The 72089-nt window shown below is 43.8% G+C and overlaps 2 protein-coding genes across 3 annotated transcripts; one reads left to right on the top strand and one right to left on the bottom strand.

The window, feature by feature from the left end:
* The first annotated feature begins 12042 nt into the window (after positions 1-12042).
* On the top strand, positions 12043-47070 carry LOC147440501 (deSI-like protein At4g17486). Of its 2 annotated transcripts, XM_086530221.1 has the most exons (4): positions 12043-12198; positions 12521-12922; positions 45407-45694; positions 46323-47070. In XM_086530221.1, exons 2-4 carry the CDS (start codon positions 12769-12771, stop codon positions 46589-46591), a joined length of 711 nt encoding a protein of 236 aa, XP_086386347.1. In that variant the 5' UTR covers positions 12043-12198; positions 12521-12768; the 3' UTR covers positions 46592-47070. The 2 variants fall into 2 exon arrangements, with proteins under 2 accessions (XP_086386347.1, XP_086386346.1); XM_086530220.1 differs by lacking the exon at positions 12043-12198 and having other exon boundaries at positions 12206-12922.
* A 13428-nt stretch (positions 47071-60498) lies between these two features.
* LOC147440500 (putative pentatricopeptide repeat-containing protein At3g01580) lies at positions 60499-61383 on the bottom strand. Its single transcript, XM_086483307.1, has 2 exons — positions 60964-61383; positions 60499-60849 (listed from the first exon to the last, which is right to left on the bottom strand). The coding sequence occupies exons 1-2, from the start codon at positions 61381-61383 to the stop codon at positions 60499-60501; spliced, it is 771 nt and encodes a 256-aa protein (XP_086339433.1).
* Positions 61384-72089: the final 10706 nt, after the last annotated feature.

Here is a 72089-nt window from a genome sequence, read left to right as displayed (position 1 = left end):
TCAGATTGTCCCTCTCTCTCTCTCCGCATCTGTCAATGACTTGCTGATTTTCTTGTATTCTTCCTCTGCTCTTTGGAGTTTGTGTTCGGTTGCCTGATTCTGTCGTTCCATCTCTTGGTATCTTTGTAATGCCATGTCCAGACTGGCTTGCAACTCTGTTTATTTCTCTATATGCTCTTGGCCCTGTTTTTGCAGTAAATCCACTTCAGCCTTGATATAAACTTCATTTGTTTTAAGAGTATCAATCTCACTCTCAGTGGCCATTGATCTTGCTCTGATCCCGGTTAGCTTTTGCATTACCACATCCCAATCATTGGTCGGTGGCTGTAGGTCCACTGTATCGGTGGCCATCTCTTTCAATTCTACTAACCAAAGGCTCTGCATCTGTTCCTTCGGCCTTGTGCTTGTCAACTCAAAGGCTATAGCTGCCTCTTCTCGAGAGTACCCCGCAGCTAGTAGATCAAGAAATACTCTAAAATTTCTTTCCTCTGGATCTGGCTGCTCATCTTTGGGCTCAGCTTCTGCCTTCTGCTCTTCCTCTTTGTTCTTCTCTTGCTTGGACTCTTCTTGTTCATCAGGTCTGTCCAGCTCCTCTTTTTGTTGGGTTTGTGGAGGGCTAAGGGGAGGTGGTGATGGTGGTGGGCTGGATTCCGGGCTTGACGGTGGAGTTGGTGGCTTCTTCTTGAAATCCCGGTCCGTCTTGGTCTTTCTCTCTCTTTCTTGGCCTTCCTACTCTTCTAGCAGTTGCCGTCTCACTTCATCCACTTCTTCTTCTGTAAATGGGATATTCGGGATATTCTCTACCGTAGCATCTAGGATCTCGAAGTTTTTGATATAGTCTTCGAACCGATCCCGGTGAACCCTTCGAGATGATCCCGACATGGCTTCAAGGGATGGCTTCCACAACTCGCTTAAATCTTCTTTGAGTGCTCTCTCGGCTCTGAAGCTTTCCATCAGTCTTTCTAGCCGTGCCTCTTTCTGTGACTTGGTTTCCTTGATTGGCACTTGTAGACTTTCTTTCTTTCCCTTCTTTGATTCTGGCGGCTCTTCTAGCACGGTCTCTAACCGGCGCTTCAAACGTGTGGCTACCCTAGGTGCCTTGGGAGGTTCTTCTTCTTTCTCTTCTTTCATCTTTAGCCAATCATTTTGTGAGGGAGGTTCAAGCCAGTTTCCTTTGGCATGCAGTGCTCCATAGACAACTTTTGTTATCAGCTCACCAGGTACAATATAGGTGGGACTTTTGTTCCCCATCTTCACCAGGTTGTCATGGATGTAAGCGGCATAATTTATCTCTTTTGGTTTGCCCTTCTGCATTGCCCAGGTGAAGGTGGTAGCAATGGCTCCAGGTGGCATCCTGTATTTTTGTGGCCACTTTGTACACATGCGGAAGTATTGGTTGTAGAGTTGGCTCATGATAGCCACTTTTGGGTTTGCAATATCTTCAAATGTGTAGTTGTTCTTCTTTTCCGAGTAGATCTTGACTTCATCTCGCCTCTTCGTCACACTATCTCCTTTGTTTGAGATGTTAAGTGCAGCTGCCACCACCCTCTCTGTGATGAAAATCATGGTATCTAGCTTGCCTTACAGATCGGTGACTCGGTCCACTCCATCTTCCTTGATTGTGGTTACAAATTCCCACACTCTTTTGATGTCAATTCCTGCTGGCAAAGCTTCAAAGTAGTTGTGGAGATCCAGCTTCTCCAAGTACTCCCCCATCTTGCTCCTGAAAAATTCATTGAGCTCCCGAGGTATCATGGGTAGCTCCACTGCATTTTCTTCAGGATCTTTGAATACTCCTTGGTAGATTCTCAGATCATTGGACTCTAGCAGATCATCCTGAATCCATGTGCTTGTGGGCTTCAGGGTTCCTTCTGGGATCACAAATGGCTCCACTTCTTCCAAGTAGTCTTTTATAGTCATCCTCTTCTTCTTTGCAGGTGATTTTGCGGCTGCCATGAATCTTGTTGCACTCAGTAGTCCAAAGTTAGCGTTTTTTTTTTACATATTAGCTGATAAACTGAGTTCTAACTACCGAAATGACTTGAAAATTGAAAATAAAACTTAAAAGGAACTAGGGAAACTCTGCATTTGCCCACAGTAGCTTTCTGGCCAAAAAAATTATCATGTAGACATCCTACACGTAGGATGTCTACCTTCTCTGTTTTTGGTGAAACTTGGCAGGCTCGTGGCCCTTGACCTGTGCAACATGGCTATGTGATTGGAATTGGGTTTGGGCATCAAAAAGTACAATTTTGGGCAGATTTAGGCTTTTGGCACACAAATTGGGTAGGATGTCCTCAACAAGTGGAAAATGATATTCAAATGGGTTGAAATTTGATATATGGGCTTCTTACACCATGTTAATGGCTTCCATGAAGTCAGATCTTGCACAGAAGGTCAAAATCACACTGGAGACATCCTATGCGTAGGATGTCTATTTTATCAAAATGATTTGAAGTTGGTTCTGGGGTTAGACCTCAGCATGTGGAACATGGCCCTACTCTTAGATTTTGATTTGGATAAACATTGGTGTTGTTAAGAGCATGTGTAGTGTTTTTAGGCTCAAAAAGTGCATCTTGGAGGTGTTGGGGGGGCAAATGTGATGGGAATGGCTTGAAATTTGATACATGGGCTTATGAAGGTGTTATATCTGGAACTCAAAAATACCAACTGGGGGTCAAATTGGTCATTTAGACATCCTACGCGTAGGATGTCTATTTCATCAATTTTCAGATCTGACCCCACAGTTAGCTTGGCAATGTGCTCATGAGTATATTGTGCAAGTTTCATGTGATTTGGACAGCTAGTTTTGGTATGTCTATGACCCATTATTGCCTCTATGCTCTGACTTTGCGTTTTTTGATGCATATGAGGTCAACTTTTGTCCAAATGTGATGAAACTTGGTGGTTAGCATGTACAGGCTATTCAGAAACTGTGTGTGATATGAGATGTTGAGTTTGGTCCCCAGATATGGCCTTAAGACATCCTACGCGTAGGATGTCTCCTGATGAAATTTATATAGGGAGTGCTACTGGTGCCTGCCCTGAGCCCCCCTGAGTCCCTTTTAAGCCCTATTTCAACAAAAAAGTCAAATAGATAGATAAAAACTCCCTGTGTGGATTTCAAAGCGTAGGATGTCTCCTGATGAAATTTATATAGGGAGTGCTACTGGTGCCTGCCCTGAGTCCCCCCTGAGTCCCTTTTAAGCCCTATTTCAACAAAAAAGTCAAATAGATAGATAAAAACTCCTTGTGTGGATTTCAGAGCCTCTGAGCCGTTTTCTTACTCTTGGAGTGCTTTTTGGCATTGAAATTTCTTGATGTTAGTCTCCGTAGCTTCATGGTTCCTTGGGGATCCTTGCCATATGGTTTTTGTTGACTTTGGCTTCACCGAAGCTCCGTTTGGCAATTTGTCGCTCTGGAGGCGCCCGTGGTTGCGTTTACATGTCGTCGATGACTTGTGGTGGTCTACCACCATAGGACTTGGTTGTTGATGGTCTAGGAAAGCCGCTCGTGAAGTTTGGTGGCAAACGGACATTCGGTTTGGCCGTGAGAGCTAATTGATGCTTTGTGTGTCTGATGCCGTTTCTGAAGCTTAGTGCCGCTTCGGGTCACCTTATGGCCATGTGGGCTATATAGACTTGTCGAGCATGTACCGATTTACCATTTGGTGGCCTCTTGCAGGGCTCTAGAAGTTAGGGTTTTTTCCTATGGTTTTCCGCCGCCTTTGGGCATCCAAGAGTGGTCTCCTATGCTAGGGTAAGCCGTCAATGAATTTTCATTGCTTTTGGGTAGCCGTTAGGTGGCTACTTCTACCTGTAGGTCTCTACTGCTCACTTCCCGTAAGAATCCTATGCTAGTTTTCGCGACAAAACATCAAACATACGCGAAAAGCTCAAGGTGGTGAGCCTACCTCTCATGTCTGGAGCCTGTTGGGTGGTCGTGCGCATCGTAGAAGCCGCTGGAAGTCCGATTCACTCTAGGTGGCAAGAGCTCTCTCTCAAGAAGGCAATAGTAGAAATGAGCTTTAAATGAAGTGAAAAAATCTTATAATGGGGGTCCCCGAACCACTTTCCATGAAATTTGACATGTGCTCCCAACTTCTTGCGAGATGCAGTTTAGGCTCGAAAAAATCTTAATTTGAACTTCATTTGCCCAGTTTTCGAGAAATTTGACGTTTCGGTCAAAATCCGGCCAAAACAGGCTTTCCGCTCCATTCACATAATTGCATCCCCATTGTACCATAGGTTGTCCTATAGTCACTGATTATCCCCATATTTTTTGTTTTTCATTACGATCGTTTTTCACCTGCTTTTTGAATTTTTTCTACCAATAATTAGTAAAATTAAAAAGAAAATAGCAAATTAAACCCAGAAAATCCCCAAAAATCATACTAACTCAAAAACATCACCACAGAGCTTACAACTACTTCTCCTTTTAGTGTTGTCTTAGCGGACTTGCTTTCACTTTGTTGTGAGGATGAATCGTCATCAAGATCCTTGAATTCACCCTCCTTGTAGACCGCACAATTGTCTACAAGGTAAAGAGCTTCCTTAGTTAACTCATTTAACGTGGTTCTCCTCTTCATATGTAAGTCCTTCTGGAGATCTGCATTCCTTAGTCTTTGAATAAATATAAGCATAAGTCTAGACTGAGTTGACAGTTCTTCCAAAGGACAAAACTTAACATATCTTTTTAGTCGTAGGGCTGCCTTTCGCACAGACTCCCCTTCTTTATGTTTGAATTTATGGATTTGTGAGACTGTATTATGAGCTATCCCCCTTTGTGAGAATTCCTCAATAAACTCGTCAAACACCTCCTCCATAGACTCAAAGTCTCTATGCTCCACAGAGTCAAACCAAGTAGCAGCATCCTCCTCTAGGGTCAGTCCAAACCCTGCAAATTGGGTAGGGAAGTCTAACACCTCTTCAACTCTAATTACACGCACAAAGGCTGCTACATGATCCCTAGGATCTCTGTTTCCCGTGTATTTCTTGTTTACCCATTTTTGCACTTGAGAAGGTCTAATTCTACGATGGTCTACAAATCTCATCATTGGTTCTCCTCGTCCTACTCGATATACCTCCTCTAGCCTTTGATAGTGGGCGGGTTCCTCTCCCAGAGGTACTCCTAATCCATAATTTCTGACGGTTTTTGCAAGAGATGGTTCATCTCTTCGAACTCGCTCTATAGGTTGTCTTCCAGGCTCTGTTGACCCTTGAGTTTTTGGCTTACTCTCGCCTTCATACCGTGAATAGAGTGGTGGTTCTTGTAAATCCCTTAGCCCTCATGCGGCTGGATAACGATCTCGGTTACGTCTTGTTCTAATGTTGCACTCTGTTGAAGCCATGCCTGCAATGATGGTTGAGTTGCTGGTTGGTTTTGGTAGTTGAATGTCTGTTTGTCGGTTAGAATGCGAGGTCGCGTCATACTCTTCTAAAAATGGATTTGTCGATTTGCTAGGGGTGTAGGTGACCCTTGGCACTTCTTCGGGGGCATATGTTGATGTCTCTGGAACTGTTGCCTTTTCTACCTCCTCTGGGAGAATACGTTTGTATTCTCGTCCGTACCTATCAACAAAAACAATATCCTTCCCCATAGCAATTTCATAAGAGAATAATTAAAGAACCTTGTCTTTGCTTAATTCGTTTGGGTAGGGTTCTTTGCATCGAAAGTAAGAAACTATTCCCTTGCTTTCATGCTTGTAAATTCCCACATTCTCATTATAGGTAGAGACCCTGGTTGTTTTCTTATCATACATAAAAAGAGCTCCGGGTCGATCAATGTTTGGAGACGGTTCTTGAGTTTTTGAAACCATTTTTCCTTTTGCCACGTTATCTCCATATCTATTGTAATCCTCAGGGTTACTAACTATCAGATAGTGGTTCTCCTTTTCGTCTCGAAATCTATCTCCATCATCATAGACTCAAATTATCTCCAGTCTCTGCGCAGGTCTTTCTTAAATACAAATACACTTGCGTCCTCGATAGTCAGAATAAACTAGGGCTCCCCTGGAGTTTGTTCCTTCTAAGAAGATTATAGTGAACTTGGAATCGTTCAAAGGATTTTGGGAGGTGCTTCCTCCTAGCCTTGGTCCTTCATCGGAGAAACCTCCTGGCTGTTGACTACCCATCATGAAGAAGGACTTATCTGATGAAGTGTCCGTATCACTACCCTCCTCAATGATCGGTGCTAATGGATCTGACCTTGCTTGAGTTACACTCTCCTCAATAGACACTAAGCTACCCTGATCACCTGCCACCTTTTGATCTCTAAGAATGTGTCTTCTTGATCTTAAATTCATCAAACTTAGCAATGCAACTTATCACAAATCCAACCACTCACCTGGTAAAGGATCAGTTTCCGCCCAATTTCTTGCTTTGTCGTTGAATATACCTGTACACAAGCGTTTAATTTCGGCAATGGAATCAAAGCATTTAACCGCTAGAGGTGGTCTTAGTAATGATTGGTATAACTGGAGGGTTAACCTCAACCACTACTGTATTTTATACACTTCGTATGTTCTTGATTAGGTCTGCTAATCTGGAACTGTACTTTCCTCGGATGTTGGTCAATTTACATGGAAAGTCTTAATTCCGTCTTTGCTCCGTCAAAAGGTCATACAAGGTCCAATTTCACTTCTGGAAGAAGTTCTGGAACTCTTACGTCAATTGGAACATCACTCTATTTCCTTAGTCAGCTTTTCTCTTCACTAAGACCTTGTAGACATCCTACGCGTAGGATGTCTACCTGCTCTGTTCTGCCTGGATTTTGCACTATAGATTCCCCTTGATGTGCTGAGTCCACAGCTGTTTTTACTTTTTGATTTGGATACCTATAAGCTGGTCAATTGATCAGAAATGTGTTCCAGCAGCCTGATGTTGGTATGACCAGTCAAATCAACTCCAATTTGGACCAAAATTGATTAGGAAGCTTGCCTCAGGCTATACAACACCCTGCTATGCCTACAGTCAATTTTTGGCTTCAATTTCATGCATTAGTCATTCTACACGTAGCATGTCTAACTGCTCGAAATGGCTTCAAATTCAAAGCACAGACTCCCCTCAAGGTGCTTGTCACTTTGGTATGCTCAAATCTAGGTTTGGACTGCTAAATCACACAGAACACATCCTACGTGTAGGATGTCTCTATGATCTGTTTGACCCCAAACTTGAGCCAAACCTTCCCATTGATGTCACCAACCCAGTGCTATGCTTAGATTTTAGTTTGGATTTCAAAAGACCCCAATTTTAGCTATCCTAGCCCTTTTCAGACAAAAATGCTAAAGTCTGCTTAAAACCCAATTGAGATGAAACCTTTCTCAAGCACTAATAAATCATGCAGATCATGCTCATGCAGCCATCCTATGGTTTTGGTATTAAAATAATGCCTTGGCACAATTTGGGTAGGATGTCTAGCAATTTTCTTTCTATCAGGCCTTATCCTGTCAAGATATGGTCAACTTCCACTTTCCAAGTGAAAATAGGGTAAAACCTACCTTGTGAACACACTAGTCAACTCAGAATTTCAAAATTCCCACCAGATCACCCTGTAGACATCCTACGCATAGGATGTCTCCTGGCTTAAAATTTATTTTTTTCCTGACAGAAGTACTCCTGATGCTCTGCAGCTCTCTCAGAAACACTCACAGAAACTTTTGAACTTCCTTCAGCTTCAAAACACTCTTTTCCGTCTTTTACAACCTTGTGATGAGTCTAACAGCAAATATAACATGCATGAAGTGCTCCAGATCATAAATCATGATGTCCTACTTACCCTACTCCTACTCATCATGTGAGATGGTGATATTGGTGTCTTGGTTGCTTCCTGGCCTCTCTGGACTCTCCTTCCACGGCCTCTACCACTCCCTCTCCTACTCTACACCACAACTCAACTAATACCTAAAACTATCTAAGTCTACCTAAGTCTACCTGAGTCGAAGGATCTAAGCCAGACACTCGCTCCCATAGACTCCTCATAAGACCTAGAGAGTCCTCCACCTTCTGATCCTATCTAAATGTAAAACGAAACTCTGGTAAGCCAGAGAATCCCTATCCTCAAGGACTAGTTTCGGTCACCTACCTAGGGTTTTCGTCCCCGGAAGCGGCGCAAATGTTAGCGGATACGCCGCGATGGACGTCAGCACAACGAGAACTCACCTAACAAGATTTGTTAGCTAAGGACGAAGCTCGATCCGCAGACGCGTGGAAGCAAGCATAGGGTGTCAGCCTACACTCGACCGACTCTGGACTACTTCCTACAGAGGTCTCTACCCAATGTCTAAGCTACAGCCTTCAGGAGTGCATAAGAGGAGATTTCCTACAACGCTTTCAAGAGCCAAATACCCATCAAACGTCCTCGAAACACCACAGAACTTGAAGGAGACCCTATTAACACCAATAGGTCGCTCTCCCTAAGGTCCAAGAACCAAAATCCCAACCCTAAACACCTGGTGCAAAATCACATAGGATGTCTGGTCGAAATTTGCAGGTCGTCGTTTCCGAAAACTAAAGTGCCTAATGTGTAGCTCTACTCAATGTGAGCACGTGGATATGCTGAAATGCGAAAACAGACAACGTATGCTCACCGAATCACCAGATGTAACTCGTGGATCGAGTTTGCAAAACCAGACCGTACACTCGCAATGTAGGTATTGACACGTAGCTCTCGTCGGAGGCAACACGCTGCACTTCTCCGCACTTGATTCTGACCACCGGTGCGCGCGTAGCGTCAAGATGAAACTCTCACTCTCTCTCGTACACAGTACGCTCACTCAAACAAACAGAACTTTTTTAAAAATGAAAGGTTTTTTTCATTAAGGTCAAAAGTGGTATAAATACCTTACAATCTCAAACCCTAATGTTCCAATTTAACCATCTACTCAATCTAAATGTCAAAAATGGGATACAATCTGAAAGCTTTTGTAAGCCCCACTATTACAAGGGTGAAATGACGGTTTTTCTCAATTAAAGAATAATTACAAAAAATAATATTCCGTCGAGCAATCATTCTCTGCTGGGTGTGTCCAGCCGCTAACACTCCCCCCCTCATAGTTCATGTTGTCCCCGACATGGCAGTAGAGCTGCTTCTTTAGTGGAGGCTTTCTCGCATCTTTAGAAGGGACTCATATTGCGCATGCTGAGCCAGTAATGTCGGGCCAAATATATCTGTGTTGATGGTGAAGAAGCTGGTGTAGAAGGCTTCTTCAAAGGCCTGGAGGTGATAAGAAGGCAAAAACATAATTCTCTGATATAGTGCATGTATCACCTCATGAGAAGGCTGAGCAGACATATCGTAGGCACATCTGTATATATCTTGGAAGAAAAAGATATTGTCTATCGCCTGTCCAGGTTTGAAGGTTTCAAAGTCTCATGGCCATAGGTTACTGTCGTGTAGGTTTGAAGCTATGCAAACACCAATTTTGCCATAGGATCCTTAACACTAGTTTGGTAATGTAACTGGACATAAAAGTGTCATTTTGGGGTTTTGGAGAAAAAATCAATACTCCTTGTATGCATGTGAAGTTTGAACCATCCTTAGCTTGATACTAAGAATCCATTCTATATGGGAAAATAAGTAACATACATATTTATTGATTCCTAGGTCATGACAAGCTTCCAAAGCCAATGTAGTGTTGCATTTTACTGGAAACAACATATTTTCATGATTCACCTCATGTTATACCACATAGAGAATTTTTCACGTAACCATTTATACTGTAAGTATAAGGTTGTTATAGCCACACATTTATTTTATTATGCATACAATTAAGTACAAAAAAGTTGTTTTTTGGTATTATGCATACCTATCATTGGTATTTGCATGACTACACCAATATTCACTCGCATATATGTATATATGCTCTATATCAATGCACCTTGGTAATTCACCTTCATACTAGCACCCACAAAGCATCAAAAACACCCAAACATGTTTTGTTATGACAATTCTAGACAAAACCCCAAAAAAAATGCACAAACTAAAAAACTATCTTCCACATTGGGGCCATCTCAATCTCTTTGAAAAGTATGTACTTATCCAAATTGGTATGGTATGCTTAGGTTTGGACATAAACTAAAAATTCACCATGTTCATTGCAAGAATTAAGCATTATTGGACAGATTACATCTCTAACTCAAGTTGAGTCTACTTTTGTAAAATGGTATGTTTTTGCTTGACTTTGTGTTGTTAGCTATAGGGGGTATTAGGTGCCCCAAAACTCAAGAAAGATGCAATACATAGTCATGAGTCTATATGCACAATCAAATTTGCCTTTTTATTGCATATATAATTGATCAAAGTATAAAATTTATTCTTAAATCTGCATTTCATTATTTCATAAATAGGCCATAACTTCAAATACATAAAGTATCCATGCATTAGAAGCATTTTAAAACCTTTATAATGATAAAGGATATTTATATAGCATCCTAACTTAAGAGGTTTTTTTTAGGATGGTCTATGGTCAATTTTATTTTAAAAATGTGCAAAAACAACATGCATTTTTTCCCACAATTTAGGTTGGAAAGTGCTTATGAAAGACAATTTTAGAGCTGAAATCCATAGCCCAAAAAAAAATCAACTTATTTTCAGCTCATAAGCTATCTTTGTGGATATCAAACACTCTAAGATATCATTGGCATCCCTTGTAATAATTTTAGGAAATTGCTTGGTTAATAGGACATAAAAAAGTGTCATGTTACCAATCTGGTGCTAATTAGCAAGCCTTATGAAAAAAAATGATATTTACGGAGTCTAAATTGGTGAAACAATAAGCGATGGCCATGAAACTTTGCATGGGCAGGGAGTAAGATGCATTACTCACCCGTGCAAAGTTTCATGGCCATTGGTTACCATCTCATTGGTATGGGACTAGAAATCGTCAATTTCTTACCACATGGCTCCCTTATGGCCCCATGGCAAAAAATTGGCGTTTGTGAAGTCCCAGAATGGCAAGATTATAAGAGATGGCATGAAATTTTGCAAGGGCAAGGAGTTACCCGTGCAAAGTTTCGTGGCACAATTGCCAAATTTTTTCCATAGTGCTTGCTAAGTGTCATATGGAAAAAAATTGGCATTTGCGCCAGACAGGCAAAACGATAAGCAATGGCCATGAAACTTTATTGGGGAAGGTACCAAGATGCATTACCTACCCCTACAAAGTTTCCTAGCCTTCATTTATCATCTCATTAGTATGGAAATGCACAATCACCATTTTTTGCTACGGGCTCTATAGTAAAAAAATTGGTGTTTGCATAGTTCGAGATCGGCGAGATGGTAAGCCATGGCCATGAAACTTTGTAGTGGTAGGGAGTAGGATGCATTACCCACCCCTATAAAGTTTTGTGGTCATAGGTTAATGTCTTATCTTTTTGAGACTACGCAAACACAAGTTTTTTTCCATAGGGCTCATTAAGGGCTCTATGGAAAAAAATTGACGTTTGTGCAGCTCCAAATTGGTGAGACGATAAGCAATGGCCATTAAAATTTGTAGAGACAAAGAATAGGGTGAATTTCGCACCCTTGCAAAGTTTCATGGCCATCGATTTCCATCTCGCGATAAGAGACTGCACAATCGCCAGCTCTTACCACAAGGCTCATTGCGGGCCCTATGGCATTGGTGTTTGCACAATCCCACACCAACGAGATGGTAATCGAAAGCTGCCAAACTTTATAGGGGTGGATATTGCCTCCTGTTACCTGTCCATGTAAAGTTTCACGTGGCCATCACTTACCATCTCACTGGTCTGAAACTGCGCAAATGCCAATTTTTTGCCATTGGGCCCTGAGTGAGCCTTGTGGTAAGAAATTGACAATTGTGCAACACGAGACAAGCGGCGGGCTTCACTCTCCTCTCTCTCTTTCTCTCTCTCTTTGCGTCGTTGTGCTCCCGGAGCTGCAGGCCACACGCGTCGCTTGAAGGAGCTTCTGACACGTGGCAGTGGGAGGAAACCGGAATTCCCTCCCCCATTATCCTTAGTAGAGAAGTATAGATTTGGTATAGATATAGATTAACTTTTTGCTTTCACCACCTCTGTTTGAGCCAAGGAATCATGATCCATAGTGGCACTCATGAGAGCCAGGAGTCAAGGCTTTTGAGACATGAGGGCTTGCCCAAAAGGCTCACCTGCTGCCATGTGGCGCTGGCCGTTTACGCGTTTGAATACTTTAGAGGACGCCATGGCGGATGCGACGAGGGTACGTAATGCTTCAAACAGTTCTCCCACTAAGTGTTCCTTGCTTCTTGCTTATTTTCTCTCGTCTTGGTACTGATCTAGCTCTTCGATTCATCTGATCTGCTTTTTCCTAATCATGGGTTGGCTATCTATGGTGAGCTTGATCACGTGAATTGTCATTAAGTCTGCATAGTTTCTGCACTAAAGTGTTGTGCCATCATTTTCCTTCTCCTTCTTTTTCTTCCTCTTCTTCTTCTTTGCACTTTTTAACCGCAAATGATAACCTCTTATAACCTGTGCTGCCTCAATCAAGGCCTGTGTTTGAATTTGATGGATTACCGCAGAATTGAAGCCTTTCATGAAAAGATCTGATGCTCCTCTCTCCAACAAACAATCATCCATATCAATCTTTGCTGCGGCTACAAGACCCTCCTGGTGTTGTCTAACATGCCCGTGATTGCTCAGATTAACTGTCTAAATCCATCAGCTAAATTGGCACAGCATTCCCAAAAGTATTTGATCTACCTGCTGGAGCATAGTGCCTGACTGATTTCTCAAAGGAATTGGGAATCTGGTTATTTAGTCACGACATATGGCTAGAACGTTACTGGCTGCCGTGGAAGAAGAGATGGAGGAAGAAAGGGCCATGACTCGAGAGCCCTTGAAGCTCAATATTTATGATCTTACTTGTATGAACGAGTATATGTATTGGGTTGGGCTTGGCATCTACCATTCTGCTGTCGAAGGTTAGTGATCACAATGGATCCTATCTTTTCAACCAGGTTATGTAAAGTGCATGTTCTCAGTTCAAATTGATAATAAGGAGCTTAAAACTAGAACTACACGTCATACTACACTTATAACATTCCATGGGATTTACGAAAACTAGAACTACACGTCGTACTACACTTATAACATTCCATGGGACTTCGTAAATCACTTGGAAAATTATCCAGCTGGCAAGGTGTATCTTTTTATATGAGAGGACTCAGCAGTTAGCTCTGTAAAACAATTAGGTCCGGTTTTTGATGCTTTGGATTGTACTTTTATCTTAGAAGGACTTATGTATTTTCCCATTAGGCCATGTTTAAACAGTCATATTGGCTCTATAAAGCATTAAGGTTTTTGATGCTTTTGATTTTACTTGTATCTAGAATTTGATTTACCCTTTTAGCCTGAATTTAAACAGCCAACTGGTTATATTTTAGCTATTTACAATAAATTTCTCAACCAGTTTGGGATGTTGGTGATGCTGCAAGAGGCAAAGTTGATTATTTCAGGCTCCATGTATTGATGCCAATGAATTGTTTTCATCACCTTCTTATCCAATCTTGACACTAAGCAGATGTGTTATTTTCTTTTCTTGATGTATTAGTATCTTACAATCATCGCAATGCCATCATTCTGACCTTTCTATCAACTCTTGACACTAAGCGGACTTGTTATTTTCTTTCCTTGATGTATTATTATCTTACATGATAGCTATGCCATCATGTCCTTGTATTATGATAACAGCATGCATGTCGTTGTGTGAACATGAAAGCGTAAATGCTTTTATGTTAGTATGTATGCTTGTATTTTGCTTATGTATACTTGCATTGGAGTAGTCAGGATAATGGACCTGACTTTAGATGGTAATGTTTGAAGACTTTGAGGTTTTGCCAGTCCCTCCTACGATTTGGAGGACAGAAAAGATTTTGGGCATGCCTAGGGATAAATCCTTATGATAGATGGACATTGCATGTGTGTGTGTGTACTGAGGATGACCACAGTGCAGTTTTGGGTTTTATCACATGAGCTAGAAATTGAGATAGGGAGAGTATCACAAGAGGAAAATATTTGTAGATCATGCAAGTCCGAGGAGCACTTAGTCTGTCAATGTGCAGTTCGAAATTAGAGGTACAATCATATCTGTAGATAGAGTGGTGGTTCACTGCAAAAAGGGATTTGTGTTGTGAGTGGATTGCATATCCTGGATGCGGTGGAGGCTCTCCTTGGGTTGCTTGTGTGGGGTGTGTATTTCAGCTTAAGAGGTCCGTGATTGTGTTGTTGACCACCCACTTATGTGAGCAATACTGCATATTGGGGAAGGTGACTTTTTTTTGTAATGTATTGTTGTCGTGGCTATTTGTTGAGGGATGCTCCTTACTTTAGGAGGCCTTTCAAATGTTGTGGAGAGCTGGTCGTAGCATGCAAGACGGTTCAACAGTGACTGCATTTTGACCAATCCGCATAGCTGTAAGGTTGTGGCCCCACACTTTGGGAAAGTGGTTCAAAAGTTCGTGCACCATAGCCCGTGGCACATCAGTGGGTAAATCCGCAGTTGCTAATGCAGTCAGACCGAGGGTCTGCAGTTGATCCTTAGAATGGACATCCTTGAGAGAAGGATGGGGTTACTACAGGAGAAAATTCAATGTAAACTCTGCTTGACTCTTGGATTTAGGAGGTCTGCTGATTTCATAACGTAACACATGAAGTTCTTTCTTTCTTATGTTTTTGGCCTCTACCTCCTGGTTACTGGAAGGCCCTGAGCTAGACTCTGAATGAACCATGTGAGAGGGTACCCTGTAACTTTCGTCACTGGCTTCACTGGAAGTCATCTCAGTGTCACCATGGCTGCTTTGATCAGATTCTGCCTCCTCTTTAGAACTACTTTGCTTGTCCCTACAAGTAGGCTGTTTTCGCAAAGCTTCCCGCCGCATTTGCCTACTACTGCGTGCCTTAGTATCTCAGTACCCAAATCTGTGCTTGACGCAACTGCCAACTAACTCTTTCTGCTCTGTACCCCGCAGGCTTTATACTGCTCTGTAGCCCACAGACACTTACATACCTGGTTCAATCACCACAATAGCATACATACATATTTCCAGATCTTGACGAGCATCAGATATACACTAGGTGAGTGTGCAGAGCCAAGTAAGATAGATGCTGCTGTTGCCACGTCTCTAGAATATTGTTGCTGGTGCGGTAGCTGAGAGGGAGAGGGGAGTGCGACGAGGGTGCGTGGGGCGTGCTTCCAACAGGTGGAAAGGAGATAGGGGAGGGGGACTTGGTAGATAGCGATCCAGCAGGAAAAGGCGAGGGTTATAGAGAGTACTAGGGGTGCGGAGGAACCGAGTGGTGGGGATATAGGGGCAAGGGGGTGGGCAAGGTCGAGAGAGGGTAGGTAGGGGCGAGAAGGTAGAGAGGGTCGAACAGGTTGGGTAGGGGCGTGAGACTAGGTAAGGGCGAGAGGGGGTTGGGTAGGGGCGAGAGGCTAGAGAGGGGCGAGATGGGTTGGGTAGGGGCAAGAGACTAGACAGGGGCGAGGGAGAGTGTATAGGGGCGAGAGGATAGGGTAGGGGCGAGTGAGAGTGCATAGGGGCAAGAGGGTGGAGGGTAGGGGCGAGAGGGTTAGGCAGAGGCAAGAGTGGAGGGTAGGGGCGCTTTGGCAGGCGTGCAGTTAGGTAAGCTCAAGATCAAGGTACAACTAGAATGCTTTTACGAGAATCTGATAAGAAGGAAAGTCTGTGTCACAAAGCATTACTACGCATGCTATTTAGCAATGATGTGAGAACTCCTCGCCCAAGGCTGCTACTGAGGGTGATAAAGATGAATACAACTCCTCGCCCAAGGCTGCCACTAGGGTGTAAAAGATGAATATAGTACTGGTTGTGAATACTTGACTGGTGGTGAGGATGGAACTTACTAGGAGAGAGATGGTTTTGCAAAACTTTGGCAAAGTAGACAGGTACTGCTATGTTCACAAGGGTTAAAACACGGACATCAACTTAATTCCACATGTGAGAAGAAGATTGCAATTAGAAAAGAAGATTACATCAGCGGCTAGGGATACCTGAAAAGTTTGCGTGCCGGAAATCGACGAGGTTCGACAAAGGATTTTGTTCAAATGCCACAATGTTCCTAGTGTTGGGCACCCAGGCATCCAGAGAACGTTAGCTTTGGTCAAGAGATATTTCTATTGGCCAAGGATGCGCTCTTACATAGAGAGCTATGTGAAGAGATGCGCTCAATGTCAGGTCAATAGGGCATAGTGCCTTAGGAAAGCTGGCCTGCTACATCCATTGGAAATCCCAAATGCCAAGTGGCAAAGTATTTCCATGGACTTCATCGTTGGTTTGCCAAATACTAGTCGGGGCAATGACGCCATTTGGGTTGTGGTCAATAGACTTACAAAAATGGCGAAACTTATACCAACGAAGTCGACAGTAAAAAGCCATGAGTTGGCAGTTTTATTTGTCGATCCGCTTTACAAGCTGTATGGTCTGCCAGAGGATATCGTCAATGATCGAGATACTATGTTCATTGGCCGATTAGATGTGTTTACTCATCTTCAGACGAAGTTGTTGTCGTCTTTCAACCATCCTAAGTCCGACGGACAAATTGAGAGGATGAACCAAACGTTAGAGGACATGTTGAGAGCTTGTCTCTCACAGGCAATCTGATTGGGAAACGTATCTTCCACAATTAGAGTTTGCCTATAATAGTAGCAAGCATTCTGCTACTACTGGATTTAGCCCTTTCATGCTGATGTATGGATTTGAGCCTAAATCCCCGATTGCTATTGGCTTAGAGAAAGTCAAGGAATGCCAAGCTCGTGATTTCTTGTATGACATGCAAGAAATGCTCGAATTGGCTAAAGATAGTATAAGAACGGCTCGAGATCGAGTCACTACTTACGCTAATCAAAAGAGATCTCCCAGGACTCTAGTGGTGGGACAATGGGTCTATGTGAAGATACCCAAGGATTCCAAGACCATGCGAACGGGAAAGCATTATAAGCTTTCAGCTAGATATTGTGGTCCATTCTTGGTCACAACGAAAATTGGCCAAGTTGCCTATAAACTGGCTCTTCCTTCGGATGTTAGTGTACATCCAGTGTTTCATGTCAGCCGCCTTAGAGTAACATTGGGCGAAGCCGACGTTGTTGTGCCTATCGAGGAAAATGTATGGCAAGATATGCAAACCGAGTATATTTCTCGAGAACCAGAGGCAGTTTTAGATGATCGTACCCGTCATTCGCGCCAAAAGGCTTATGACGAGTACTTAATTAAATGGAAGGGTCAATCTGAAAGGTTCGCCACTTTGGAATCAGTTAGAGCTTTGAAAGCTCAGTATCCCCACTTCATTGATGAGGACATCAAAGGGGGGAAGTATGTTATGTCCCGCTCATAGGAGAGGGGATCTAGCCTAGATTCCGTCAGGATCTGCGTCCAGTGTCCGGGCGGACGTAGTGTGAACCAGGCCAGTGTATTATTATAAAAGGAAGGCCAAGGCCTCATTTGTAGTTATCGACCCCATTGGCAGAGTGCCAATGGTTAGCCCGCGAGGCTAGGAGTGCGCGAGGTCACCTTGAGGAGGTGAGGCCGGGTGGTATGGGACGCTCGGTCTTATAGGTGCACGCATACGTCCTCGGACGCTGGCCCAGCACGAGGGAGCTACCAAATGGTGGCTATGGTCGAGAGTTTCGTCCGACGCGTGTCTGTATGCAGTTCCGTGTAGCCGGGAGATCCACTTCGTGGGTTCATTTCAACTTGTATGACCGGGTCGGGAGGTGTAGCTGGTGAGGATGTATCAGAAGATGAAGATTGAGCCGCCTCTTGGAGCTTTGAGATATCATGGGCTGGTGTCTGATTGATGTGAAAATCAACATACTCTTTTTGTAACCATCCTGGTGGAAGCTCCTCAAAGGGTAAATCCTCAGACACAGCAGAGTGCTTTGGCGTGGTTGGGGAGTCAGGCACAGAGTAGGCTAAGGGGAGAGGTGGGGTGTTGGTGAACTCTTGCAAAGGAGATTTATTTCCCCTCCTTTGATGTGTTATAGGTTCACCAAGGCTGATGGCTTCCATCAAGGGGACAATAGCAGTATGGTCCTCAATGACCATCAAACTTGCTTCAGGATGATGTGGCTCACTGATCTTAGCTGGATGAGCAGGAGAAGAGGGTGTATCTTTAGGCAAGGGTTGAATAGAGACCACATAGCATGGTGCGATGTGGTAGCCTCCAACCACTGCAGTAAAGCTTCGTCGGACCCGTTATGGTCGAGAGTTTCGTCCGACGCGTGTCCGTATGCAGTCCGTGTAGCCGGGAGATCCACTTCGTGGGTTCATTTCAACTTGTATGACCGGGTCGGGAGGTGTAGCTGGTGAGGATGCATCAGAAGATGAAGATTGAGCCGCCTCTTGGAGCTTTGAGATATCATGGGCTGGTGTCTGATTGATGTGAAAATCAACATACTCTTTTTGTAACCATCCTGGTGGAAGCTCCTCGAAGGGTAAATCTTCAGACACAGCAGAGTGCTTTGGCGTGGTTGGGGAGTCAGGCACAGAGTAGGCTAAGGGGAGAGGTGGGGTGTTGGTGAACTCTTGCAAAGGAGATTTATTTCCCCTCCTATGATGTGTTATAGGTTCACCAAGGCTGATGGCTTCCATCAAGGGGACAACAGTAGTATGGTCCTCAATGACCATCAAACTTGCTTCAGGATGATGTGGCTCACTGATCTTAGCTGGATGAGCAGGAGAAGAGGGTGTATCTTTAGGCAAGGGTTGAATAGAGACCACATAGCATGGTGCGATGTGGTAGCCTCCAACCACTGCAGTAAAGCTTCGTCGGACCCGTTAGGTGGGATAGGTTGCTCGAGGTCGGGGTTGGACTCCACTGACAGGGAACTATGCTGAACTTCTGGATCCATGCCTCCTTCAAGTCGAATTGGTTGCATTGGGGAGCCACGAGTATGTATCCACATGGCGTCGTTTCCCCAATCATGAAGTGCTTTAGTGTTACGCAGCCATGGTCTACCGATGAGCAAAGGAAATCCTCCCTCAACCTGAGGAAGAAGAACCACAACAAAATCCAAGCTAAAGGTGAAGTCTTGTACCTGCAAAGGCACCTTGTCCACTATGCCCACTTGTAGCGCGGATAATGTGTCGTGATCTCTCCAGTGTGGGTGCCCCTCAGTGCAATGTGCGTGACAATCTCACTCAAACAAATGAAAACTCTCTCAAACAGAATGAAACACAGAAACAATGGATAACAACAGAGACACAACAGTGGACCAGAACTTGTGGACTCGACTAGCTCAAAGAACCATGTACAGACTCTGGCGTGGCAGCACACTCAGCTCCAGCCCAGGACTCACTGGTACAAATGGGGTGTCGAGGCTCAGATGTGCAGGGACGATGAAGCACTGCTCTGTGTAAGACTCCTTACCTCCCGAACGATGCTGGACCAAAAGTGAAGAAGAAGATGATGATCACCAACCGCTACTACTCATATGTACCACCGTAAAGAGCCACCAACGGCTCATAAATGTCAGCCATGTGGTGACCTGGCCACGAGGTCCACTAGACCACCGTCGGTCGTAGGTAGGTACCCTACCACGTGTCACTCCGAGACCAAGGTCCGTCCAGTGTGAACCAGTCCCAGTGTAACCCACTGTCCAACTGTATGTCCTGTGAAGTGACTGTAGCCCTGCTACAGGTTGCCCGCCACAAGACCGCTCACCGTCTCGGTGAGAGGAATACTAAAAAAACTGTGACGGAAAACCACTAGCTATTGCATCCGTACATCTTTCTTGATTGCAATCGCCTTAAGCTTGTAACTAAGCAGGAACCACTAGCTATTGCATCCATACATCTTTTCTTGATTGCAATCGCCTTAAGCTTGTAACTAAGCAGGAACCAGTATGTATGATTGCATAGCCTGGTCCATGCTTGCAGTTGCCATACTTTTCTGCAACAACACTCTTCTCAAAAAGATGGATTACCATAAGCCCGAGTAACACAACAAATAGGGTTAAGCTCCATCATGATGGCAGAATGAAAGGGCCTTCACAGCAAACAGGATGGCAACCAAGTGAATGGAGCCGATCATGCAGGGTGGGGGAAACTTGCTGAACCTGAGAGGGGTGGGGAGGGCTAGATAGGGGCGAGGGGGAGGGGGAGTGGGTAGGGGCGAGGGTGGGAAGGGCTAGATAGGGGAGGGGGGGGGGGGGGGGGAGAGGGGGGTAGGGGTGAGAGGGAAGGGCTAGATAGGGGCGAGAGGGGGTGGGTAGGGGCGAGAGGGGGTGGGTAGGGGCGAGGGGAAGGGAGAGGGTGGGTAGGGGCGAGAGGGGGAGGGTAGGGGCGAGGGGAAGGGGGAGGGTGGGTAGGGGTGAGTAGGGATAGGGTAGGGGCGAGGGGGGGTGGGTAGGGGCGAGTAGGGTTAGGGTAGGGGCGAGGGTATGTGAGGGGGTGGGTAGGGACGAGGGTGTGTTGGTAAGGGCGAGGAAGGTCAGAGCATTATGAAAGTGCGGGTTGAGGACAGAACCAACTATTCTCAGCAAGACAACGAGCAGGAGTAGGGAATTCATCTAGCACATCAAGCAGGACCTGCTCTGTGAAGGGTGTTGGCTAGACACAGAGGTTAGCTTCGTTCTGGTTGGAGAAGCAGACTCCAATGGGGCTGATGTTTGAAGGGGGTTGAACTCTTGTAGGGGAGATTTCTTTTTGCTTATATACTTTTTCCTCGGCTTTCCAAATTCAACGGCTTTTATCAAGAGGGCTTTCACCGAGAGCGCATCAGGAGTATCTTCTGTGACCTTCAACTCTTGAGCTGGCTCATAAGGTTTAGTTATCTTGGAAACATTGGAAGAGGGTGTACCTTCAAGCAAAGAGTGAATTGAAACTCCAAAATAGGGCATAGATTTGGTAGCATCCAACCATTCCAACAGATCCTCATCTGACCCGTCAGGTGGAGTAGGTTGTTCTAATTTGAGGCTGGTTGCTAAGGACAAAGAACTATGTTGCACCACGGGATCCATACCACCTTCTAAGAGAATGGGTTGCATCGAGGAGCCAGAATTATGTATCCACATTGCATCATTTCCCCAATCGTGGAGTGCTTTAGTGTGTCGCAGCCATGGTCTTCCAATAAGCAAGGGAAATCCGCCCTCAACCTGGGGAAGACGAACCACCACAAAATCCAAGTTAAAAGTAAAGTCTTGTACCTGCAGAGGCACATTATCCACTATGCCCACTGGGTAGACTGTCCGCTGGTCGGCCAATGTAACTGTGAAGGGAGCAGGGCGAGTAGGCTGTAGACCTAGAGCTAGCATAGTGAACTCGGGCATCAGGTTGATGCCAGATCCACCATCCACTATCACTCCTGAGAATTGCCGACCTAAAACGGACACTTTCAGGCGAGGGCTTCTATAATCAGTGAGTGGAGCAGCAGGATTGGATATCATATAGGACTCTGACTGTCGCACTGGGAGGTGCCCGCCACTAGGACCTGCTCCAGGGTAAAGTGACTGAATAACTGCAAGGGTGTCACTTCTGAAACTCGCATCTAGTCGAAGCATGTCATAGAGGACACTTGTTGGAAAGTGTTCTTCAAGACTGTCTCTGCTGTATGCTTCTCTTTTTCTACCTGTTGTTGTTCCTATGGTACTTTGATCTTTTGTAAGTCAGCAACTGCTTCTAAGAAAGCCCCATCAATATCAGAGAGCATAGTAAAAGATCCTTTCTTAGCACTAGGGGATGGCATGTCAGCTGCTGGAGGAGGTGTAGGCATTGGGGAGGAAAGGGCTGTACCTGCTGGAAGATTGAGGTCGAGGGCTGCCCTTTGAGCTCGTGTGAGGACACCAGCTGGCTCCTCTACCAGCTGCAACTTGTCTTGAGAGGCAATCATATGGGCAGAAAGGGGTGGCTTGGGGTTGGTACTAACTGCTATCAAATTGATCTTGGGAAAGGTGAATTCAGGTTGGCTCTGACTTGGGCTCGCAGAGGTAGAGGCGCGTTGTTTTGGACAATCCTTAGTGTAGTGATCCTGAGCCTCAGGGCAAAGTTGGCACGAAGAAGAGCCTTCTGGCAAAGGGCATTTGCTCTGATAATGCCCATACTCTCCGCATCTGTAGCAGAGTATGGGCCGATTGGAAGGACGAAACTGGGGACGAGGTGGTTGCTGCATGGAGTTGGAGGCTGAAGTGTAGAAGCTCTGAGGGGTTTAGGTGGCATTAGCATTATAAAAACTTTGAGTCGGGAAAGTACTTGACATACCTTGGACAGCAGGGGTATTGAGCAAAGGTGGCATGTAGTTGGGATGGCCGTAGTGGGAAACCATGTTGGATGATGGTGCTAACCCTTGTTGGAGAGAAGGACCAAGACTTTGCTGTATTTTGTGCAATCCCTTTAGGTAGTAACAATCCTTGTCCTCATGTCCAGATTTTTCACAGAAGTGGCAGTAAACCCGGGGGGGGCATTCCTGCTGAGGGTGCCCTGGAGAGCGGCATGAGCTACACCAAACCGTAGCCTTAGTCTCTTGCTGACACTTGAGCTCTTCTAGCTCGCGCTTAATCTGTTCCAATGCCTCATGATTTGGAGGCTTCTCTTGTCTAAGAGAGAAGGACCTCTCCTCTTGAAGAGCTCGCTGTAACTTTAGGGCTTCCAGTTCCCTACGTAAAGAAGTTAAAGGATCAGCAGGACTACCTTCCGAGAACACAGAGGGAGTTTCTATGTGAGGAGAGTTGTTGAACAGCTTCCTAGCTCCCTCTATCCTAGTAGCAGCTGCAATGAACTCCTCGATAGTGGCGTCCAGTCGGAGACTCTCTCGGAGTTTTTGTTGAGAAGTTTTGGGAAGCGCCTTCTCCACCCACTTTTTAACCATGAATTCACCGGGTTGTTGGGGGAGCTTGGCCACCAGCGACTTAGTTTTAGTCATAAGCTCTGCAAAAGTCTCCTCAGGCTTGAGCACCATGTTGGCCAACTCATCCAACACCTTCTCTTGGTAGTCACCCGGCCTGAAAGCTGCACAAAACTGCTGTCTTAAGGCTGCCCAAGTTGCAAAATGGTTCTCTGCAAATTGACTGTACCATTTATCTGCTAGGCCATCCAGGGTGGATGGAAATAGTACCAAATAAGCATCTTCTCTGTTCAGACCACGTCCCCTACAGAGAGATACAAATCTTCTTGCATGGTCGTGAGCATCTTCTGAAGAAAGCCCTTTGAAGGTAGGGAACTTGATGTTTACCTTGGCCAAAACACTAGCTAGTGGCTCCATGATTCCTTGCTGAGCCTGTTGCTCTATAGCTTGCTGTATCAGAATAGGAGAGAGCTTTACTGGAGAAGGTGATCGGGAAGATGGGGAACCTGATGAAGGAATGGGTGATGTGGTATGTGGAGGTATAGGTGATGAGGTTGAAGGATTTCTACAAGGTGTCAAAGGTCGTCTTCTATGATAGTACTTCAGAGGGCTCAGTAGTGCGTTTTGACGCTCGACTGACCTCCTTGTATGTGTCATGCAGTGACCACTAGTCCAACCAAGCTTGGGGCAAGAAAACTTGTGACAAGTCTAGACTCCACCAGACCAGACCAGGTAAGTGACTAGACCCGGCTGGACCAGGGACGAGACTAGGCACGAGGAGGACTAGACCAGGGTCGAGGAGGTCTAGACCAGGGACGAGGACAGGTTGGACCAGGGCGGGAGAGGACTAGACCAGTTGGACCAGGCGAGAGGGGACTAGACCAGTTGGACTAGGCGAGAGGAGAACAGTGCAAGGCAAGGTTGGCGAAGGTAGGCGAAGCTAGATAAACCTAACTAGCTTCAAGATTTGCACCTCACAGAGTGAGATTTCAGTTGAGGTCCCACTGTGATCGCCAAAATGAGAGCACCTGTAGGGCAGACAATGTGTCGTGCTCTCTCTAGTGTGGGTGTCCCTCAGTGCAATGTGCGTGACAATCTCACTCAAACAAATGAAAACTAGCTAGATAAACCTAACTAGCTTCAAGATTTGCACCTCACAGAGTGAGATTTCAGTTGAGGTCCCACTGTGATCGCCAAAATGAGAGCACCTGTAGGGCGGATAATGTGTCGTGCTCTCTCCAGTGTGGGTGCCCCTCAGTGCAATGTGCGTGACAATCTCACTCAAACAAATGAAAACTCTCTCAAACAGAATGAAACACAGAAACAATGGATAACAACAGAGACACAACAGTGGACCAGAACATGTGGACTCGACTAGCTCAAAGAACCATGTACAGACTCTGGCGTGGCAGCACACTCAGCTCCAGCCCAGGACTCACTGGTACAAATGGGGTGTCGAGGCTCAGATGTGCAGGGATGGTGAAGCACTGCTCTGTGTAAGACTCCTTACCTCCCGAACGATGCTGGACCAAAGGTGAAGAAGAAGATGATGATCACCAACCGCTACTACTCATATGTACCACCGTAAAGAGCCACCAACGGCTCATAAATGTCAGCCATGTGGTGACCTGGCCACGAGGTCCACTAGACCACCGTCGGTTGTAGGTAGGTACCCTACCACGTGTCACTCCCAGACCAAGGTCCGTTCAGTGTGAACCAGTCCCAGTGTAACCCACTGTCCAACTGTATGTCCTGTGAAGTGACTGTAGACCTGCTACACCACTGAGTAGACTGTCCTTTGGTCGACCAATGTAACTGTGAAGGGAGCAGGGCGGGTTGGCTGCAGGCCTAGAGCCAACATAGTGAATTCAGGCATAAGATTGATGCCAGATCGCCCATCAACTATAACACCTGAAAATTTTTGCCCCCGAATAGACACTGTTAGACCTGCAGGGACTCTTGTAATCAATGAGAGGGGCAAAGGGATATGAAATCATATAAGACTCAAAGGGTTGCACCGGTGGGTGCCCACCACAGGACCGGGGTACAAAGATTGAATGACTGTGAGATTGTCACTTTGAATATTTGCATCGAGCTTGAGCATGTCGTAAAGGGAGACTTGTTGAAAGGTGTTCTTCAAGATAGTCTCTGCTGTATGCTTCTCAATTTTGGGCAAGATTTGCTCTGGGACTTGAAGTGCTGCAAGTCAGCTATTGCTTCCAAGAAGGCCTCATCAATCTCAGATAGCATAGAGGTCGATCGGCTAGCACTAGGGGATGGTCCATCAATTTCTTGAAAGTCCTCATTAACCCCTTGTCTTTGTAGTTGTTGTCTAATATTCTGAGCAAGTGGGTCCTTGGAAATTTGCGTCTTCACCTTAGAAAGAAAAGTAGAATCTTTAAGAGCTTAGCTTATGGTGGCGTTTAGCTTAAGCTGCTCAGGTTTCAAAATCACTGACTCTTTTTTATCAAATGCTGCATCGCCTTCTCTAGGTGCAAGGTAGGATCTTCTTGATAAGGCATTTGGCTTACCTTGTTGACGGCCAAGCCTATAAGAGATAAGAAAATCAAACCTTGATAGGATACCACTCCACTTGGCTTGGCGACGATTCAAGATGCGGGATGCCATGAAGCATTCCAAATTCTTGTGATCTGTATAGATAGTGATCTTATGAGGAGCTCCTTCAAGTAGGTGACGCCAAGTATCGAAGGAGTCGATGATTGCTAAGAGCTCTTTGTCATAGATTTCATAATTGATTTTTGCAGTCGAGAACTTGCGGGAATGAAAAGCCACTGGATGTACCCGACCATCCTCACCTACTTGTTGGGATAGAATAGCGCCAAGTGCAAAATTTGAAGCGTCTGTTTCTAGGATGAAAGGCTTTGTAGGATCTGCGTGAATTAGAATGGGTGCAGTCGTGAAAGCTTGCTTGAGAGTCTGAAAAGCTTTCGCGGCCTCTGAGTCCCAAACAAACTTATTATGGCATGTCAACCTTGTGAGTGCTGGAACCACCTTGGAGTTTCCCTGGATAAGGATACGATAGAAATTTGCAAATCCGAGGAAACATTGGACATCTCTTACCGAGGTGGGTGTCTCCCAATCAAGGATGGTTTGAACCTTCTTTGGATCCATGGAGATTCCCTTTTCAGAGGTAACATAACCAAGAAATTCCACCTTAGATTGATGAAAAGAGCACTTCTCCAACTTTGCATATAACCCTGATGAACGAAGCTTTTCAAGCACTAACCGTACATGGTGCTCATGCTCTTCTTGATCCTTGGAAAATATCAAGATATCATCCAAGTATATTACCACAAAATAATCCAAATACTCCCGAAAGATGTCGTCCATTAAAAGTTGAAAAACTGCTAGGGCATTTGTGAGACCAAATGGCATGACGGTATATTCAAAGTGGCCATACCTTGTGCGAAAGGCTGTCTTCCATTCATCACCTTCTTTGATTCTGACTAGGTTGTAAGCACCACGAAGGTCTATTTTGTAAATATTCTTGCCTTGCCAAGGCGCTCAAGAAGTTCTGTGATCAAGGGAAGGGGATAGCGATTCTCATCGATGATCTTGTTCATGCCCCTATAATCCACGCACATCCGGAGAGTTCCGTCCTTTTTTACAAAGAGTATTGGAGCTCCTGCTGGGGACTTTGAATGCCGTATGAACCCCTTAGCAAGATTCTCATCAATATTTTTTCGTAATTCTACCAATTCATCTTGAGATAGCTTGTATATTGGGCCAAAAGGGGGTTGGGTTCCCTCCTGAAGCTCTATAGCACAATCATAGGGTCGATGCTCCGGTAAGAGGTATGCATTCTTCTTCTCAAAAACTTCATTGTAATCTTGATATTGACATGGCAATGCCTCCATGATTTTTGTTGTTGACGTGTCGGTCGGTGTTGCAAATATCAGGAAAGTTGGATACTTTTTAACTGCACGCATGAAGACCTTGGCTCCAAGATATATAGGCCTATTATGCCTTCCCTTCTTCTTTTGGACTTTTTGTGGTTCAATTCTCCGAGCCCTCCAATCGATGTTAGGATTATGTAATTCAAGCCATGGTAACCTAATAACAATTGGACTGCTTGGGCTTTGTATGATATTGAACGCTTTTTAACTGCACGCATGAAGACCTTGGCTCCAAGATATATAGGCCTATTATGCCTTCCCTTTGTCTTTTGGACTTTTTGTGGTTCAATACTCCGAGCCCTCCAATCGATGTTAGGATTATGTAATTCAAGCCATGGTAACCTAATAACATTTGGACTGCTTGGGCTTTGTATGATATTGAACGTTATTCTTGAAACATGCTCCTTCAATGTTACTTCTATGGGGCAAGTTTCATACCTGACATCTACTGAAGCGAGGGGGCGACCATCAATGACCTCGACAGTTGCTGGATTAAACTTCTCCACAAGTGGTATGCCTTGTTCTTTTGCAAATGCTTTGTCCATGAAGCACGCCGTTGCACCCGAATCTAGTAATGCTTCACAATCCATGTGCCTACCCGGCATATGGATCTTGACTGGTATCATAAAATTTGAAGTGGAATCAGTGGGAAGAAAGAGACCTTCTTTTTCTTGTCTTTTGTCCAACCGGTCAGTCTCTATTGAGGTTGGACGTCCATGTTTTCCGAACACGTTGAGGCCATTGCACCATGAATCTTCATCCTTCTCTTCCTTGGACATTGTTCAACAATGTGCCCCTGCTCTCCGCAATACATACATAAGCCATTAATCCATCGCCTTTGCTTGTGCTGGGTTGAGAGAGGTTGAAACCGTGCTGAATCAATTTGCATTGGCTCAATGCTTGATTCATGGCCCTGTTGAGGTGTGTAGCCATCATGTGTCACTTCGGTTTGGGATCGCAATGGTGCGCCAAGACGCCTCTCTTGTCGTCTCTCAAATAGTTGATTATCACATTCTATTGCTTGAGAGATGAACTCACTTAGTGTGTAAACCTTTGGCATAGTCAATAAAAGATCTTTTACATGATCCTTTAATCCCCACCGGAATTGGCTAATGAAATATTCCTCATGCCAAGTTAAATCACAAGTGAGATGTCGAAATTCGGATACATAGACAGATGTAGGTCTTGATCCTTGGCGAAAATTTCTAAGTTTGGTTTCTGCAACTCTTGCTCTATCAGTATCCCCAAAGGTTGCAGAGAACTCCTGCACAAAAGCTTCAAAGTCATGAAGGAGAGGAGATTCTTTTTCAAGTAAGGGAGCAAACCAAGAGAGAGCTGTCCCAATAAGGCCTACTTGAGAGGCATCATCTGGATAACGCTCTTGTTGCATGCGAATGAAGAGACACACTTGTTGGAGAGAACCCCTAAACTTTGATCTAGTCCCATCAAATTTTTCAGGCATGCTGACCTTCGGTTCCTTCTTATGTTGTTAGTTGGATCTTGCAGCTTGTGCTTGATGTGTGCTTGTCTCTTGAAGCTCTTGAATTTGACGTTGAAGATCTTGCAACACCGGTCCCAAGATTAGGGGTTGCCTTGCTTGAAGTTGGGCATTACTCTTGCGAAGTTCTTGTAACTGATGACACCTTCCATCGTCAGCTCCATGATGGCTTGAGAAGCTTAAGAGATGGTGGTCTTGCCAAACTGTTATGAGCGCGTATAGAGCTAGAGCCTAGAAGAGCAAGAGGAGACGCTCACAATGTATAGGAACTTGGACTTGATGATAAGCTTAATATTGATTACAAGACTTAATACTTTATTAAGAGAGCTAGATACAAGGCTTGGATTACATGACTTGAGTACAAGACAAGGCTTGATTGCAAGGACGAGACTTGAACATAAGAGCTAGAAGAGGGATTTCCTCATAGGAGCCTCACAACTGGTGTTCGCAAGACTGAGGGACTTGTGGCCCAAGACCCCTATTTATACTAGTGCTTGAGGAGGTTAGAACTTTCTAGGTTCTTCTTGAGGAGGTTAGAATCTTCTAGAACCTTCTTGTTCCTTTTAGTTCTTCTAGAACCTTCTAGATCCTTCTTCCACTTTCTAGATGTAAGGTGCAGCGGAATGAATGTTGAACTTTGCTCAAGATGAGTGCTCCAAACTGTGCTCAAGGGTTCCTTTTACTTACGGAAGGGAGAGCCTTCCGTTCCTTTTGTGAGAGAGGGCAATGGACACAAACAAAGTGAATGGACACTGTGAATGAAAGTGCATGAGATTAAGAGATAGAGAGAGAAGAATACGACACCAGAATGTTGTCAAACCCTCCTCTAAGGGCCCCACTCTCTATGGCGAGAGCGGTCTACTTATGATTGCACAAATCTCTACAATGCTTGGACTTGCTGACGATGTCGACGACGACGAGACGGGCTGGAATCTGAAAACGATAAGGGCTTAAATCTGCAAATCTTTATCTGCTGAATTCTGACTCTATGTCGGAGACGATGTCGATGATGGCGGTACGACGACGACGCGCTGAAAACGCAGATGCTGAAATCTGCGTTTTCCGGGCTGAATATGTAAACCTTGCGGAATCTGACCGTGCGGCGAGGAACTGCTGCGGGAAGGTGAGATTTGTGAGGTTCGGGGGTTCTACTATGGAGTCTGACTGCTGAAAACTGAAAACGCTGATGCTTGTGGGGATTCCGTCGCGAAGATCTGCAAAAACGCTAGGGATCTGCTGTCTTGCTGTTGCCGGGGTGCTCTGCAATGCAAAAACGCCAGGGCTGATCTGGGTACTGCTGTCCCCAGGAAACTGCAAGTGCAAAACACTGGCTGATTTGTCTTCTGCTGAAAACGCTAAGTCTTGCCTGTTGCAAAACGCTAGGGTTTCTCTATTGGGGGTCCTGCTGAAAAGGTGCCTGTTGAGTAAGTGCTCCTGCTGCCTCTTCTGCCAGAAAGTGCTAGCTCTGGTTTGCTTTTATATTATCTTAGCAAAATTGCCTATCTAGTTTTCAACAAAAGTCACTTAATAAATAAGTGAAAAATGTCAAAAATAGGGAAAATAGGTTTAATGCACTGGAAAATGCTCCTGATGGAATCTGATGGGAATGCTGATGATCATGCTGTGTGCAACCAAAGGATATGCACCTAATCCAAGTGTCTGGTCATGCACGGTCTGCGAACAGACTCACAAAAGTGCCAGATCAGTTCCTATTCTAGATTGACTTGACTGAACTGAACCCTGGTCATGCTGTATCTTGTCCACGGACACATAGGGTTGGATGTGTCACATGACATCCCCTCCTTTTCAAAGTGAGGTACTGGTACCGAACTGTATGGCGTCGAGGGAGATCGCCAACAAGGTCTGGAATCCTGGAAAGGACTCTTCGCTGGCCCACTTTGATGCGTGAAACGTGCGATACTTGAACTTCATAAAGGTCAGCAACGCTTGCTTCTTTGGGCCACGCCGAAAGCGACACAAAGTCTTCTGTGGCTCCTTCGATGCTTCGACTTCGTTCATAGTCATGCGTCTACCTTCTTCAAGAATCTCCGAGGCTGAAAATTCCTGAAACCACTTCCAACACAAAAACATGAACATACCCATTCCACATAAAGTGACAAGAAAAAATCTAGTCTTCTTTAAAGACTGTGCATGCAATGTAGATGAACAAATAGACGGAGTGCCAAACCGTTCACCACACACATGCAAATAATGAGATCGACTCTTGTCTTGCTGATCTAAATCAATTAGCTGTGGCAATTCACAATGGAAATGCCCATGCTTGGTGCTCATACTTGCTTGTGCTCTTTCTATGACTGTGTCGTGTCAAGGAAGAGACATGAAATGTGACTTCCTTGAATGCATACTTTTCAGCTTTTCATGAGTAATACGCATACATCTGTGTTCATTCATGAGTGAAACGTGCTCAACGTACAAGATGTCATGCCTAGGAAAAGGGATCACATAAAGATGCTGACTAAAATTGTCACGAGGACGTGACAATTGCTAACCTTAGTTGTTGGTTTCTTTTCAATGATTTTTGTTTTATTTTTGAGACCCTCTTTTTGAACTTGCAAATGGTCGGACATTGTATGGCCAAGGTGAACGGTAGTTTCACCCGCAGACGGGAAGTTGGTCAGCACTGGAATTCGTATAGTAAGAGGATGTCTAGGCTCAATGCAAGATCATGTAGGTTCCCCCGTCGCACTTAGCAAGTTGGTGGATACTAGGAAGTGAACTCAATAAAGGCATAAAGTCAAGGTGGTATCACCAACAGAAAGTATTCGACAGTTGGGCCACATTGCACTTTTGGATGCGGTCCCAATGAGGATAGATGGTCAGATGACCAGTGGGAGCCCAACGGAAGCATCTCCTAAAAATTAGGGAACTGCTATTTTGGGCCGTGAAATGTGTTCGCGTCATTACCTTCGATATGACCAGGGGAACATTTTATTACTCTGCTGCAAAGTCAACTGATGCACCAGTTGAGAGATTTTTAAGCTGGAAGCCCAATGTGGGGAAATTGCATGTATGAGTGCCAAGTGACACTTTTTGGTCAATTTACCAAGTCTGGGAGAACAGAACTCGTAACTGACTTTTTGGAGGCTGATAACTGTGATTTTCAGCCATTTCTCTCCATTTTTGAGCTTCCCATGACTTTATCTAGAACCAAGGAGCTCATTTTCAGCATTGGAAGGCATCAGATGCGTTTACAGGGCTGTTTTGCTGCGTTTTCAGCGATACGCAGGTTCTGGAAGCCATGGAAATCCTTCCCCTTTTGCATCTATTTGTTCACAGATGCATTACAGGTCAAGGGCAGAAGAGGGGGCACTCGATTTATGCTGGGGGGGGATACTTCATTGAGAACCTGTCTCACAGGTTAAGAGCTACGGAGTGCTTTCTTTCCCTCTCATGTACAGTGTGGTGCTAGAAGTGATGCCCTGCACACAACACACTGCTCTCTCTCTCTCCCCTACGTGCAGTTATGTGAAGCCCCCCAAGAGGGCTCTTCATTTGACTGATGTACAACAGTGTGGTTTCATGCTTTTGTGCTGAGGCAAGAGTCTCCTTGAGCAGGAACAGGGGTAGCTAACTACTACTCCAAAGCAGACACTGGTGAGGGTCATAACCTCACCTTACAGGTGCGTTTTCAGCGCTGTGTATGCGCTGTAAATTGACTGTTTTTCAACCATACGGATGCGAGAACCATTGGGAATCGTTCCCCACTGGCAGAGGACAGTTAGGGGACTGTTTGGGGCTGAAAACAAGGCAAAAACCAGTAAATACAGCGTGCTGAATTTACTGTTTTTAGGCAGGAATCAGAGGGTTTATGCCAGTGGAAGAGAGTTCCAGTAGGGGAATTGGTTTCGCGCAAGTTTTGGGGTTGTTATGCTGCCGAAATTTGGCCAAAACAGGTGGTATCTAGCTCGATATAGATAAAGGATTCCCAAGACTCTTCTTTGTAATTTACCCTCCTAAAGAATAAAGAAATACCGAAAGGGGCGCCAATTTTGAGGCCTACAGGTTGTCGGCGTCTGCTCAGAGCATTCTGGCTTGCGAGCCGTGTGTGTGATTAAGTGTTAATCCCTGTTGCAAGTTACCTTTGCAAAGTGCTCTGTGTGCGTGTTTAAAGTTGAAAGCCAACGCCTACCGCCCTATGGGCCGGTTTCAAAAATACAGGAAACCATCACGAATGAAACACTCAAACAATGCGTGCTGACTAATCATTCGAACACATAGTACTTGCTGTAAGGGTTCTTTGGACCTAGGCTCGAGAGCCAAGATCAGTTTGTCGTGTTTGATCGAATTTGCCTGGGGGATGCTGTGGACCCTGACTTGAAAGCCAAGATCAATTCTTCGTGATTGATCGAATCTGCAACGAGGTTAGCTTCACTTGAGAAAGTATCAACTAACACATCATCCTTGTGAACAATTACATCATCTTCATGCAAATCATCATGCTTGTGAGAAATCACATCTTGATCATGTAATCATTCGAACACATAGTACTTCCTGTAAGGGTTCTTTGGACCTAGGCTCGAGAGCCAAGATCAATTCGTCGTGTTTGATCGAATCTGCCGGGGGGGGGGGGGGGGTGTGCTGTGGACCTCGACTCGAAAGCCAAGATCAATTCTTTGTGATTGGTCGAATCTGCAACGAGGTTAGCTTCACTAGAGAAAGTATCAACTAACACATCATCCTTGTGAACAATTACATCATCTTCATGCAAATCATCTTCATGCAAATCATCATGCTTGTGAGAAATCACATCTTGATCATGCTAATCATCATGCTTGTGAGAAATCACATCTTGATCATGCTAATCATCATGCTTGTCATTGTCATGCAATTCTTCATGCTTGTCATTATCATTCAAATCATCATGCTTATCATTGTCATTCAAATCATCATGCTTATCATAATCATGCAAATCTTGTGTGTCATGCTTTGGAGAAGAAGAGACTGAGAGAGTCTCCTTTTTCCGAATCTCTTGCATCTGTGCCTGCACTTGAGAAAAGAATCGGAACTAGACGGCTTTTCTTTCGTTGTGCTCATGCTCTATGGCTGCCATTCTTTCTTCGTGTTCACGCTGTATTTCTGCTTTTCTTTCTTCACTTTCTAACTTCCTTGCTTTGCGTTCTAACTTCCTGTCCATAAACATCTGCTCCAAAGCCTCCATAGGAGTTAGTGCAATCCTTGGCGTAGATGGGGAAGGGGGAGGGTCAGAAAAACCTCTTGGTGGGGAAAATTCTTCTTCACCACCCTCATGCTCATCACCTCCATGCGAAGTATCCATGCCGCTTCGGGTGATGACCATCCACTGAAGTCTTGGGTTCTTAAGTTCACGAGGAACTTGGGTTCTTGTGGGTGTTGGGTTCTTGGGGTTCTTGGAGGTCTTGAGGTTCTTGGGTTCTTGAGTTCTTGGGGGTCTTGTGGTTCTTGGGTTCTTGAGTTCTTGAGGTTCTTCTTTCGCTTGCAATCTGTGTTAGAGAAGGATCTTCTCTTCACCCGAGTTCTGCTCCTTTCCGCGGGCGCACCCCTTGGCGGCCTTGCGCTCACACCAAGGTTGCTTTTTTCCACCTCACTTCGATTGGCCGGCCGCTAAGTGCATGGTCCGCTCTCAATGAGTGAAAAGAGGCACAGGGGGAGGCTAGACAGCCCTTCTTTCTTGGGTTTCCTATCACTCTTCAAAAACACGATTAGGAATTGACACGCCCAAGAGGTCTTGGGTTACGTGCGACCTCAACAAGCAAAAAAACATTCTGTGGTTCTTGTGGTTCTTTCCTTGAGTGATACCGAACACTGCCAAAGCTCTGATACCAATGTAAGGTGCAATGGAATGAATATTGAACTTTGCTCAAGATGAGTGCTCCGAACTGTGCTCAGGGGTTCCTTTTACTTACGGAAGGCTCTGCCTTCCGTTCCTTTACTGAGAGAGTGCAATGGACACAAACAAAGTGGTGAACATTGTGAATGAAGGTGCTGAGATTGAGAGATAGAGAGAGAAGAATACAACACTAGAATGTTGTCAAACCCTCCTCCGAAGGCCCCACTCTCTATGGCGAGAGTGGTCTACTATTGATTGCACAAATCTCTACAATGCTTGGACTTGCCGACGATGTCGAGGACGACGAGGACGGCGACGAGACGGGCTGAAATCTGAAAACGCTAAGGGTTGAAATCTGCAAATCTTTATCTGCTGAATTCTGACTCTATGTCGGTGACGATGTCGATGACGACGCGCTGAAAACGGAGATGCTGAAATCTGCATTTTCCGGGCTGAATCTGTAAACCTTGCGGAATTTAACCGTGCGGCGAGGAACTGCTGCGGGAAGGTGAGAGCTGCGAGTTTCGGGGTTCTGTTGTGGACTTTGACTGCTGAAAACTGAAAACGCTGATGCTTGTGGGGATTCCGTCGCGAAGATCTGCAAAAACGCTAGGGATCTGCTGTCCTGCTGTTGCCGGGGTGCTCTGCAATGCAAAAACGCCAGGGCTGATCTGGGTACTGCTGTCGCCAGGAAACTGCAAGTGCAAAACGTTGGCTGATTTGTCTTCTGCTGAAAACGCTAAGTCTTGCCTGCTGCAAAACTCTAGGGTTCCTCTATTGGGGTCCTGCTGAGAAGGTGCGCGTTAAGCAAGTGCTCCTGCTGCCTCTTCTACCAGAAAGTGCTAGCTCTGGTTTGCTTTTATATTATCTTAGCAAAATTGCCTACCTAGTTCCCAACAAAAGTCACTTAATAAATAAGTGAAAAATGTCAAAAATAGGGAAAATAGGTTTAATGCATTGGAAAATGCTCCTGATGGAATCTGATGGCAATGCTGATGATCATGCTGTGTGCAACTAGAGGATATGCACCTAATCTATGTGTCTGGTCATGCACGGTCTGCGAACAGACTCCAGATCAATTCCTATTCTAGACTGACTTGACCGAACTCAACCCTCGTCATGCTATAGCTTGTCCACGGATACATAGGGTTGGATGTGTCACGTGACACTAGAGCTTTCCAGAAACTTCTAGATTCTTCCGAAACCTCCTCCAAGCTTCTAGAATCTTCTAACGATGATGCAGGCGATGACATAGGTGATGACATCAGCGATGATGCAGTTGGTGACATAGGCGATGACACAGGCGATGACATCAGCGATGATGCAGGTGATGACACGGGCGCTGATGCAGGCGATGACATCAGCGATGGTGGCTGACTCTGAAGTATCCATGATAGCCGCGGTTTGGGGTCAGTGCTCTCTTGGGGCGGAACTCCACCAGTCCCCGTCTCGTATGTCGTGCATCTCTTTCAGTTCAGTGTTATTTGAAGCACTAAAAGTTTATCTCGTCTGTTCTTTTCTTTTTACACGTGGTGCCCTCCCGTTATAGTGGTATCAGAGCTCTAGTCGAGTGCTTTTTTAAAAGCACACCAGTCCTTCAGAGAGCAAACAGAGCAAGATGGTGCTTCCAAATTGCACGAGAAATTTTCTCGCTTTTCGGGAGAGAGAGATCCAAGGAAAGCTTTACAATTTCTGCAACAGTTTGACAACATCTATGCCAAGGGGGATTTCTCAAAAGAATCAAAGATCTTTCAAGCCACTGCTTTTTTCAGAGGTAGTGCCATGCAATGGTGGATGTCTATAGCTACCAAGCCGCATACTCCAAGGACTTGGCAAACTTTCAAGAAAATTTTTTCCCGAAGTTACATGACATTTGACATCTTTCTTCGAAGTGCAGCTTCTGGGAGAGTGGGGTATCTTGAAATGCTTGCCACAAAAACTCCAACACATAACAATTTGACATTTCCCGACAACTCTCATCAGGTGTCTCTTCTCGAACCGATAACCTTGGAGGCCTAGTGTGATTGCTATTGACATCACCACTATGGGAACATTGTCTGTCCAAGCCAATTTCGACGATTCAACAACTTATAGACCATGCTATGGTCGGCTACAACCTTCTGGAAGGAAACAAACCCTAATTTTGGTGTAGGTTTCAGGATGGAAAGCTAGTCGTCTTTCGAGCTCGACTGACATCGAGAATGCTTCTTATGTTTGATCTAGACACTTTTTGACATTTGTTGAGAATTTGTTTGTAAAATTGTGTGGAGCTACTGTATGGAATTTGTTTGAAATGGATTGTATCTGTTTTAAACGTGTCTTGGTGCCGATTTGAATTGCTTGACTCTGTTTTAATACTAGTTTGTAGTAGTGAGAAATGCTGTTTGATATTGTTTGAACCTCGGAACGACGCGCACGGAATGTCTGGGGAGCATTCGTTGTATGCTTGAAAACCTCGGAACAATGCAGACAAGATGTCTGGGGACTGTTTCGTTGTATGTTAGAAAACCTTCGAACGACAGACGGGATGTTGGGGAGCGTTTGGTTGTATCGGTCCTATGAGCTCATGGCCTGCACCTTTTTAGGTTATTTGCGGGGGGAGTGACGAGGTAGTTGTTGAGTAACTTCATACTACAGGCCGTCTGTCTTGAAGGAGTGCTTAGCGGTGTTGTTCGTTGTGTCTTGTAACATGCATATGTGAGCATTTGTGCTGCATTGTGATGTGCCAATCACTGAATATTCCTAATTGAGTGAGATTACTTGGGTATGTAATTTTAGTGCATCGAGACACTCGTTCAAGATCAACGCGGTATGGGTATGATGACTGATTTTTCTACACCGGAATATCAAGAGCTCTGATCTGGAATGAGAAAACTGATTGTCCCCTGATGTGACCCTTGAAAATTTTTGAGCTAACCTGAGTTGTTTTGCAAATATACTGTAATCGTAGACGATTACCCTTCTTTCAAGAGGGGGGAATGTTACAAACTGTTGATGTGTCAAGTCACTGAAGACTCGGTGGGTTGGGGTTTCCCAAACCCAACCCTAGCCAACTTGCAAATCCGGCTGAGGGGCCTAAACCCTAAGAGCAGTAGAAGTAGCAGAAGCTCTCACCAACTACAGATCCTCGCCGAGTGGGGTAAATTGTTATCCAAGTGTTACCAACTTATGGGACCCCGTTCGATAGGGCCCAAGTGACCCAAAGAAAATAAAACTAAAGCACCCCCACACACACTAAAACAACTAGCGAATTCAGTTGATGACGTGGCTTGGCTGTATGGACTGCTCCCGAAAAATGCACTGACATCATAGTTACCCGGAACGCGGAACGGGAACGACGACGGGATCCCCGCGGAACGGGGGAACGCCTAGGGGTCCGGAACGGGAACTTAAAAAACACCCAAATAGTGCATTTTTTAGCTCCTTGTGTTTAAATACAAGGAGTATTAGAGTGCTTTGACTCTAATACTCACAAAAAACTCGTTTTGAAGACCATTCAACCTTGCTATGACTAGATGAAGATGAGAGAGAGAGAGCTTGAGAGAATGAGAGGGAGAGACTCGAGAGAGTGAGAGGGAGAGGGAGAGATTTGAGAGAGTGGGAGGGAGAGGAAGAGAGCTTGAAGGCTTGAAGCTTTGAGCCTTGAGAGAGTGAGTCTTGAGAGGGAGAGATCTTGAGAGTGTGAGAGGGAGAGAGCTTGACCCTTGAGGATTAGCTTGTGGAGAGGAAGGGGGAGGGGGGTGCATTTTATGAGTCCTTGAGGCCTTGCACACTTCAAAAAGAAGCCCAAACATTTACTTCAATTCTTCCAATTTTTGCCAAATTTGTTTGTAGCCGTTGGCCGTTCCAGGGGCATTCCGGAACATTCCGGGGGCGTTCCGGAACGGCCATTCCGGTTTGCACTGGCCACCTGGAACGTTAGACGTTCCGGAATGTTTCGGAACGTTCGGGAAGGGAACTGGCCCCCGGAACGCCGGAACGGGGGCTAGGGGGCGTTCCCCGGTAACTCTGACTGACATGCCATGTGGTAGATTGTACGGCAGTTCACCATTTGAGCTGAAGTTGCTGACGTTGTAGCTGTATGGAAAAAGTCGATTGCTTTCATCAACTCTCGCCCAAGAGCTAAAAAGTAGGCCACATCAAGATATTCATTATGATGCCACGTCAACAAGTCCGTACACTGATCCGTGATTTGTGATGCATTTTGCGGGCAACCGCGCTCAGAATTGGACGTCCTCTTGTGTTCCAATCGGGGCTTCTACTCCCTTCAACTTTTAGGCAATTGGCCCAAAAAGCAACTTAAAGATCAATTGTTACTTTTACAAGTGCTCAAAAGCACGAAAATCATCTATCATTCTCCCTCTACTCTCTTTGGTGTTTTTTTTTTTTTTTTTTTTTCAAGTTTTACAAAGTAAATACATAAGAAATAAGTACTCTATAGTAGTACGGGGTGCTTACAGGTATATATGTACACATGATATGAATGATCGGAAATGAAATTCATTGTCTGAATGAAGATGTTTATTCTTTCAGTTTGTATGTTTGAGTATATGAGATAGAATGTCTGTGTTACAAGCTTGGACAATCCAAGCAAGAAATCAATAGCAACACACGAACAAAAACTGCAAAATCACTGAGCTTGACGAGAGAGAGAGAGAGAGAGAGAGAGAGAGAGAGAGAGAGAGAGAGAGAGAGAGAGAGAGAGAGAGAGAGAGAGAGAGAGAAATGAAATGAAATGTTATATTAACGTCTTCAAAAGGCCAGAGTGACCTATGAGACCAGAAAGTTACAATGTGGTGGATTTGATACAAAGTCAGAGTAACAAGATGACAAAATGACAAAATAAAATACTATGGAGAGAGAGAGAGAGAGAGAGAGAGAGAGAGAGAGAGAGAGAGAGAGAAATGAAATGAGATGTTATATTAACGTCTTCAAAAGGCCAGAGTGACCTATGAGACTAGAAAGTTACAATGTGGTGGATCTGATACAAAGTTAGAGTAACAAGATGACAAAATGACAAAATAAAATACTATGGAGAGAGAGAGAGAGAGAGAGAGAGAGAGAGAGAGAGAGAGAGAGAGAGAGAGAAATGAAATGAAATGTTATATTAACGTCTTCAAAAGGCCAAAGTGACCTATGAGACCAGAAAGTTACAATGTGGTGGATCTGATACAAAGTCAGAGTAACAAGATGACCAAAAATGAAATGACAAATGTCATAATAAAATACTATGGAATCATAATCTACTAGGTGTGAACTAAGCAGCTAGCTGGGATAGCTAGATCACAAGAGATCCAGCATCGGTCGCGCTGGCGGATCTCATCAATCTCCTCCATGGTCAGTAGTCTGACCGGGCGTCGTGCATGTCGAGCCAAAGTGATCTGAATCCTCTGATGCAGCCTCCGCCGATGCTGTGTAGTCCTCCGCAGTCGTGGGCGTCTGAATCTCCCCAGCTCAGTCGCTCGGTCGATCAGTGTGCCTCTGGTGTGAGACGACGAGCTCTGCTGCGGTAGTAACTCCTCCGGGTGTCCAGTGGGCAGCTCTAAAGAAATCTGTGATCTGTCTTTGAGATTGGCTAGCCTCTCCTCTCATCAGGCTCTCTCTGTGTCTGTGTAGCTCGAGCAAAAACAAACCCAAGCATCTCTGATCCTCGTACTGCATGACTCTGGAGAATAGTCCAAAGACCTCTCTGAACAAGCAATGGAAGCGGCCTCGTATCTCGTAGTAGACGGGGCAGTGGCATGTGTAGTGCAACTCTGTCTCAGGCTCGATGTCACACAGGGGGCATGTCCTGGCCTCTGCTGGTACTCCGCTGTATCTCCCAGTCTCGATCCGCAGCTGGTGTGAAGATGTGCGTATCTAGCCGATAGCACATCGTATCCCATGAGACAAGTGCATGTCCATGTATCTGGGCCTCGCCACAAAACCATCAACCGTAAGCTGTATCCATGTCCTCCTGGTGTCTAGCTGAGTCAAGTCCTGGCGGATGAGCTTGGTGATCTCAGACTGTGTAAGAGTCAGAGAGGGTGCATCCAGTGAGTACTGGAAGGGAGGCAATCTGTCTATGCTGAACCCATGCGCTTGAAACCATGATGTCATCTCCCCATACCAGCATGCTGTATCTCCCTGCATGACTCAAGTGCAAGGCGGGAATATCTGTCTCTGGGAAGTTCCCACATGCGGTGTATGAAGGAGACAGATCTGGTGAGCGCCTCAACCACTAGTGGGGGGGCCGCTAGCTCTGCTCGAACAATAGCACATGGTACTGAGGCCTTGGCTCTAATGAGCCGCGAGATCATAGAGACCAGAGGCTTCTCCATGTCCCCCCATCCATCACTGCGGCCTGTCCTCCCGTGATGATCCAATGAAGGTCCCCAAATCTCAGCTCCATAAAGCAATGCAAAAGCCACCAGAGTGTCAAAGAGCCAGAGCTTCGTCCGAGGCTCCTGAAATTGAACCTGTGAACACATCCTTTCCAATCTACCCAATGCTGCATGGGCTCTGGTCAGTCTAGTCTCTGCTGCCCTCCTCAATGAGAATGCTGGCCCACTAAAAACCACTCCGAGGTAAGTGTACGCATCTGTATACTCCACATTCTCCTGGCCGTATGTGAATGCTGGGGCTGACCTCCTGATCCATTGTAGGGAGAGAGAAATGAAATGAAATGAAATGATATATTAACGTCTTAATGAAATGAGAGAGAGAGAGAGAGAGAGAGAGAGAGAGAGAGAGAGAGGAGTTGTCGACACGGCACAACAAGGTTCCGAGCCAAGACGCACTAGCCCCAAAGACTGGCGCCATCTGTGACAAAGGAGTGGAGTGGCTTGCCTCTTGTGCAGTCTGCACCGCACCAGATTCAACGTGTTGATTCATCGGTAACTTTTGACATAGACACTGTTAATAATCCAAAATCTTCAAGGTGTAGCTCTCTTTTGAAGAGAATTTGCAATGTTCTCATCCTTCATCCACTTTGCATCGAGGGCCAAAAAGTACCCTTGACCAAATTATCCGATGGACCTAGCTTACCTTTTTGTTCTTTTCTTGTGCCATGTGACCTATTGGTAGTCCCGTTGGCCTCCCCTGTCCATAGGCACCTCAATCTCAATCGTTGGAATTTTGTGCTGAACCATCAGTTGTTTCCCTTTCTTCATCAAAACCTTCGGATGCACTATCATCCGATTCCCTTGCTTCTTCGGAATCTTGTGGTAAACTTTCATCTGGTTCATTTGATTGGTCGGTTCCCTCGCGGATGCACTGTCATCTGATTTCCTTGTTTCTCCGGAAGTCTTTGATGAACTTTCATCCAGCTCCCTTGGTTCTTTCTCTTCGCTGGAAGCCTCTTGCCCTACTAAGGTGGACACTGGCTTGTTTGTAGGATAAGTCAATGAGCCGGCATGCATTCCAAAACCTTGCCCGGCATGTTCCATAAGTCTCTAAATAGAGTCAGACTTATGTTACAGGCATTACCGTCGAATCTCTTTTGGCAATCCACAACAAAACTGCTCAATCTGGTCCCTCAAAAGTGACCCTCTGAAACAAGGACACTAGCAAATAGGTATCCTAAAACCTCTGGCAATAGTCATCCAATGTGTCTTTCTTAGTCATTCTCAGATGATTCCAAGCCGTAATGACATCTTTATATTCTATCCGGGCAAAAGTGAAAATTCTCTTGAATTCTACCCACTTCATAGGTGCTTCTCTGCGTAACAACAGAGTAGACCACCATGTCTGTGCATTTCCTTTCGAGTAAGATGCCGCCCTTCGCACCTTGGAGCGTTCCGAGAACCAACTTCATGAGAAGGCGACGTCAAACTATTGTATAAACTCGGGCTTGATGGGTGTCCTGATAGCCTGAAAATGTGTCGAAACTCATTGCTTGACCCCCATCCTTGAACTCCTTGGGCTGCTTGTGCCTTTTCCCACCCTCAGAAGAGGACGAGCTCTCCTCCTCTGAATTGCTAGATGGTTTCTCATGCCTTCTAGACTTTTTCAAGAATTTGCTTTCCTTGCTTTTTTTGCTTTTTCTCCACTTCTTCCGCCTTTTTCCTCTGGAACTAGAAGACAACAAACTGTCGAAACTCTCTAAAGGCGAAGAATAATGTGGGTCATCCTCAAAACGAGCACGCTTCTTGGATCTACTTACCACCTTGAAAGGCAACTTTCGGCCCAAATAACCGGGGAAATCCGTTGATTTCCTCTTCTTCTGCGACTGTTTTAAGCCTTTCCTTAAGTGGTTCACCTTCTTTTCAAGAGCTCTGTCCAACTCTTTTGGTTAGTACTGTTTCCACTTTTCTGCACTCGACTTTTCTTTCGACTTCCTTACCACCTTGAGAGGAGAATCGACGGCCTCTTTCCATCTCAAGTGAATCTCGTCAATCGGGTAATTCTTCAGATGCTTCACATATTTCGGGTCTCTGGAGTACTTGATCAATCTTTTTACACGTGTCAACTTGCAGTTGACATTTGTACTCAGAGCTTTGGCAAATTTTCCCATCGGAAATTTGCCTAAATCTTTGTTGGTTTCTTCAATTGCCATGCTGGGTTTCAGCTTTTCTTCTTCTGCCCACAGAGGGGTGTCGTCTCTGTCAGATTCTCCGCACTGAGAACCCATGTGTGTTGCGGAAGGGATCGGATCCTTCGGAGAAGAAGAATTGTTCTGAGCTCTGAGACCAGTTTACACGCTTGGACACTCCAAGCAAGAAATCAATAGCAACACACGAACAGAAAATCATTGAGCTTGACTAGCGAGAGAGAGAGAGAGAGAGAGAGAGAGAGAGAGAGAGAGAGAGAGAGAGAGAGAGAGAGAGAGAGTCTACACGACATGGCGGGGTTCCGAGCCAAGGCGCACTGGCCCCAAAGACTAGCGCCCCTTTCGGTATTTCTTTATTATTTCACTTCGCAAAATACAGCTCCCAAGGGCCCAACTCTCTCTGAGACTGTGTTCAGATGCTCTACGGAAGAGTGGCCCAAAGGGCTCTTTTAACTTACAAGGGGTGCTCAAAAGCAGAGCCCCAAAAGCTCTCATCCAAAAGCACTTGCAACCAAAAGCAGCTGCCCTCAAAAGCTCACTTGAAAACAACCCAAAATCTGCCAGCGCTTTTTGCAGAATCCGTACAACCTGCCACATTAGCATGTCAGCGCGAATCACGGAATCCGTATAAATCTTCCACGTCAGCTTGTCAACGCGATTTACAGGATTTGCAACTAGAGTTCAAGTTTTTAATATTCGGGTTTTAGGCCCCTTGGCCAGTGCTCCATAAGTTTCGTAGGGTTGGGTTTATTTAAAAACCCTAACCCCCTTCAGTATAGGCCCCTCGGCCATAATTTCTAGGTTCTCATCCAAAAGCACTTGCAACCAAAAGCAGCTGCCCTCAAAAGCTCACTTGAAAACAACCCAAAATCTGCCAGCGCTTTTTGCAGAATCCGTACAACCTGCCACGTTAGCATGTCAGCGCGAATCACGGAATCCGTATAAATCTGCCACATCAGCTTGTCAACGCGATTTACGGGATTTGCAACTAGAGGTCAAGTTTTTGATATTCGGGTTTTAGGCCCCTTGGCCAGTGCTCCATAAGTTTGGTCGGGTTAGGTTTATTTAAAAACCCTAACCCCCTTCAGTATAGGCCCCTCGGCCATAATTTCTAGGTTCAGTTCTTCGGGTTTCAGTTCCTCTTGTCCACCCAGCCATTCCACTTCCAATTGGGCACGCCACATCATCACTTTGTGACGGTTTGCAACTTTTTGTCTTTGTTCATCGGTGAGGTGATGATGATGAATCTAGTCATCAAGATGTGATGGTTGCATAGATTTATTTGAAGTCTTGTGAGGACCAAGATGTAAATGTGATTGATGATTGTCGTCCAAAATCTGGTGTGGATTAGGATATGTGCTAGTGCTTGCTTTGTGAATGTGTTGTCTTGTGTAGGATGGTCAATCGCATGTCTGCATGGAATGAGTGTCTCTTAGTTTAGATGTTTGTTTTACAGGTGTAATTGAGGATGATTCATCTTCTTTGCATATGGGGGGGGGGGGGGGGGTTGTCACTACTGTACCTGATTGGAAGGGGGAAGACCCGAATCTGACCAGAGAAGACCCGATCCGAGCTAGCATCCAACGCCCGAATCCTAACAGAGCCGCAACTTGTGGGACTGGGGCTGAGTGGTGCATACCAACATGCTGATGTAACAGTTGACGTGGCAGGTGTATGGATGTGGCATATTTTTTGTACTGGAGATTCTTTCTTGCTTCAACAAAGTGCTTAAAAGCACATGACTTGTTAGTGCTTTTAAGCTCTTTGTCAAACTAACCGATTATGTGAGTTGCTTTTGGGGCCACGTGCCTAAAACAGTGAGGGCCAGAGTGCCATTAGGACTCAGATTATAAGAGCAGTTGTAATTGAGAGCTTGGATACAGAAACAAAGAAGTACTGAAGGGGCGCCTGTTGGAGGGGCCAATAACTCTCAGTGGGGAACACTGTTTCTTGTCTCTTTTGTTCTGTTTCAGTTCAAGTTTTCTGTTTCAGTTTGTGGTATTGTTGCACTTTTTACCATGGTGTCAGGTGACTTGCTGGTTTCACCCACACTTTTAATTAATAAAATGAGTTTCTGTAGTATTCAATACTTTTGAAGTCTCACTTTGAGGACCAGTATAAATGTTCTACTTTAGGGACCTAAACAAGAGCCTAGAGGGTTTATTCTGATCTTTTGAAAAGGGGGAAGAAGGGGGGCGGGGGCTGGGGCTCTCAAGCAAAAAACGATGTGCAAGCACAAACATTCACTTTGATGAGGTCATAGGTTCCATCTTATCTCTCTGCTAGGGTACAGGATTGCTAGGGTACAGGATTCCTAGGTCCTACAACAGGTGGCTGCGCTTTGTATTGTGGGTGTGGACAGAAGAGTGTTGGGAGGCTTGTAAGTTGCATAAGAAAGCATTGACATCTAAGCACAGAAGTTGTATTTGAAATGGGACATAACCCTTCAGTACGTCAGCTAGGTTTTGAATGACCAAGTAGGATAACATCCTGGGCGTACCCTCTGATTTGTGTGGAGAGAAGTGCGTTTTCAGCCAGAAAAGTAAGCTTTCGTTTAAACTGCTATGGAATAGGAGGCATAAAGTTTCTGTGTAGATTTTGTGTACATAAAGTTTCTGTGTAGATTTTGTGTACCTAAGAATGCAATTTTGTGTACATAAAGTTTCTCAAGTAGATTTTGAAGAGCTTCTAAAGAGAATCACTTTATAAAGATATACAAGGGAATACATGTAGGCATGTCTGTTTATCGTGTGTTCATGTGAACATATTTGTGTAAGGTCATATGTTGCACACATGTTAAACTTTCAAACACCACTAAAATGGTATTTTGAATTGCAGCTTATGGGTCAGAATATGCTTATGGTGCTCATGAGTATCCCACTAGTGGAATCTTTGAAGTGGAGCCACGGCAGTGTCCAGGGTTTATATTTCGAAAGTCTGTGACATTGGGAACTGTGTGGATGGGCCCTGAAAAGTTTAGGGAGTTTGTGGAGGATATTACATCCGAGTACACCGGAGATTCGTACAACCTACTCTTTAAGAACTGCAATCACTTCTGTGACGATGTCTGCATGCGACTTGTCAATGTGCACATACCGGGATGGGTAAACCGTCTTGCCAGATTAGGTTCGGCTCGTCAAACCTCTCGTGATGTGTCCACAACTTGCATGCTTTGATTGCAATGTCTAGTTCTGGATATCTCTGCATTTAAAGTTATTTCTTCTTTCCGTCTTTTCTGTTGCATTGATTGGAGGGGTAAGGTTTTGGAATTCTGTATGATGCCATTCAAAAATGTAGCTTCTATTCAAGGTAGTTGTAACTCCTTGTCCAGGAAAAATCATTATTCTAGCCATACACAATTCTTCTTATTTACTTTAACAAAGAGGTAATTATAGAAATTTATTTGCATTTTTACACTATTTTTGCTCTAAAATGGATTATTTACTTTTCTGTTGCTCATAGCTGGCATTGTTGAATTTTCAAGCAGCTCAATTGCAATCCGAGACACGTGTTCTAGTTTTTATTTGCCTCATGAATTTTTACCTGTTTGCCTTCTTTTCTTTGGGAAGTAATTATATAATGCCGTTTTCGCTCTGTCTCCTTCATTTTCCTCTTCTCCCAATTCCTTCGGACTTTATGGTGGTGTTACATAGTAGTATGCATCCATACATAAATTAAATGCAATAAAGAAATCCAAGGTGATTAGCAAAGTGATTAAGGTGCTTACTAGTTTTGTTGCACTATCATAATGCAGGGTCATTGCTCAGCTGCTTTATACCTCGTTCCATCCAAAATGATGGAATTCATACATTGGATTATGATACATATAAGAATGATGCAGAATTTATCCAAAAAGAAATAGGGCGTTTGGCCAGCCCCTTGGCCATTGTGCCATCCAAAAGGAAACGTCTTGTGTCCGTCTATACTCTCTTTAAAGATTCTAAGATGAGAATTTTCCTTCGGGATTGGAAAGTTCATAATGTCTCAAAGAGTCTCTCAAGAGAAAGCTTCAAAGAACTCTGAATTGTGCGAAGTGCTGTCGAAGAGATATGAAACCCATTGCTTTTGAAGAGGCCACTTTGAGGGATGACACCAACAACTATGTGCGGTCGAAAGTGGGGCGTATGTCAAATGTATGCATAGTGATGTCCTTGGAGGAAAGCTTGTGAATTATTAGTGCTCCAGGCTCTCAAAAGGTTACAAATGGGAGCAATGTGTATATTTGTGAAGGCCTTTATTATGCTGTTCCTAAGCTTGTAGGTCTGATTCATTCTGGTAGAGGACCTTGCTCATCAGCTTGAAAAAATGGCATCAGTATCCCTTTGTTTCTTATTTGGAGTTGGCCAATATGACACTCCACATACTAATTCTACAATTATACTTATTATTGGGGTCGTCGTCCATGATGCATGGCTAATAGATGGAAAGGGGAAGAAATTAAGCCCCATTTTATTTTGAACTCTTTAACATTTTTTATTGAGCGTGCATGGTACCTTGCTTGATAGGAGGGATTTTTTTATGCTTGGCTATGTGGTGGTTAGAGAGAGAGAGAGAGAGAGAGAGAGAGAGAGAGAGAGAGAGAGAGAGATCACTAGGATTTGCTTGCTGAAATTTCATTACCAGAAGTGCTAGCCCCATACATTAGATTTATTGAATGTGTGATTAAGCTTTTGGAGGTCTAAGGATTATGCTTAGAGGAGATGTTTGTTAGGCACCTCTTCATAAGATAATTTGATTTTAGAAATGAGATGGGTTATATTGAAAATCTATTATTTGGATGATTGCCCAAACAAAAGGAGCTAATGCAAATAGTGCACCAAAATACTGCTATCTTTATCAGTGTTTTGAATACATTGGAAAGTGTTTCACAAAAAAATTAATAACTTGTCATGTTCTTCAATTGACAAAAAGATGGGAATCGCGGGCAGCATACAGTAAAGGAGGTTGAGGCCGTTGACGAAGGCGGAGAGGGGCAGCTCAGGGATTGTGGCAAGCAGGCAGTACATGCCAGAAATGGCGAAGCAGAGGTGGGAAGGGCTTGGACCCCACCCAGTTAGGGCTAAGACAACGGGCGGGCTTGGGTAGAATTAGGGCTAGATGTGGCCATGGAAGGTACAGTCAATAGATTCAAATCTCGCCTCTCTTTCTCATTTGAGCATTATAGGCTCTCTCTCTCTCTCTCTCTCTCTCTAATGCTCTGTCCCACCTACCGCCTCTGAATGAGGTCGATAGCAAGCATTGATGCATTGCATTGATCTCCCCTCTTAAGTTGAAAACAACAACTAGACTACATCGTTAGCCACATTTGTGTTGAATTAACAAGCCAAATGGATTAGAGAAGAGCATGTTTAAATTTGTCCTTAGCTTTTAGGTGTTATTCCTTCTTTGATTCAATCTCACTCTATTGTGTGCATTCTTGTCATTCGAATAAGAATGTGTTTACAAATTTGTGGTTGTTTTATTTTAAGATTCAATAAGAGTATGTTTCTCTGATAAAGAAAAATGGAGAGAGAGAGAGAGAGAGAGAGAGAGCTTGTTACCTTTCATCAAAGTATGTTACATTGTCTTCTAGTTGGTACCATCTTTAGTACGATACGGTTGTAATGTCTTAATTTTGATCCTTGTACCTCACAAAGAACCATAAGACGGGTTCGAATTTATGTAAACTGATAATCAAGATTATGTTCTCTTTCAAATGTTGTTCTCTTTTTATGTTTGAAAAAGAAAGAAACACATGCAAGTCTTCTTGCATGGGGGACTTTGCACAGTTCTCCCCAATTTTTAAAATACGTGGGAACATGTTATTCCCACAACAACATACAATTCTCAGCGCGTTTCTCAATTTCAAAAATCAAAAGACGGTAGTGCTTACTCTCAACACGATTGAATGTCTCTCGTCGATGCGCACAAGTTGCATTAAACCTTTCGTATGGCCTCACTGTTGAAAATGAACATGATAGTGGAAGCAGAGTGGCCAATGCAAAGGAAATCTGACTTAGCGAGAAAGGTCAAGCATGCAATTGTAGTGCTCTTTGTCTAATAAAATGGCATATATTTTTCTCATGCTATCAAAAGCATTTGGCCCCCATTGAGGAAACCTAAGTGACAACATGCATTGAGCACACTAAGAAAAGTGATTGTAGTTGTGGAGGTGCCCTTGTCTTGCATCCAACAAAAACAATTCAAAGCTTCCTTGCCAGCCCTTGCTAGGCATAACCTTCTATAAGAGCACCCCAAGAGAATTTGTTTGCGAGAAACCCTCACTTTACATTTGATTAAAGCACGCTAGAGCTTCCTTGCCACTGTCATGTTGGGCACATCCTACAGTTATCATGCTCCACTTGAGGACATTTCAGAGAGGATGCATCAAAGAAATTTTTGTGCTTTGCATGACGTCACTACAAGCTGACCAGAGCACCATCAAGCACGACATCTTTCTCAACAGCCCTTGACTAGTCCTCACTTGATATCTGCCTAAAATTCACAAAACTTCCTTAAAATAGGTGATGCTTAAAGGATAATCATTAGCCACAAACTCTGAGAAGCATAAAAGAGAGGACCTGACATGTTAAAGCCGACTACTATGAAACTTGGGAGAGAGCTATTGTCGATTGATATGCGCTAGATTCCATGAGTTCCCAATCAGAACCCTTTGACTGGTCTTCTTGGGCTTTAATCTTGAAAAGGTAATCTTAAACTTAGTGACAGAGACCCCCATGCTTCATTCCATATCCAAACCGCCCACTTTCACCATTCCATAACAAATGTACAAGACCAAATTACATGACTTATAGTTTCTGGACTAGAGCATCTGACACATTTCCTAAAGGTGAACCCCTTCTTTTTTAGCTTCATGGCAGTAGGCAATACTCCTATGAGAACTCTCCATAAAAAGACTTTAAATTTAAAGTGATTGAGAAGCACTCAGACATCTGAAAGAGTTTGCAGCCACCAATATACATCTTGATGAAGTGAACACTATGTATTACATCTTATAAAAATGTCTGAAACATCATAGCATCCAGTTGACTGCATGGTTGGGAATTGTCCATTCACTATGCCTATCTTCCAAGTTGAGAGCATTTGTGATTGGGAGACTATGAACATGGGCATACAGTTGATGCCATGGAACTCTGAAACCAAATCCAACTCTGTACTGTCTTCTTGATGCAAAAAAAAACAATTGTAGGGTAGAGTCTATCATTTGTTTAATTTGAACATGTCCCATTTTTATGCATAGACAAAGTAGTCTTTCCTAACAACCTAGCAAGTGGGACTTTTAAAACAAAACTCCATAACAGGTTTTCCCCACCCAACGAGTTACCTGTGTATCTAGCTCTACCTTCCAAACCTAGGAAGAGCGTACTTTCCATGAAGAAATCAACATGTTTACATCAAACCAAGTTTTAAGAGGGGCAACTATAAAGATCTTATCCCAACCAGACAAACTCGAAGCACCATGGAAATAAACAAGTGAACCAATTTCCACAAACAAAGGGCCCAATCAATATCAAATTTTAGCATATGTTTGATAAGTGAAGCTCTATTGGCTTGTGCATGAATATGCAGATTCAGTATGTTTAAACCACCCTTAGTATAAGGCAAAACAATCTTGGCATTTGAGAAAGAAGTAGTATTCCAAGGAACTTAGCCAAAACAGAATTACATTTTTGAAGCATTTTTTCAGTCCAGTTCTCTGTCACCCCTTCTCTCACTCTCTCTCTTTTTTTCGCCATTAAAATCGAGTGCCCTCTAAAAATACACAAACAATACTTCATTTTAATGTTCTAACTGCACTCAATAACATGCACAATTTAGGGCACGAAAAATTATACAAGGCAACATCATGTATAAATGTAGGCTTACAATGACAGTTACTTTGGTAAATCGTTTACCGATTGCCCTGCTTGCTCAACCATTACATCACATAACTGCTTTCCATTAAAAATCACAAGAAAAAAATGGACTTGACCTGGAGTAAACAAGGACTGGAAAATTGGGCCACCACATTAACGAAGGACGAAGGTGGAATACTTCCATGTGTGCTTCCCCCAACAAATTAAAAACATTTTCTTCAGATTTTGTAAGGTCCACACCAACTTTTCCTTCCAACGCTTGATCGTCAAACACAAACCGAGCATGAGTAGTCTGGAACGGTGCGGCAGCCACCAATCGTATTTCTTTGGGAAAATTACCAAAATACCCATCTAATTTGTGGAAATTCCCAATATACCCCTAAAATTTTAAAAATTCCCAAAATACCCTTGTATCTATTTTTGTTGGATTCTTCAAGATTTTCTAATCTTTATTCTTGTTTGACAATTGAGATTGGTTTCTGAGTCCTCAGGATGTAATTTGTCTCAAATTACCTCGCAAAAAAAGGCAATTATGTCTAAAAATAATGAAGCAATTCATCTCCAAAGCCTACGTAACCAACTCAAATTTTAGTTTTAGCAGCCTGTATGGTAGACGATCACTCTTCTTATGAAAAGCTACAATTTTTTTTGTTTTTGGAGAAATTTACTTTCTCAACCATGGGTATTTTCGGAATTTTGGAAAATTTGAAGGGCATTTTGGGAATTTCTGAAAAATTATGGGGGTACTTTGGGAATTTTTGAAATTTGAGGGGTATTTTGGGAATTTCCACAAATTAGAGGGGTATTTTGGTAATTTTCCCTATTTCTTTTGGTGTTAAATGTTCCATTGAATCGGAGCTAGTCGGCATGAGTGTGAAGCTACTGCAAGAGACGAGAGTTGAAGCAATCTCCCCCTTCTCTCTCTCTCTCTCTCTCTCTCTCTCTCTCTCTTCCCCCCCCTCCCCCCCATCTCTCTCAAGCTGAGGTGGGCCCACCTCAGCTTGAGAGAGAGAGAGAGAGAGAGAGAGAGAGAGAGAGAGAGAGGGGGGGGGGCAGGCCCTTGCTTACATTACGGATTGCCTAAAGCGGATTACAAATGTACCATTTTTAAATTTTCCTATTGCCATTGAATTTTGTTTGCAAATTGTATCCGGGTCAATAGAAATTTTCTCATTTCTTAAAACACGTCCAAATTGAAACACATAGTGCCTAGCTCAAGGTTTTGGAGGACCGCTCTATTCTTCAAGATACTAGCCTTATAGATGCTGCCAAGAGATTCATCTTGGCTTGATGACCTTGTCAGATGATACATAATGTGAATATTTCCACACACACACACACACACAGAGAGATGCTAGTTGATGCATTGTAGCTGGGTCGATAAAAAACTTTCTCATTTTTTAAAACACATCCAGATTGAGACACATGGTGCCTTGGGAAGCAGCTAAGCTCAAGGTTTTAGAAGACCGTTGTATTCTTCAAGATAGTAGCCTATAGATGCTGCCAATGGATTCATCTTGGCTTGCTAACCTTCTCAGATTATACATAATGTGAATATGTCCCAAAAGAGGGGGGGGGGGGGGGGGGATATAGAGAGAGAGAGAGAGAGAGAAGCTCGCTTCAAAAAGCTTTCTTTGAAAACTCTTTTTGGATCGAACTTTTAGAGTGAGCTTTTTTTAAGATTTGGTCAGTTGAGCAATATTTGAAAAAAGCTCACTCCAAAGCTCACTCAAAAAGATCGCTCCAAATCTCAACTCGTTTGGGACCACCAACAACGGTTTTTTCAAGATTAACTTGTAGATTATAACACTAGTTGATGTGCCACCCATGCCATCACTCAACAACCCTGTCCACTACATGCTTCTTCTACGATAGGGCCAAGCCAAAGAGTTTTTCTTTCTAAACGAACAAATTTGTGCGCTCACAAGAAGGATTTGTACCAAGTCAATAGGATACACAATAGTGGGTTACTTCAAGAAGATGCATATTCAAGGTGGTAGCACTCTCAAGGTCAACATAGACATTGGACTTGGCAACACATGTGGAGTTCAATGACTGGCTGAGATTGCTTGGTTGCACTGCCATCTACACTGAAAAGGGCAAAAAACTTGAGCATCAATAGAGAGAAGTCCGAGGGGAACAAGAGAGGTTCTAGCGTAGGAAGCAACATAGGGCCAAGGGTTGTTGAGGTTGCTCCATGCAGGAGTGGAGGTGAGGATAGTCATACAAGGATATGACAACATTGTTAATTTTGGAGTACAAGAAAGCTTCAAGGTTTGTCATCTGCTTCTAAACCTCTATGCCTATGTGTTTGCTTGGTCCAGTCTACGAGGCAGGGCACAACTTATGTCCCTTATACTATTTAGGGAGACATGAGTCATGTGTGAGACCCCCATCGCCTCCGACACCAAAAAGAGAGACCCTCTTCAAGATACACTGCAATTAGTTTATTCCAAGAGACAAAATTCAATACTAGAGAAAATTTACCATTCAAGTCACTATTATCTTTTTGGTGCAGCGGCAAATTTTTCCATCACGTTCTCAAAAGTACATTTGGCCCTCATTTAGAAGACATGACTATATGCATGCAACAAAAGTTATTGCATATGAAGTAATGCTTTTTTCTTGCATTCATTGAAAACAGCTTTCTTAGAGAGATATTCTTGGCATATCCACCAATAAGTGAATTTCAATAGTCCATTTGAAGAGCCCTCAAAGTGACATGCTAAAAATTGTTGAATGCTTCTTGGCCCCATGGCTATTCAGTGTATCTTTTTTTTTGGGGGGGCAAAACTCACAATTTGTGAGTGAATTGTATTAATCATATCATAAAATTACAAAACCAACCTCAAACTCAAATCACACCTATCGCCCCAAGCATTGTCAAGCGTGATGTTTTCTTTCACGAGCCAATGACTAGCTGCATCACTAGCCATTTTTAATCAACAATTTCAGCTAAAATCACATATCTTATAGCTTTCAATGACATCTTCGATCATGGAGTACCAAGATAATCATCCCTAGAATTGACCACCTCTCACCATTTGTCACAAGTCATGTTCTCTACTGAACCTAGCCACATGTCTTTGGCATTGGTTCCATAACATCTCTCATGTGACCCCACACACACAAACACACAAACAGAGGATTAAAGGGATCAACCCCAGGCACCAAACTTCAAAAGAAAGCATTGGTCTCTCTCTCTCTCTCTCTCTCTCTCTCTCTCTCTCTCTCACACACACACACACACACATTCATTTTCAATCCCGCCATTGAATATTCACTCTTCAGCACCAACTTTAGGGATCTATCTCTCTTAAAGTGTTTGAAAACATTATGGCTCTACATATAGCGTTTTTTTCTTGTCTAATTCTTTTGGTGGGTTGTAAGCTTGGTCTCCCATCGAGTGCCTTACATCCAGCTTAGGTTGTACTAGTGTGGCCGGCAGCTCTCTCTCTCTCTCTCTCTCTCTCTCTCTCTCTCTCTCTCTCTCTCTCTCTCCAGCACCTTGTTCATTGTTCGTTGTTCACTGTCGCGCTGCAAGAAACAGAGGCCGATTGAAGGCGGTGTTGACACGTGGCAAGGAGGGGGGTCGGAATCCCTCCCCCCATTATATATGTATAGATTGGCATATATAAGACCTTAGTAAAGCATGGAACTGTTGGGGGAATTGTGGATGGTTGATGATGGCAAACCTTTTTGTTTTTTTTTTTGGCAATACTCACTCAACTCAGTGAGTTGAAATAGATTAAAAACTCAAAAAATATACATGACAGACCTTGCTGATACAGATTGAGCCAAGGTTTCAAAAAGAATATACAAACCATCCCAAATCAGTCCATAACAACTAGAGGTGCCACAGACATGACAGAGCACCGGGATCTACATACACCCAAAAGAGAAACCCAGAGGTGCCATTGACACGATCAAGACTGCCACTCTTACATGATGCCCCCTCCAGGGCAAAGCGTGATAATGGCTACGGCTAGATAGGGACCCACCCTCAGAACGATAGCAAGGAGACGAAGAGAAGAAATAGCACCTCATATGGGGGGAACCCTACCGCTCCATCACCACGAGGACAAGGGGATGCCGCCACAGCAGCAAACCGACTCGAAGCACAACGGGAAATCACCACCGTCCAGGCCATTGAGGTGGGCCAAGCACTGAAGATAGATGCCCGAGGTTGCCACGATCCGGGATGGGCTGCCACTACTGGCCCAAATCTCCACTGGCCCTGCTCCCCAAGCATAAGAGATCACAACCGCCATTGTAGCTCTGAAACGAGCTAGGAGGGGCCGCCTCCACCTGCTCTAAAACAAGAATTAGGGACGGGACTGGGCACCCACGGACAAACAAGGGACCCCCCACCTCAGGGTGAATTGCCCTCGGACCCTCCCGTCGTAGATGCCAGCCAGAAACACCTCGCCTCCACCCTGCCGCTGCACCACCCATGAGCACGCCGACTGCATAGCCTCGCGGGCGAGATGGAGGCGCTCCGCAATCCTTAAGACATTACATTATAAACTTTTTGTTCGAATTTCTTATAAGGGAGGCATTAACTAAGAATTGTCTTGTTTTTTTCAAAATTCGCACAAGTGAGTGAAATAACAAACACAGCCAGGGTGCCAAAACATCACACATAGTCCATGCACCGACCACTGTCACGAGAGATTTTACAGGGAGCCCTCCAACCCAAGATACATTGCAACGCAATATGTCAGGCTTTACAGGGAGCCACCCTTACAAAAATAAACCAGAGTTGCCACTGGAAATGCCATCGATTGCCACTCGGCATTGCACCACCTCCGGCAAGAAGCACCAAACCACCATGGGACAGTGAAGCATGCATCCATACTGCCGAACAGGCGAGGCGCATAGTCAACATCTCCATGAGGAGCCACCAATAGAATCGATGAGCACACAACAAACTACGAGACAACATGAGAACCAAGCATCCGCCTCCAGGTAGACCACATCACAGCATAGCAAATCGAATCAGGATGAGCACAAGAAGCCCATCACCCAACACCACATCGGGCCAAGCCAATAGTTGCCGAGCCATATGATGCCACAAACCATGAAGATGTTGCCACCATCCTCATGTCCTCCTATGAACACCCTTGCTCTGTGTGTGTGTGTGTGTGTGTGTCTGTGAGAGAGAGAGAGAGAGAGAGAGAGAGAGAGAGAGAGGTGTTGAGCTCGATTGCAAGTTGTTGCAATGAGATTTTATTGGAGCTCTGGAGGATGATGCAAAATCTCCAAAGGGATTTGTGTAGATTCTATGTATTGAAAATTTGGAGTAGACCGAGTAGTAAAAGAATATAATGAATATCTTGCTTTGATTTGTATCCCTTGTAGGGATATTAAAAGCTTCCTTTCATTTATTTTTATTTTTATTTTTATTTTTGCAAAATTCACAATGGTGAGTGGATTGTATTGAAAGATCCAAAAAATTACAACTTCCTGCCATGCTCGTCACTAGCCATGACCACTTCACCATCTCATAGATACATCGGCTTGGTATTGATAAACCTCTTAATTACTATCTCATACTCTATCTTCCTTTGATCTTAAGTTTGTTAGTGACTAGATTTTGTCGCTAATTTAAATGAAGGTGGTGACTTCACAGAGCTTGTTAGATCACTTGCCATTGCATATGAAACTCAAAAAATCCAAAGGGGAAGAACCGTACCCCAAAGGGTCTAAGAAGATGCGAATGATGAGGGAACACCTCCTCAAAGACTCGCTATTCCAAAATCTGACAAAAAAAGCTATGAGCAAGAAGCTTAGTAAAGATGTAAATTTGGCAAACCCTAAAGCTTGAGATATCTTTGCCAAAAGTATTCAAAAAGAGATAAAAAAATATAGGTCCAAAATTGAAGAAGTCTCGTGAGGAGTTTTTGAAGCAACCAAAGATGAAATAGATATGTTGTCATTCGAAACACGAGAAGGGTCGGCCATTGAAGATGAACACAAGAGGTGGCTAGAAGCAAAAGCGGACATGACTGAACAAAACTTGAGAGAGTTAGGAATGAAAGATTATTATCCAGAGAGACCTACCTTCAGTCGGAGGCTACCAATCAAGCGTACTTCTTTAGGGTCCTCAAAGTTAAGAGGAGTCGGTGCCTTATCCTATTGCTCACAAATGGGGAAGGAAATGCAATGCAAGGCCCAGATGAAATGGCTAAGCTGATGCTTGATCACTTATGTCAGGACCCTAGGCCAACCGAAGGGCCATTCTAGTGTTAATAAGATGGTTTCACAATCGGAAGCCAACCTGCTGGAGAAGGTTTTTAATGATCGATGAATGCTCACTCACACTACAAGCATTAGGCAAGGAGAAGCCCCTTGGATGGGACGGATTGTCAACTGAGTTTTTCAAGGAATCCTAGGAGGATCTAAAGTCCCGGATCATGCAAATGGCTAATCCAGCCCTAGTTGAAGGAGTACTGGATTCAAGGGTAAGAAGGGGCCTCATAAAAATAGTCCCTAAGCAAATTTGCTAGTGTTAAGTGAAATAATGGTGGCCCATCACTATGATGTCGATGTCATATAAGATTATTGCCAAAAATGTCGCCCTCGGACTCTTACCTCTCATGGACAAAGCCATTACCCTCCACCAACATGGGTTTATCAAAGGAAGTCAATTTATGACAAAAGTCTAGCTGTAATGGTTGGCATCGAGAGTATACAAGCTTCACCAATCAAGAGTGTATACTACTTCAACTTGACCTTGACAAAGCCTATGACCGGATCACTGTATGGTTTTTTCATAGAAGATCGTTGGGATTTGGACCGCGCCTATGTCGAGTGATACACACTCTTGGTGCTGGCAGCCAATCTGAGCTCCTATTTAATAAAAGAATTGTGGACACATTCTAAGTCAAAAGATCAATCAAGCATGGCTTCCCACTAGCTCTTTTGCTGTTGGACATCAATTCTCATTCCCTCGTTACCATGCTCGAAGCCAATGCTGCAAGAGGGGAGATCCACAGGTTGACCTTGCCTAACAACAATCAACTCCTAGCAAAGATTTTCACGAAGGACTTCCTAATCTTCTTAAAAGTTATCCCTCAACGTTGGAAAAAGGAAAAACTTGAATGAGTGGAATCGACAAAGTCTTACTATCATGAGCTTAACTCATTAATAGTAGGATAATATGTAATTGCTTGCCTCTATTGGAGACTGTGTAGCTTCTTCATGTATACTGCAATCCCTCAAGAATCGACACGAACTTGAGGGTACTTTGTAATTTTCTTTATGGAAAATTTAATACATCCGGTCACCATTGCGAGTTTGGCCTGAAATTTTTTTGGTAGTGATAAACCTCTAAGACACTCACTCGAAGACAATGGCAGCAAAAGGGGAAATTCAAGGTCTTTCACTCCCTGGAGGAAAACAACTGCTTGAAAATCTATTTACTGACGACACTTTGCTTTTTCTTAAAGCCAGGTGAGAAATGCTAAGAAGAGCCCTCGAGATTGTCCAATTTTTTTATTATGTTCCGGCTCAATGTGCAATATTGAGAAATCAAGATTGATCCCGCTCCTAGAAAGTGACTCGTTCGACCTAGCGGAATGGTCAAGAGAAGTTATTGGCAAGGGCATAGTCTCGGCATAGTATTTAGGCACTTAGGTGCTCCACCTGGTGTAGTCATTACGGATAAGCAGAGATTTGGCTGGCTCTTGTCCAAAATTAATAGAAAATGAGAAGATGGAATTTTGTGCTCCTCCCCTTCCATCGTAGAATCATGATGATTACTGCATTCATGATCCCTTACATTTCATTTGGATCGCCACTACTAAAAGTAAGCAAATCCAATTGGAAAGAATTTTTGAAGCCTATCAAACGGTTCAGGTGGAAAAGAAGCACTAAAGCCACAACCCTTTGCCAATGGGGGAGGTGGGAATGGGTAGCAAGACCAAAGAATCAAGGCTGAATTGGGATTATTGACCCCATGGTGCATGCAAAAACCTCGTGTGCCAAACTCGTGGCCTCTTTGACATACCAAAAACAGGAATGGGCTATAATGGCTTGGGATATGGCCGAATTGGGATTATTGACCCCATGGTGCATGCAGAAGCCTCATGTGCCAAACTCGTGGCCTCTTTGACATACCAAAAACAGGAATGGGCTATAATGGCTTGGGATATGATAAACAAAGAAAATCTTGCCTCAAAAAAGGGCACATGGAAGGAGGTCACAGTGCAAGACAAGATCACCTGCCCTGGTTGCAGATCAACCTCTGAAGACCCCCTACATCCTGTTCAGTAAGTGCCCTACTTCACGGAGGCTAGCCGTTAAGGTTTGCAAATGGGTACGAAAGACTTGGAATATCATTTTCTTTACTGATGACTTGATCTTGGGAGGGCGTGGATTCCAAATCCAGGACGTTTTGGTATACACCCAACCACTAGATTCTACTACTTGAACAAGGTCTGGAAGTCTAGAAACCTGTCGGTATTTGAAGCCAAACTAGTTGTAGCTCATTTTGATGATATTGTGCATTTGAGCACTGAGCTCATCCATGCTGTAGGAGCAAGCAGAGGATCAAGTGGCAAGGATGAAGAATGGACTCATGCATGGAGTTGTTTAGAACACTCAAGAGGGTAGATTTAACACCTCTGGTTGGTATCTGTGTGTGTATAAATCCTGTTGGAACCCTAGCTCCCTCAAGGCACATATATTGCTTCAGAGCGATTGTATTCTTTTCGAGTTGACATAAATTCTCTCAACTCACAATTGTGAGTATGGCAAAAAGAAAAACAAAAAAGTGCGACACTTATCTTTTTGTGACTCGAACAACGTCCACCTCATAATAGTAAGCACCTGAGGAGACACTGACCATTGTAAACATCTTCAACCTTGACTTGGCCCAAGAAGCCTATATTAAAACACTAAGTATTCAAACTCCCCAAAAAAATAGAGCATTGAATGGCATTAATAAAATATTTAAGTTCACAATGTTCTATTATCTATACCAATGAATCTTGTATACAAACAAATCAAGTACATGCATGACAACATGCGTGCGCACAAGGTGAGAAGTCACGAAGGCCTGGTGAAGTTAAGAGAGATCGGGATTAGGTCTGAATGAGTCCCCGCAATCACGTCATTTTTTGTTATGCTAGGAAGGGCCCCTTTCAACAACAAAGTGAAAGTTTCACAAAATAAAATGAAAACAAATATAAATTAAAACCAATTAAAAAAACCATTCATTGACAAAAAAAATTTAATGCTTTCATAAGAAAAGGTAAGTATAGGTTTAATAAGCATAGAAAATATTAAAACCGTTTAATAAACGGACATTTGTGAGACTGTTTCAGAAATTATAATATTTTAATGAGTCAATACTTCACATCATGGGATCAAACTCTTATAAATGAACTCCTTAATCCTACTTTCTCTTTGAGCAAGTCAAAAGGTAACCAGAAATGTATTTTAGAGATGTATATAGAAATTAACTTCCAATGTCATATACATTAATGTAAAGCTTCATGAAAGTGGAAAGCATGTGGTCCCATGTGCATGCAATGTGTATCATTTCACATTTGTATTCTTCTTTTCTTTTACCCTTCCTTTAGTGTTTTCTTCTCTTTAGAGTTTAGTTGCTTTCCTATGTACAACTATCCTGCTCTTTTGATTGAATTGTTGGCTTTTTCTAGAATTTTGGCATGGTCTCATGCCAATGAATCATGCTCCAAGAATTTCGATACCGATGAGCGAAAGCTGAAGGTCGTAGATGATGCTTCTCATTGCCAATAGTCTTGAGAGCCACAAGGAAGTTTGTGCACAAGCAGACAGAACAATGGTGCAGATATAGTTGTTGGGATCTACATTGTTTTGTTGCATTCGACCAAAAAGCTCCAACGCAAGTTTTTCATTTTGAGCCCGGACATGAGTTGCCATGACAGTGCTCCACATCACTACATTGTAAAGGGATGTTATGTCTGACAATGCCGGAGAAGACCACAGCTTTTGATCTTCACAACTTGAAACACAAGTAGTGTCAGCGAAGATGTCCATCTCATGCTCCTGGAATGATTTTGTGGATTTTTCTACTGAAGTTGCTTAATCTGGAATTGGCTTCATGTTCGTATGGGTAAATAATTCATGTGCAACCATGCGCTTGTCAATGTCTATGTAAGCTGAGGCAATTGACATCCAGGAGGTCTTGTCCCTTTCAAGCAAGTCATTGAACACCTTATGTGCATCCCTAAGAGTCTCGAATGTCCCATACATTGTTATAAGAGCAATTCCTATTGCAATGTCTAGCTCAAATCCAACATCTACAATGTAGGCATGCAGTTTCCTACCATTTGTTACTCCACCTAGGTTTGCACAAGCAAAAAGAGTGGTGAGAAATGTAATCTTTGATGGCTCTACTTTATGATGGTGCATATTCTCAAAGAACGGAAATGCCTGTTTGAATTCCTTATTGATTACAAGCAGTACACAATCATGGCATTCCAAGCTATTACCTGTCGCTTTTGCATGTTATTGAGCATTGGCCAATGCACCTTATAAGCTTCCTGCCTTGCTGTACATGCTCAGAATGGCATTGAAGACTTGGGTGTCCATCTCTAGTAGACTGCCCAACAGCCTAGCATGAAACCGTTCTCCCTCGAGGTAAGTTTCCATGCTCGCACAGGCATCAAGGATGCTAACAATGGTGACGTTGTCAAATAACAAACCTTCAGTGTGCATTCTATGAGAAAGCTGAATGGCCTCCATCCTCTTTCCCATCTTGGCAAGCAAGCGTATCATAACATTATAGAAGAAGACATCTTTTTTGGATACATGGGCGATTGTTTTCTCTGCATCCTCATGCGCTTTGCAATGAACCAAAGCAACACCCAGTACACGATCCACCTCAATTCCACTGCTTATAATGAGAACATGAAGCAGCTTGTTACAGCTTGAAGAAAATTCGATGCGATCACAAGCACAAAACATACTGATACATAGGAACCTGTTGGGTGCAGGGGATACAATACCTTCTAGTTTCATTTGCTCAGAAGCTTCAAAAGCCAATGAACTTGTCGAGGGTTGATTTGAACGAAGCCAATGAGGGAAACGGTTGTATGGCTGCAAACGGTGTTAGAAAAAAAATCGGTATCTAAGTGTATTTTAACCGGCTGAAATTATCAAATCCCGGTTAGATTTTGAGCTTGCCTTTAAGAATCTACGCAAGTGTTAGTGTAATTATCGGCAAAAGCTTCAAATTTTGACTTGAAAACCGGGAGAATTTCAAGTTTCCCCTTGTTTTGATCAATTAGGGAAAATGTATTTTTTTAGCCCTGGCTCAGCCTGCAAAGCCGTTGCATGTAGCCTCGTTGTCCAACGCCAAGTGTACCTTGCTGATGTCGGGTAGTGACGACTCAGGAGGAGGAAAGGATGATGACAAAATTGAACTGCACAAGCGCCTGGGGTCGAACGGGGAGCAAGCAAATATAATACTACCCAAGCCAAGACACGTGTCAAAAGCTAAAAATCGGAAGATCTTCACCCATAGTGCACTAAGGCCTTTAGCAAGCCAAAAAACACATGCATATGCCCTTGTATTCATACAAGCATCTCTCTCTCTCTCTCTCTCTCTCTCTCTCACACACACACACACACACACACACACATACACATACACACAACACATAGAGCAAGGGTGTCACAGTAACAGTTTTGAAGAGTCACTTAGATTGTTGTGGAGAAGGTTTCGCTTATCATTACCCACCTATGACAAACATACACTCCCTCATGCATATGTTTCCCTTGTTAAAAGCACAAAATGTGATATATTGTAACTTTTGTGGAAATGGAAACATGACATTCTCTTTTTTTTCTTTTTCTTTTCAAAACTCACAAATTATGAGTAGTAAATTAGAAACCAAAAAATTTACAAGATACGACCTTGCTCATCATGAGCCTGGGCACCACACCATCAAACCCTAATCAAACCAAAGTGCACCAATCCATAAACCGGCTTTTTACAACAAGCCGAGAAACCCGATACACAAACCCACATAATGCCCCCGGGCTAATTACATTGGCTGCCACCATTGCGGACCCTCTCACACCGAGTGAGCAATGCCCAATACAATGAGCTAAACAGAAGGAGAGCCTAAAAATACATCATTATCATAAGCCACAACATGACATTCTCAATAAAGACATGAAGCTGATGGGTCGATGGCATTCATTCTCTTGAGAAAGATATGTCGTAGGCTGTAGCATATGTTGGTTCTTCATAAAACTAAAAGTTATAGGCCTTTCTATGTTGGACGCATGCACAATTTAAAACAACAACTTTCAAAATTGAATTTTAGTCAAGAAGATAGATATATCACAAGAAGTTTTGGACAAATTCTCACAATAATTCCCACATTGTGACTTGCCTCAACATCGTGAGCTTCTGTGAGGGAGGCACCGCATACCTAGCTAGGTACGATTGGGGGCAGGGAACCATTGGCCCCGGTGGGGGGGCCGGTGGTCCCCTGCCCCCAATCGTACCGAGCTAGGTATGCGGTGGCTCTCAAGTAGAAGCTCATGATGTTATGCATTGTATGAAAAACACTGGAAAAGACTTCGTTTTTTCCTACACGAGAAAATTATCTTCTTGTGTATATGCATTTCTAACCATGACTAGAGAGACTTCTTGGAGACAGAGACTTGCTTAATTGTGGGTATATCACACTGGGCATACATTTCAACCAAAAGCTTTTGCTAAGCACAACGATATCTTCTAATGTCTGTTGACTATCAATCTCAACACGCAAATTTGTTTGCAAATCAATTCTTTGTATTGACTAGTGATAAGATCGATGCACGAAATGGTCACTTTCTCATGGCATTGGGCATATCGTGGCCTTGCAATAAGGAGCAAGGGCTTAAGGAACACACAAAGCGAGAGGGTAGGACATCCCACTGCATGAGCAATGTCCGATGCAGCAAAGTAGAAGCCTCCTACATTCTCAAATTAGAAGGCTTCTTTTCCGTGTTGACTCGACACACTATGGCTATTGGCAAGCTATGCCGCCCGGAATGAAGCAACCAATGCACGTAATGGAGTCGAGCTCTTGCTCCATGCCATTGATAAAGAGATTATGTGCATTGTGCAAGGGGAGAGAGAGAGAGAGAGAGAGAGGAGGAAGAAGAAGAGAATTTTTAACGTCGTGGGAAACTATCCCAAGAGACCTCAAAGATCTATCTCACGATAGTTGAACTCAAGACTTGTTATTCAAGAGGGAAATGGCATAACCAATCTACCACACTTGGGTGATAGAAAGGTTATCCATTTTCCTCTTTTTATTGACACACTCACACACCCACACACACACCCGAGAAGAAGAGAGTTTTTAAAGAGAGAGAGAGAGAGAGAGAGAGATGGCTAATGGTGAAATGACTCAAACCAACTGCTTGAACGTGACTACGTGAATTCAACAAGCGTTGTTGACAATCTTACATTGCCATCCTTGATCCCCAAAGTGCCCTCAACGCGTAGCCTTGTAAAGGTAGGCTCTGGTTTCCTAAATCTTCCGACCTGTCATAGGACACATAGACTATGGCACTATGATCATGAGCTTTTTGAGGTATTTATAAGCCATTTACTTGTTGGCACTTACTATATGAGCCATCTTTGACATGGCAATCTATTAGCCATTTTAACACCCATGAATCATATCTAAATTTGTCATAGCTTAACCCTGAGGGGACGAGTGATGAGAATAGGTTTCAGCCTATGAACTTACCCTTAGTACATTCAAATGACATTACATTACATGAGATGAGGTATATAAAGTGAGATAATCATGAAGTGAATGCATTAGCTTCTAAATTTAGCCCCCAAAATTTAGGTGGATCCCTCTTCTTAGGATGCTCCTCACGTGCATATTGCCTCTAATGTAATGCATTAATCCTTGAACTACCCATGCATAAGCGTAGCACATCTATGCTATTCATAATGCAGCATAAATTTTTTGAGGATGGAGAGAGCATCCACGTGTCGACTCCTCCAAGATTTGCATTGACAACTTCACTTGCGCCTAGAGAGAGAGAGAGAGACACACACACACACACACACACACACACACACACACACAGAGTAGCCTTGCACGGACAACAGCCTTCTTGCCTCTTTCAAGGCGTTTGAGAGTGTGTGTGAAGTGGGATAGAGGTCTAGAGTCTAGAGAAGAAAAGTTGTACCTGTAGTACATACTACAGAGCCTATGTTTGTGTGTGTGTGTGTGTGTGTGTGTGTGTGTGTGTGTGTGAGAGAGAGAGAGAGAGAGAGAGAGAGAGAGAGAGAGAAGAACGACAGGTAGCAAGCGCTCATGTGTGCACAGCCTATGTGTGTGTGAGTCCCTTCATCTCCCTCTTCTGCGTTTCTAGGCTTAGGGTTAGTGGCAGCGTTCATCGCAGGGCCGTCTCTTCGACCTCTCTCTCTCTCTCTCTCTCTCTCTCTCTCTCTCTCTCTCTCTCTCTCTCTCTCTCTCTCTCTCTCTCTCTCTCTCTCTCTCTCTCTCTACAGTTGGATGGCTCTGGCAATTAGGGGATCCAGGAGGATTCAGATGGTGCAGGAGCACATGGCGACACAGGGGGAGAGGCTGAAGTTGCTGCTATCGTGGAGGGACCGAGGGCGAGTACATCCGTTAATCTCTCTCTCTCTCTCTCTCTCTCTCTCTCTCTCTCTCTCTCTCTCTCTCTCTCTCTCTCTCTCTCTCTCTCTCTCTCTCTCTCTCTCTCTCTCTCCCCGTCCCGTTGAGTAAGTCATTCTCCACTGCTGCAAAAAAGAACGACGACGGCTGCAGTGTGCCATCCTCTCACCCCTCCGTCCACTGCCGCTGTGACTTGCCAGCTCCCCATTCGTTCACACCTCCAGTTGATTGGTTGCCCACAACAAATATACGATATAAAACATCGATTTAAAAAGGAGGACACTATCATGGCCGAGCCTTGGCACTCAATTTGCAGGTGCTGTCATGGAGGGATCCCAGGGCAACATGCATGTTCATTTGTTTTACCAGTAGCCATGGCCTCTCTCTCTCTCTCTCTCTCTCTCTCTCTCTCTCTCTCTCTCTCTCTCTCTCTCTACGGATGCTCTTCTGGCAACTAGGAGATCCGAGAGGATTCAGACGGTGATGGGGGACATGGCGACGCAGGGGAGAGGCTGCAGGCGTTGCTATCATGGAGGGACTCGAGGACGACATGCATGCTCATTTTGTTTTACTTACTGGCAGTCAGTATGGCCATGGTGCAAAGCAGGGATCTGCTTAGATATCGGGGTGCTTGCCTTTGTGGCAAACACCTCCTTTTCGGTTCCCAATCACATCAAGCGGGCAACAGGCTGCTGACAAAAAAGTGCAGGCAGTGCGGAGCGCACACGGAGTTGAACTCTTCACCTGCTGCCTCAAGAGGTGTGTCTCAAACGCCAGTGTTTACCAAAAACGTTTTTAGGAACCAATGGAAAAAGGAGAGATTTGAAAATCTACCGGCCTTTAGAGAAATTTAGCCAGTTTTTATGTGTTTTTACACTGAAATCCTCAAAATTCAATCGGTTTCCTTCAAGGCGGCCCTCAAAACTAACCAAGAATTTTCAGTTTTTGTTCTTTAAAAATACATTAAAGGCCACTTTTCTGTGAACACTGTCAACCACGCTTGTGCATGTAAGATGCGACTGCTGTCCTATGTGTTTGTTTGCCTTTCTCCTCACCAAAAAAACTGTGTGACCGGCCTCCACCTAGCAAAGCACCCCGAAACTTAACCATTGCCCGCAAAGCAGGCGGTACGAGTTGCAAGTTTCAAGCACATAGAATCGCTACATGGGATGGCTCTGCTACCAAGGGGGTTGGAGCAGTGAACGATCATGTAGGGAACATCAATTTTATGCAGAGCAGCCAGTATGGCCATGGCGCAAAGCTACAGGTGATAAAAGCAAGTTTCAAGCACATAGAATCTCTGCTAGGCATATAACATTGATCGTGTTTGCCATGTGCACATGTGGTTGATCCTATGGAATCCATGGAAGCACGAATGATTTAACAACAATCAATGCATACCAAATTTGTCTCTCAAATGCACCTGCCTTCTCAAAACTGGTTAGCCAGAAGAGTCTTCATGAGGGTGGGCTTACAAGCTGCATAAGAGGGTTAATATGGCATCCCGAAATCACCATCAACATGGTCGTAAAATGTCTAGCCAGGCCCTTGCTATGCTTTCGCTGAGAGACAGGAGATGAGCATGAGCTGAAATGAGGTCGGCCATGTACCAGCCCTAAGATGAAAAAACAAATTAGAAAAAAGCCTTCACCATTGTATCTTTTCCCTTGCTAATTTTCCCAGAGCCACATCATGTACGATAGGAAGAATTGGGTCCGAGAGCTCACTATACTCTCATATGACAGAGACTTGCAAAGTACTCTCAGAGACGCACGAAGTAGAGTGACTATCTAGATGTTCCAAGTATTATTGTTATATGGATACATTTAATTAAGCCAGACTGTCATATCCTTTTGATCGTTTTGACGAGACATGATGGACGCAATTGAGGTCACGAATGGAAAAGATTTGGATAGACAAAGCATCACTGAGAACCACGCCTAAAGCCTTAGTGGAGGGAGGTGGATATCAAGGATCCGGAGGTGGGAGTGGAGGCTATAGCAGTGGACGTTCACACTATTCTGATAGCCTGGGAAGGTGGGTATGGAGGAAGGTCAAATGGAGGAGGCTATGATGGTGGGCCATAGTGCAACAGTTATGGTGGAGGAGGTGGTGGATACTACCAAGGGGGAAGAAATGGCTATGGTGGGCTATGGGTAACTATTGGCTTGGTTGCCAACCTGTGTGTAGACGTGATCGATGCAGCAGGTCACTTCACTTTTGGGGGCGCAGCAGGTAGTGTGGTGCTATCAACAACAGGCTCCAATTTACTCTCAAGCACACGCAGGTAGCATGATGGTAAGGCAAGTGCACATAAATGTTGAGGTCAGGAGCTCGAAGCGCGTGAGTGGAAAACATGTTGACTTTTTCATTCCATTGTTTCCAGCCAAATGTAGTTGACTGTCAACTGGCTCAGGTTGCTTTTCCATGAGTGCAAGCTAGCCGATATATAGTGAAAGCCCTATGGTGGAGGAAGCAGGTATGGCAGTGGCGGGGGTCCAGACTTTGGCAGCTGGAGGAAGAATTAACAAGCATTTTGGTCGATTAACGATTTTTACTTTGTATTAGTCAAATGCAGGGTGTAATGTATTCCTAATTTTCTAGATAGCTTGGTCATTTGAACATGGATGATGAGAGGTCACCACTCACTTCGCTTACTCCGTGCTGACAGGACTCATTCCGCAAGCTGTGATATTTTGTGTGTGTATGGGTGTGCACTGTGTGTTGAAAACCTTGCGTCGTCACTTTAGAGACTTCTCTTTTGATGTAAGCACTCAAACTGGAGAGAGAGAGAGAGAGAGAGAGAGAGAGAGAGAGAGAGAGAGAGAGAGAGAGAGAGAGAGAGAGAGAGAGAGAGAGAGAGAGAGAGAGAGAGAGAGAGGGGGGGGGGACTTAGAGTCGGTGCTCGAAATTGGTTTTCCCAAAATATGAGAATTTTTATAGGTCAGTTGACTATATTGAAAGGTTTTCACACAAAATTTCTCTAAATTTTGTAAATTTTCTCACCTTCAAGTGTAAAGAATTGGGTCCGAGAGCTCATTATACTCTCATATGACAGAGACTTGCAAAGTACTCTCAGAGACGCACGAAGTAGAGTGACTATCTAGATGTTCCAAGTATTATTGTTATATGGATACATTTAATTAAGCCAGACTATCATATCCTTTTGATCGTTTTGACGAGACATGATGGACGCAATTGAGATCACGAATGGAAAAGATTTGGATAGACAAAGCATCACTGAGAACCACGCCCAAAGCCTTAGTGGAGGGAGGTGGATATCAAGGATCCGGAGGTGGGGGTGGAGGCTATAGCAGTGGACGTTCACACTATTCTGATAGCCTAGGAAGGTGGGTATGGAGGAAGGTCAAATGGAGGAGGCTATGATGGTGGGCCATAGTGCAACAGTTATGGTGGAGGAGGTGGTGGGTACTACGAAGGGGGAATAAATGGCTATGGTGGGGCTGTGGGTAACTATTGGCTTGGTTGCCAACCTGTGCGTGGACGTGATCGATGCAGCATGTCACTTCGCTTTTGGGGGCGCAGCAGGTAGTGTGGTGCTATCAACAACAGGCTCCAATTTACTCGCAAGCACACGCAAGTAGCATGGTGCTAAGGCAAGCACACCTAAGTGTTGAGGTCAGGAGCTCAAAGCGCGTGAGTGAAAAACATGTTGACTTTTTCATTTCATTGTTTCCAGCCAAATGCAGTTGACTGTCAACTGGCTCAGGCTACTTTTCCACGAGTGCAAGCTAGCCGATATATAGTGAAAGCCCTATGGTGGAGGAAGCAAGTATGGTAGTGGCGAGGGTCGAGACTTTGGCAGCTAGAGGAAGAATTAACAAGCAATTTTGGTCGATTAACGATTTTTACTTTGTATTAGTCAAATGCAAGGTGTAATGTATTCCTAATTTTCTAGATAGCTTGGTCATTTGAACATGGATGATGAGAGGTCACCACTCACTTCGCTTACTCGATGATGACAGGACTCATTCCGCAAGGTGTGACATTTTGTGTGTGTATGGGTGTGCACTGTGTGTTGAAAACCTTGCGTCATCACTTTAGAGACTTCTCTTTTGATGTAAGCACTCAAACTGGAGAGCTAGAGAGAGAGAGAGAGAGAGAGAGAGAGAGAGAGAGAGAGAGAGAGAGATAGAGAGAGAGAGACTCAGAGTCGGTGCTCGAAATTGTTTTTCCCAAAATATGAGAATTTTTATAGGTCAGTTGACTATATTGAAAGGTTTTCACACAAAATTTCTCTAAATTTTGTAAATTTTCTCACCTTCAAGTGTAAAATTTAATGGTAAATATTAAATTTTGTAGGGGAGATTACACTAAACCTGCAACTTCTCAAGCATTGTTGGAAGTACTCAATAGAGAAAGAGAGAGCCATAGCATTGTTGGAAGTACTCAATAGAGAAAGAGAGAGCCATAGCATTTATGTTGCCGGTGCATGGAGATAGAGAGAGTGAGAGAGGCAAAGAAAGGCTAAGATGTAGTGCTCTCGCCAATATATATATATATATATATAGAGAGAGAGAGAGAGAGAGAAGGGCAAAAATCTCCTCCCAAGGTCATGTCGCATAGACAATAGAGAGAAAGGTTCGAAGTCACATTCGATGATAGCCGATGGTTCACGACGGCCGATTGGGAAGGAATGACTCGCATTGGACATTGAGACGATTAGCACAAGCATCAGGGAAATAGTTAAATTGACTATATTGAACGTTTTTACACTAAATTTCTTTGAATTTTGTAGGTGTTCTCACCTTCAAATTTAGAAGTTGATGGTATCTAGACGGTTAGTACAAGCATCAGGGCAATAATTAAATTGACTATATTGAAAGGTTTTTACACTAAATTTGTCTAAATTTTAGAGGTTTTATCACGTTCAAATTTAAAATTTAGTGGCATTAGGGCGAGTAGCACAAGCATCGAGGCAATAGTCAAATTAACTACACTAAATTTCTTTGAATTTTTTAGGTGTTCTCACCTTCAAATTTAGAATTTGATAGTATCTAGACGGTTAGTACAAGCATCAGGGCAATAATTAAATTGACTATATTGAAAGGTTTTTACACTAAATTTCTCTAAATTTTATAGGTTTTTATCACGTTCAAATTTAAAATTTAGTGGCATTAGGGCGATTAGCACAAGCATCAAGGCAATAGTCATATTGACTATATTGGAATATTTTAACACCAGATTTCTCTAAACTTTTTGGGTTTCTCACCTCAAATTTGACATTTAGCAATAAATGCCAAAATTTGTAGGTGGGATTACACTAAACCTAGGGTTTTTTTTAACACTATTGGAATTACTAAGTGAGAAAGAGATGTCACTATTGATAGTTAATGGAAAACCTTAAATTTACCACTTAAATGACACATATAAGATATAGGTGTCAGTACCTGGAATTGGATGCATAGAGAATATTTGCACATGTTGTCACCTTTTCTAGGTAGGGGTACCAAAATTGGGCCTTAGACTGGATTAAAAATTGCACGACGGCAATCGCGAGTCATCTTGGATATCCAATGAGAGCGCAATAGCTAGACATTATAGGTATTCAGACTATGACGATAAGTGATGCAACCAGTGTTGATGCAAGGCACAAAAAGGGTTCTTCCTCTCTCTCTCTCTCTCTCTCTCTCTCTCTCTCTCTCAATTTTGGGCTAACAAAAACCACCCTTCAATTGCAATTTGTTGAGTTCTATGGTCCTCTACTAAGGTTTTGCAATGGTGTGGTTACACACTTCGGTTGCCTTAGTGTGAACCTTTAGGCAGTGGGCAGAAGTGTGGTCTAAGTACTTTTCCACCCTTTAGTGTGAGCTGAGGGGCGACAAAAGAGGCTCCTTTTTAGCTCTACTTCTGTGTTCCATTGTGCCCCCAACCTTACTTTTTCTTAACCGCAGCAACGCGCGGGTCACATACTAGTTGCTATAAACAAAGCACCTTCGTACATACATAACATATCGTTCCATCATTTCACTTAATGAAAGAGAGGTTTTTCGTACCAAAGAGTAGCACATCAAATCAACAACCACTATTCATAGTTCCCCCCACATGGAGGTGATTAGTCGTAAAAGCGATGTTGAATTGATTGATTGGACTTCCCCACTCTTGCGCACACAGACGATAGTTTCAATACTGTGTTTGTTTTGCAACTACACCTCTTTGAGTGTAGTTAGTGGAGGGGGGAGGGAGTAACTCAAAAGAGTTACCCCCTTTCATGGTGGGGTACGCATATCAACCATTCTAAACTTATACAACTTTTAAAGTAGAAAGGCAATTTTACAAAGCTTTCCCATTGTGAATTGGATTGTGGTGAAAATACGATAAGATCTTATGTTGCATGGGGCCACACACAATGAGTGCAAGCTTTTAATGTAAAGTGATAGCAACGGGGAGAGTATGAAGCTTTTATAACAAGGTGAAGACTTCACGATGGCCTCAAGAAGGCAACAATTTTCGTTGTAATAAATTGAGCATTTATTACAACACATTTGACATGTTAATGGAGAGAGATTGTATATACATATATATATATATATATATATATATATATATATATATATATATATATATATATATATATATATATAGAGAGAGAGAGAGAGAGAGAGAGAGAGAGAGAGAGAGAGAGAGCAATGTACATGATTGTCAGCGCATTTATATAGTTCTTTCTCATATATATGTGTGTGTGTGTGTGTTAAATAGCATTTAACATTGCATTATTCTTTATAGTTTATTAAGCAAGCCATGATGTAAACAATCAATTTTTAAAATTATATGGTGTATTTTTTTTTTAAATGACTCGAAATGTCAACAATCAATTAACTTTTAAAATTATATGGTGTGAAATTACTTTTAAATCTCTTGAAATGTCAACACACAAAGTTACTGTGATGGTGATTGTTCGATAGTGAGAGGTGCAAAGAGAAATTGCACGTTCTCTCTACCACTCCCATATGGCCTTTTTGGCCAAAAAAAGTGAGAGGGTTAAAATAA

The sequence above is a fragment of the Adiantum capillus-veneris genome, chromosome 15 (genome assembly GCF_014529385.1).
Source record: "Adiantum capillus-veneris isolate H3 chromosome 15, ASM1452938v2, whole genome shotgun sequence".
Classification (NCBI taxonomy): domain Eukaryota; kingdom Viridiplantae; phylum Streptophyta; class Polypodiopsida; order Polypodiales; family Pteridaceae; genus Adiantum; species Adiantum capillus-veneris.
Note: the sequence above shows the minus strand (reverse complement) of the source record. Positions and strands in the feature narration are given on the sequence as shown.

Excerpts from the sequence above, each read along its gene's own strand:
- LOC147440501 (XM_086530221.1), top strand. The coding sequence starts at position 12,769 with ATGGCTAGAACGTTACTGGCTGCCGTGGAAGAAGAGATGGAGGAAGAA. Across the intron at positions 12,923-45,406 it reads CTACCATTCTGCTGTCGAAG|CTTATGGGTCAGAATATGCT; the intron begins GTTAGTGATCAC and ends TTTGAATTGCAG. Across the intron at positions 45,695-46,322 it reads AAACCGTCTTGCCAGATTAG|GGTCATTGCTCAGCTGCTTT; the intron begins GTTCGGCTCGTC and ends ATCATAATGCAG.
- LOC147440500 (XM_086483307.1), bottom strand. The coding sequence starts at position 61,383 with ATGTTTTGTGCTTGTGATCGCATCGAATTTTCTTCAAGCTGTAACAAG. Across the intron at positions 60,850-60,963 it reads TTCTGAGCATGTACAGCAAG|GCATTTCCGTTCTTTGAGAA; the intron begins GCAGGAAGCTTA and ends GAATTCAAACAG.